The sequence below is a fragment of the Hyperoodon ampullatus genome (genome assembly GCF_949752795.1).
Source record: "Hyperoodon ampullatus genome assembly, chromosome: 8".
Classification (NCBI taxonomy): Eukaryota; Metazoa; Chordata; class Mammalia; order Artiodactyla; family Ziphiidae; genus Hyperoodon; species Hyperoodon ampullatus.
The window spans coordinates 16646644-16718732 of NC_136921.1; positions in this window are offsets into that span (position 1 = coordinate 16646644).

The following is a 72089-nucleotide window of genomic DNA, read 5'->3' on the forward strand; positions in this document are numbered from 1 at the left end:
TGTGGTGGCTTCTCTTGTTGTGGAGCATGGGCTCTAGGCACCTGGGCTTCAGTAGTTGTGGCATGAGGGCTCAGTAGTTGTGGCTTGCGGGCTTTAGAGCACAGGCTCAGTAGTTGTGATGCATGGGCTTAGTTGCTCCATGGCATGTGGGATCTTCCCAGACCAGAGATCGAACCTGTGTCCCCTGCACTGGCAGGCAGATTCTTAACCACTGTGACACCACGGAAGTCCTCTAATTTCATTCTTTTACATATAGCTGTCTGGTTATTTTTCAGCACCTCTTATTGAAGAGACTGCCTTTTCTCCATTGACATTCTGGCCTCCTTTGTCATAGATTAATTGACCATAAGTTCATGAGTTTATTTCTGGACTTTCTTTTCTGTTCCATTGAGCTATGTGTCTGTTTTTGTGCCAGTACCATGCTGTTTTGATGACTGTACCTTTGTAGTATAGTCTGAAGTCAGGGAGCATGATTCCTCCAGCTCTGTTTCCCCTTCTCAAGATTGTTTTCCCTATTTAGGATCTTCTGTGTTTCCATACAAAATTTAAAATTATTTGTTCTAGCTCTGTGAAAAATGCCCTTGGCATTTTGATAGGAATTGCATTGAATCTGTAGATTGCCTTGGGTAATATGGTCATTTTTACAATATAAATTCTTCCAATCCATGGACCTGATATTTCCTTCCATCTTTTTTGTGTCATCTTCAATTTCTTTCATCTGCATCTTACAGTTTTCTTTTTCTTTTCTTTCTTTTTTTTTAACATCTTTATTGGAATATAATTGCTTTACAATGGTGTGTTAGTTTGTGCTGTATAACAAAGTGAATCAGCTATGCATATACATATATCCCCATATCTCCTCCCTCTTGCCTCTCCCTCCCACCCTCCCTATCCCACCCCTCTAGGTCGACACAAAGCACTGAGCTGATCTCCCTGAATCTTACAGTTTTCTGAGTACAGGTCTTTTACCTTCTCAGTTAGGTTTATTCCTAGGTATTTAACTCCTTTTGATGTGATTGTAAATGGGATTGTTTTCTTAATTTCTCTTTCTAATATTTGTGTTTTATTAATGCATTGAATAACATAAGTTAGTAAGAGGATTGATAACAAATGTTATTTTGAAGTAGCAATGAGCATAAATACTGCATTGAGATATTTGCAAAATTATAGAGTGATACAAAAATATCTGTGATTTCTATTGGTGGCAATAACATAGAAACTACTAATAATACTGTATTTTGTTGAAGGAAATGCTAGATTTCAGTTAGAGGTTAATGAAACTGAAGATATAATTTCTTTCCATTCAGTTTCACAGACCTCCCTGAGATCTATTAAAGAACTCTGACAGATCTGTGGACACTAAGCTGGGAAGCCCTCCTCTAAATATAAAACGAAAGACCATGGCCAGAAATGTATTATTCCATGGGCTTGACTTTGGTCAAGATTTAGACTAATATTTTGGTCATCTTAGCAAGTGAGTAGTGCTTATCTTATGGGTATTTATTCCAAGAATGTAAAAAACAAAAAATTCAACAACTGGCAAATGGTTTATTGTTGGCTTGAGGTTATTTTTTAAAAAGTGCAAGAAGGACAGCTCTCTTTTATAAGACCCAGACCCCATTTAAAATTTACTCCATTTTGAGGAAGAGGAAGATGGCGGAAGAGTAAGACGCGGAGATCACCTTCCTCCCCACAGATACATCAGAAATTCATCTACACGTGGAACAACTCCAACAGAACACCTACTGAACGCTGACAGAAGACCTCAGACCCCCCAAAAGGCAAGAAACTCCCCACATACCTGGGTAGGTCAAAAGAAAAAAAGAATAAACAGAGACAATAGGATATGGACGGGACCTGCACCAGTGGGAGGGAGCCGTGAAGGAGGGAAGGTTTCTACACACTACAAGCCCCTTCGCGGGCGGAGACTGCAGGTGGCGGAGGGGGAAAGCTTCGGAGTAGCGGAGGAGAGCACAGCAACAGGGGTGCGGAGGGCAAAGCGGAGAGATTTTGGCACAGAGGATCGGTGCCCTTAGGCACACACCAGCCCGAGAGGCTTGTCTGCTCGGCCCACGGGGCGGGCGGGGCTGGGAGCTGAGGCTCGGGTATCGGCTTTCAGTCGGAGCGCAGGGAGAGGACTGGGGCTGGCGGCAGGAAGAGAGCCTGAAGGGGTTAGTGCTAGCCCGGAGGGAGTCCGGGGAAAGGGTCTGGAGCTACCGGAGAGGCAAGAGACTTTTTTCCCTTTTGTTGCCTGGTGCGCGAGGAGAGGGCATTCCCCTCCCTCCCCTCTGCCTGAGTGAGCCAGAGCCCCCGAATCAGCGGCTCCTTTAAACCTGTCCTGTCTGAGCGAAGAACGGACGCCCTCCGGCGACCTACGCGCAGAGGCGGGGCCAGGTCCAAGGCTGAGACCCGGGAGTTGTGAGAGCAGAGACAGGGAAATCTCTCTGTGTAGCCTCGGAGGCAGTGGATTAAAGCTCCACGGTCCATTTGATGTGCCCTGCGTCTGTGGAGTGTATGAATGGACAGCGAATCATCCCAAATTGAGGAAGTGGACTTTGAGGACAAGATTTAAGACTTTCCCCCCTTTTTACAACGAATTATCCCAAATTAAGGAGGTGGACTTAGCAAGATTTCAGACTTCTCGCCCTTTTCCTCTTTTTACAACGAATTATCCCAAATCGAGGAGGTGGACTTGGAGAGCAAGATTTTTGATTTTTCCCCCTGCTCTCTTTTTGTGAATGTGTATGTGTAATCTTCTGTGTAAGATTCTCTCTGTATAGCTTTGCTTCCACCATATGTCCCAGGGTTCTATCGGTCCGTGTTTTTTTTTTCAATAATTACTTTTTAATTTTAATAACGCTACTATATTTCATACTTTATTCTATTTTACTTTACCTGCTCTTTCTTTTTTTCCTACCTTCCCTTCCTCCCTCCCTCCCTCCGCTCCTCCTTTCCTTCTTTCTTTTTCTTTCCTCCCTCCCTCCGTCCCACCCTTCTTCTTTCCACTTTCTTTTTCTTTCCTTCCTCCCTCCCTCCCTCCTGTCTTTCTTTCTTTCTTCCCTTCCTCCCTCCCTCCCTCCCTTCTTCCATTCACTCTTCCTTTTCCTTTCATTCCTCCCTCCCTCCCTCCTTTCTTTCCTTCTTTCCACCCTCCCTCCCTCCCTCCCTCCTTTCTTTCCTTCTTCCTTCCTTCCTTTCCTCCCTTCTTCCTTTCTTTCCCTCTCTCTTTCTTTCTTCTACTAATTCTTTCTTTCTACTTTTTCTCACTGTTATTCTGAGCCGGGTGGATGAAAGGCTCGTGGTGCTGCAGCCAGGAGTCAGTGCTGTGCCTCTGAAGTGGGGGAGCCAACCTCAGGACACGGGTCCACAAGAGACCTCCCAGCTCCACATAATATCAAGCAGCGAAAATCTCCCAGGGATCTCCATCTCAACACCAGCACCCAGCTTCAGTCAACGACCAGCAAACTACAGTGCTGGTCACCCTATGCCAAGCAACTAGCAAGGCAGGAACACAACCCCACCCATTAGCAGAGAGACTACCTAAAAACATAATAAGGCCACAGGCACCCCAAAACACACCACCAGACGTGGACCTGTCCACCAGAAAGACAAGATCGAGCCTCAACCACCAGAACACAGGCATTAGTCCCCCCCACCAGGAAGCCTACACAACCTACTGAAACAACCTTAGCCACGGGGGACAGATACCAAAAACAACGGGAACTACGAATCTGCAGCCTGCAAAAAGGAGACCCCAAACACAGTAACATAAGCAAAATGAGAAAGCAGAAAAACACACAGCAGGTGAAGGAGCAAGATAAAAACCTACCAGACCTAACAAATGAAGAGGTAATAGGCAGTCTACCTGAAAAAGAATTCAGAATAATGATAGTAAAGATGATCCAAAATCTTGGAAATAAGATAGACAAAATGCAAGTAACAGTTAACAAGGACCTAGAAGAACTAAAGATGAATCAAGCATCGATTAAAAACACAATAAATGAAATGAAAAATACTCTAGATGGGATCAATAGCAGAATAACTGAGGCAGAAGAACGGATAAGTGAGGTGGAAGATAAAATAGTGGAAATAACTGATGCAGAGCAAAATAAAGAAAAAAGAATGAAAAGAATAGAGGACAGTCTCAGAGACCTCTGGGACAACATTAAACGCACCAACATTCGAATTATAGGGGTTCCAGAAGAAGAAGAGAAAAAGAAAGGGACTGAGAAAATATTTGAAGAGATTATAGTTGAAAACTTCCCTAATATGGGAAAGGAAATAGTTAATCAAGTCCAGGAGGCACAGAGAGTCCCATACAGAATAAATCCAAGGAGAAATACGCCAAGACACATATTAATCAAACTGTCAAAAATTAAACACAAAGAAATCATATTAAAAGCAGCAAGGGAAAAACAACAAATAACACACAAGGGAATCCCCATCAGGATAACAGCTGATCTCTCAGCAGAAACTCTACAAGCCAGAAGGGAGTGGCAGGACATAATTAAAGTGATGAAGGAGAGAAACCTGCAACCAAGATTACTCTACCCAGCAAGGATCTCATTCAGATTTGATGGAGAAATTAAAACCTTTACAGACAAACAAAAGCTAGGAGAATTCAGCACCACCAAACCAGCTTTACAACAAATGCTAAAGGAACTTCTCTAGGCAGGAAACACAAGAGAAAGAAAAGACCTACAAAAACAAACCCGAAACAATTAAGAAAATGGGAATAGGAACATATATATCAATAATTACCTTAAATGTGAATGGATTAAATGCTCCAACCAAAAGACATACACAGGCTGAATGGATACAAAAACAAGAATCATATAAATGCTGTCTACAAGAGACCCACTTCAGACCTAGGGACACATACAGACTGAAAGTGAGGGAATGGAAAAGATATTCCATGCAAATGGAAATCAAAAGAAAGCTGGAGTAGCACTTCTCATATCAGATAAAATAGACTTTAAAATAAAGACTATTACAAGAGACAAAGAAGGACACTACATAATGATCAGGGATCAGTCCAAGAAGAAGACATAACAATTGTAAATACTTATGCACCCAACATAGGAGCACCTCAATACATAAGGCAAAGGCTAACAGCCATAAAAGAGGAAATCGACAGTACCACAAAAATAGTAGGGGACTTTAACACCCCACTTTTACCAATGGACAGATCATCCAAAATGAAAATAAATAAGGAAACACAAGCTTTAAATGATACATTAAACAAGATGGACTTAGTTGATATTTATAGGACATTCCATCCAAAAACAACCGAATACACATTTTTCTCAAGTGCTCATGGAACATTCTCCAGGATAGATCATATCTTGGGTCACAAATCAAGCCTTGGTAAATTTAAGAAAATTGAAATTGTATCAAGTATCTTTTCCGACCACAATGCTATGAGACTAGACATCAATTACAGGAAAAGATCTGTAAAAAATACAAACACATGGAGGCTAAAATTTACTCCATTTTGCTTGTAATTATATTCTGTCAAATAGCACTACTTGATTTGTTTTATATTTTTGTTTAAACTTTAATGTGCATACCTATGATCAAGTAAGTTGTTACAAATTCTTCAAGGGAAGAACTGTGTCTTATACTTTTTTTTTTTTGTATTTAGAATATGCCTTGCAAGGTGACACGCACAGAGCAGAAACTTAGTATTTGCAGATTGAAAGAAATGACAGGCTATAAAATGTTCATGGTGCACTGTTTGAAAATCTTTTCCTAGAGAAGTTGTAAGTTATTTGGGTTTTTACTTCATTCATCCTTTTACTCTTCAGAAATTAAGATAAGAATAAGAAAGATGACAAATAGATAAGTTTGTCAGCTGGATACAGATAAGTTATTCCATAGAAAACTTATGAGTTTCATGAAACTTTATAATTGTAAATTAAGAATATATTATTTTGCCCAGCTACTTTCCAGATTAATGCCACATTTTTACTCTATGGCCACCTAGTTTTAAAGCCCTATGACTGGGAACTGACTACTTCCTGATACATTTTTTTGTAATCATTGTATTGTTAGGAAGCACTTGCTCAGAATGAGGAACAGTTGCCCTCCCTTGACTTTTAGGAAATCTTCATGGAAGAATGGTTGCAGAGTACCAGGAGGCAAGAATTTTGCCCTGAAAGGCTCTGTTTGAGGACTGGAGAAAAGAGAAAACAACATTGATTCTCACTATAGCCACAACTAAAATGATGGCAACGAAATAATATTTAATGATCCCATGTGACTGAGTCATCATCTTTTCAAAGAGTCTACTGCAGGGTTTATCATGTGACGTGTCTGGAGTCAAGCATAATAGGTTTGAATCATTGTTTTAACTTCATGAACTGCTGTAAATTACTAACTGATTTTTAAGCTGCAAGTCCTCTGAAAAATGGCAGTAGTAATATCAGTCTCATAGAATTTCTAATGAAAATTAAATAAGATGATGCAGTTCAGTACTTAGCATATTAGTAGGAATGCCTTTAGCTGCAGGTAACAGAAAGATCTAAGTCAAAATAGCTCATATAATAAGGAGGTTTGTTATCCCTCAGAATAATAACTTTGGAAGTAGGGATATTTTAGGGTTTGACTTACAGGATTCAACCATGTCATCAGAGATCCAGGTTGTTTTTCATCTTTCTGCCTTAGCATTCTCATCAGGTTGCTTTTATCCTCAGACTTGTCAAGATGTCCAAACAGCTTCAAATATCATGTCCTTACACAGTAAGGCTCCACAGCAGGTCTTCTCTTGCATCTCCCTGCTCAAGATGCCTTGACATGCCTATTTCATAAAACAATTATTGGGAAGGGGATGTGATTACTGTGATTGGTTTAAATTAATCAGGTATTACATTCTGGGCCTGGGAAGGACTAGTCTACTCCTTTCTAGGAAGTGGCTACCTGATTACTGAGCAAAAGATATTAACAAGGAAAACATGGAGAAATGCTTGCTTGGAGATAACCGACAGTGTCTTCCATACTACCCTTTACATACTACATTATTATAAAATCAAGAAAGATGCAGGATTATGGTACAGTGGCAATAACATGACTCCACCAATTCCTTATTGTATATGAGCTTGGACAAGTCATTTAGCTTTTCAAGCCCCAGTTTTTCTATCTGGAAAATGGAGGTGAATAATTAATTATACCTATTCCTCAGGGTCATAAGAAGATTATGCATTTGAAAGCCGTTTATCAAAAAAAACTCTTCAATTTTTATTTAAACTTGTAAATAGACATATATTATAATGACATTATGATGACTTCTTATGAAGAGTAGAATTACTCAGCTTTTTAGTTTCAAAGCTGACAATTTAAACTGGCTCTTTTACGGTTTCTATATGATCTTAAAAAAAACTTTTGTAATTGTGTACTATAATCAACATTTAGAAAAGTGCATAAAATATAAAGGAAGAGCTTAATAAGTTAATGTAAAATGAATACTTGTGTAATCCTTATCCAGGTCAAGAAATAACATTTTGAGTGCCCCCAGAAGTCCCATGTCTTCATAGAATCTTTGAATACATACATTTTTAGCAAATCAGTACAATTTTTTTTATATCTACTAGTTTCTCACTGGGTCATAACTATCTCAGACTATTTTATGATCTTGTATTGGCCATTCTCTTCTGTATTCTCCTGCAGTAATATTTATTATTGCACAAGAATTTATTGTGTGTATGTTAGGCACTGTGCAGGCATAACTCTGTCACTTCATAAAGACACTCCTAAGTGTAGCATTCTTCCCATGGTTAGAAGATCAAATTTTTATAAATGTGATTTCTTCTGCTAAGCTCCAAGTCTCAGGTTTTCAGATTATTGTGAACTTAAGCAGATCTTTCACAAAATTTGCAGGATGATCTATCTCTAAGTTTATGGGGTTTTTTTTAAAACATAAAGATTTGTCAATTTTTGCCAATGAATTTTTTTAGAAGATTTAGTTTTTTCAGTAGATTCTCTTTTCTCTATTCATTTAGTCTTTCTCTCTTTTTACTCGTGAATATCACCTCCAAACTCTGCATTATGCCTTGATGCTTGTTGCTTTATAAACTTTTAAATAGTTTAGTAATGATTGGACTTGAGGACTTCTACTTCCAATCAAGATGAAGAAATACGGATTGGATTTGCCCTCCCACCTGAACAACTAAACACTGGACAGTAAAATAACAACACTCAAGATACTGGACATCAGGCAACCAAGGCCAGCAATCCCTGACAGATAGAAAACAAATGAGGTGATCTTTGGAATTGCCCCAGCTTATTTCCTTTAGGAAGTTTCTAGATTGCAATACACAAAGTAAAACACAAGAAGATGTACACAATCTGAGTTGAAGAGACAGTCTGGGGAAGACAAGCCAGCTAGAGTGGGAAGAGCAGAACACCAACCATGAGAGAGCTTTACAGGGATTAGCACATGTGCATGAGAAAATTCCTTGATGCTGGGAACCACTCAAGAGGATTAGAAGAAATGATGCCTGAAGGTCACACAGGGCCAGGGATAGTGCCTGTTCCCAATGGCCAGAGTGAAAAATCTCATAATTCATGGGATATCAGAGTACTACAAAGGGTCTTTCCTGAGTATCAGGGAAAATAAAGCCTGGACTAAACGCTGCTCTGGTTCTGCCTAACTAAGCAAGATCTGAAGGCCTCAAACTCTTTTCAAGTAATTTACCTGTTAGCAGAATAAAGTTCAAAAATATTTCTAGAAATACAAAAATAACTAACACCCAAGAAAGTGAAGTTCAAAATCTCAGCACCCATAAAAAAATTACCAAAATGCAAAGAAGCAGGCAAATACTGCCAATAATGAGGAGAAAAAATCAATCAAAACTGATGCAGAAATGACACAGATGACAGAATCAGTAGACAAGGACATTAAAACAATCATTATCACTGTATTGCGTATATTCAAGAAGCTAGAAGAAAGACTGACTATGTTAAGTAGAGACATGGAAGATATACATATCACCCAAATCAATATTCTAGAGATGAAAACCATAGTGTCTGAGATGAAAAAGATACATGGGATGAGATTAATCACAGATAAGATATTGCAGAAGAAAAGATTAATAAATTTGATGACATAGCAGTAAAAACTACTCAAAAACATACACAGAGGAAAAAGATGAAAAAAAGAACAGATCATCAGTGATCAGCAGTACGATTTCCAATGGACAAGCATACATGTAATTGTAGTGCCCATAGGAGAGGATATGGGATGAGGGAGGGCAGAAAATATATTTGAAGAAATGACGGCTGGAAACTTTCTAAATTTGATGAAAACTATAAATTCACAGATATAAACAGATCAACAAATTCCAAGCCAAGAAACATGAAGAAAATTACATCAAAACACAAAACAATTGATGTGCTTAAAACCAGTGATAAAGAGAAAATGTTAAAAGTAATGACTGAACTTGAGACTTTTCTGTTTTCCCCAGCTCATACACACAGGCATACACACATTTTCAATCTCTCTCTCCTTCATAACACACACACATACACACACCCACACCCACACCCCCACACACACATACACACACACTTTACTTAAGTTGAGTGAGGTCCTTCTTTCCCCAGCATTTGGTTTGATTAAAACTAGCATATGCTTTGTGTAACTACAGAAGGACAATCTTTATTTTAAAAGTTAATTCATGTGATCTGATTTGGAAATAGCATATCTCCTTAACCATAAAAACTTAAACTCAAGTGAGACAGCTGTTTCCATGTTCTTGCTGGGGAATCACTCCCCCAGCAAATGTTTCACATGCATGTACAATGCCTTTAAACTCTTGATCATTATCTACAGCAATTAGGATGCTTTGACATCTGGTGTCTTCTTGATTAGATCTTTCATGAAAGTTCTAAGTGTTAAGAAATACAATGGTGAGGATGAGTAGCCTCTTTGATGGGACAAAGGGCCCTTCTTTAGATCAGACAACTGTTTGGGAGTAGGACTGATATTTCCCACCACGGATGATGGGGGGAGCATTGTAGAATCACGAAATGAATCGAAATGAATTTGAGAGATCAGCTTGCCCTCTCCTTTACAGTTACAAAATAATAACAGAAGCCCCAGGGGTATCTGATGACTTGCCTTGTTTCCAGATGAGAAATCACTGACTGATTTAATGGAATCCCAGTTTGACCAAATTATTTGATCATCTCCTTCACATTGGTCGCAATGGAGCTTGTTCCAAATGTTATTGCCAGGATAGACCTCCACCTGAGTTCCAAAGTCCCTAACAGTGGCTCCAAGTAACTTATTCTGAGATTTTCAGACCAATTTAAAGTACTTTAGTTATCCCCAATCCACACTCTCTTTATATTCCTCCATAATTTATCTTCTTCTCCCTCTGTCTCTACACTTCTGCAATAGCTGTTTTCATAAAGCCAAATAACATATCACAAATTCTTTGTGATGTGAAAATGCCATCTTACCATTGAACAATACACATGCCTTTCTTAGTTTTTTTTAAAATAAATTTATTTATCTATTTTTGGCTGTGTTGGGTCTTCGTTTCTGTGTGAGGGCTTCCTCTAGTTGCGGCGAGTGGGGGCCACTCTTCATCGCGGTGCGTGGGCCTCTCACTATCGCAGTCTCTCTTGCTGCGGAGCACAGGCTCCAGACGCACAGGCTCAGTAGTTGTGGCTCACGGGCCCAGTTGCTCCGCGGCATGTGGGATCTTCCCAGGCCAGGGCTCGAACCCGTATCCCCTGCATTGGCAGGCAGATTCTCAACCACTGTGCCACCTGGGAAGCCCCCTTTCTTAGTTTTGTTGCTTCATAGTTTCTATTGAGCTATATGTCTCCAGGTAGATGCAGTGCCAACCTTTCAACCATGGTAAGATTACCCATCAGGCAAGAATGTCACATAGCCTACTCCCATATCTAATGGCATAAAATTAAAGGAAAATTAAGTTGAGATACTAATAATATCTACAATATATAAAATCACAGCTGAACATTTCTGCTATTTGGAATCCTTAATTACAAAAGCACCAGTTATATGTATCTCATTCAAAGAAATTAAAATTATCACCACACCAGTATTTTTTTTTTCCTAGTGAGGCTTTTTATTACTTCATTTAAAAATGGTTTAAAATGAGTACTTCTCCAGAAAAGTTCCTGGGTTCTTATGTCAGTTGCTTCCTAGAGTCCCTTGAGATTTGTACCTTGTGGTTGTTGGCTTTTTCTGTGACCATTAAGAGCTGGGCAGGCAGGGGGTAAGATACATAATTTCATCAGGAAAGAGTCTTGAGCCAAAACCAACTTGGAGGTAACTAAGCCAGAAAACACCGTAGGGTTGAACTCAGCCAGAGTCAGGAGACTTGCCTGAACATTGGCGACATCTGTGAGGCGGTCATGTTGCCAGCATAAACCATCACCTCATCCATGCAACCGTCTTGTTCTTTCCACTCACACTCCCCTTGGCTACACTGCACTGCTGATGAAGTCACTGCATTTTGTGTGACTGCAACACGCTCCCATCACATCTTTCTGACACATGTGCAGAATCGAACTCTTCAAGCCCGAGTCCTTTGCCGTCCTGTCAGGGAACTTGGTACTGAGTCTCCTGGGTACAGACCAGTTGGAGGGGCCCTTGGATTGGGCCTCTTCTCTCCGGGGTTGGTGGGGGAGAATCATGACGTGCACACCAGAAATGTTAATGCTCAATTGTTTTCTGTACTTTTTTGATGCTTTTCTATACTTTTTATTTTTATTTTTTTAATTTATTTTTTATTTTTTTAACTTTTTTTCTGCAGCATGCGGGCCTCTCACTGTTGTGGCCTCTCCCGTTGCGGAGCACAGGCTCCGGACGCGCAGGCTCAGCGGCCATGGCTCACAGGCCCAGCCGCTCCGCGGCATGTGGGATCTTCCCGGACCGGGGCATGAACCCGTGTCCCCTGCATCGGCGGGCAGACTCTCAACCACTGTGCCACCAGGGAAGACCTCTATACTTTTTAATGCTCAATTTTCTTCTAGACTGGAACTTTCTTAAACTCATAGATCATTATCAAAGCATAATTGAATGTATTATATTCTCAAAAGTTAAAAAATATCTCTAAGTCCATGTTCATAAAAAAGAAAACAACTTGAAACAAACTTTTGTGTAAAGTTGCAGGTGGTATTTCTTGAACACAGAAACTCTAAACATCTGCCTGTAAGCATTGTCCTCTACTAACAATGACTAGGTACCAGAATAATTCTGTCTGTTCTCTTTTATTGCACTCGCCTGTACCTTTTGGAACCACCCTGTCTGCTTTGCCATACCTCATGGAGGGCTGCTGTGGCTTCTCTCATTGGTTTCAAGCTTTTGGCTCTCAGCTGGCCTTAGTTTGTGTGTGTGTGTTTGTGTGTGTGTGTGTGTGTATGATGGTCACGGGGCTTATTTGCTCTGTGTACTGTAATCCTGTGTAAGAAATGACCCATTTACACATTTATCCAGCCTTTGCCAAACTTACCTGTTACTCAATTCCCTGACAGGAGAAGAAGGCTGTCATAGTAAAGTGAAATGCCTTAAAATACCTGGAAATGAATCAACACTTCTCATATACCTATCTCAATTGTCTAGAGATATTTTTAAGAACTATGGTTGATATAGAATACATCAAATGCCGATGCACAAAAAGAAAACAGTTTTGCATTCTGCAGGCTTTGTGGAGCCAACATTCACTCACTCACACACAAATGGATCCGCTTATTCACTGAAAAACATCACAAAAATGAGGTGCTGTGCTTATTATTGTCATGTGATCATGCCTCTTTTATAGCACTTATTGCATTAAGCAATGCTATTTGTGCAGTGGTCACCTCTGCGAGTCTCTGAACTCTTCCAGTGTTAGGATTGTGCAAAGATAAACTAAACAGATTTCCTGAGTCTGTATCTGATATCTAGTGTTCTTCTCAAGGTTCATTAATATCACAAGTAATGAATTACCACAATCTTTATTTATTATTTTTTCAAGTAAAAAAGATCTATTGATATGGGGTACCTTATTACACAGAAACCTTTGCAAATGGATTATATGAAAGTAAAAATCTATAATGTATTAAAAATTTTTTTATTGGAGTAGACTTGATTTACAATGTTGTATTAGTTTCACGTGTACAGCAAAGTGAATCAGTTATACATATATCCACTCTTTTTTAGATTCTTTTCCAATATAGGCCATTACAGAGTACTGAGTAGAGTTCCCTGTGCTATACAGTAAGTCCTTATTAGTTATCTATTTTATATATAGTAGTGTGTAAAATTTACCATGATCTTTTAAAGCGTCCACTTTCATCAACATAGAATTTTCAGACAACCACACTTTTCTTTCATTGAGAGGGTATACAATATGACCCGTAAAATTTCTGCCAAAGGGTACAATTCACATTACATATGCACTAAAATGTAGAAATGCAGCTGGGGCTTCTCAACTAACTTTATGTGATACCCTATTGATAATCTATCTACCCTCATCATCGCCTATGTACCTCAAATAAACTCGATGTCCCCTATTTCTTGGTGATTTTTAAAAAAATCTTTTTTGGAGTATAATTGCTTTACAATGTTGGGTTAGTTTCTGCTGTATAACACAGTGAATCAGCTATATGTATACATATATCCCCATATCCCCTCCCTCTTGCATCTCCCTCACACCCTCCCTATCCCACCCCTCTACGTGGTCACAAAGCACTGAACTGATCTCCCTGTGTGATGCAACTGCTTCCCACTAGCTATCTATTTTACATTTGTTAGTGTATATATATCAGTGCAACTCTCTCACTTCGTCCCAGCTTATCCATCCCCCTCCCCATGTCCTCAAGTCCATTCTCTACATCTACATCTTTATTCCTGTCCTGCCCCTAGGCTCTTCAGAACCATGTTTTTTGTTTTGTTTTTTAGATTCCATATATATGTGTTTGCATACGGTATTTGTTTTTCTCTTTCTGAGTTACTTCACTCTGTATAACAGACTCTAGATCCATCCAACTCACTACAAATAACTCAGTTTCATTTCTTTTCATGGCCGAGTAATATTCCATTGTATATATATGCCACATCTTCTTTATCCATTCATCTGTCTATGGACACTTAGGTTGCTTCCATGTCCTGGCTATTGTAAATAGTGCTGCAATGAACATTGTGGTACGTGACTCTTTTTGAATTATGGTTTTCTCAGGGTATATGCCCAGTAGTGGGATTGCTGGGTCATAGGGTAGTTCTATTTTTAGTTTTTTAATGAACCTCCATACTGTTCTCCATAGTGGCTGTATCAATCTAAATTCCCACCAACAGTGCAAGAGTGTTCCCTTTTCTCCACACCCTCTCCAGGATTTATTGTTTGTAGATTTTTTGATGATGGCCATTCTGATGGGTGTGAGGTGATATCTCATTGTAGTTTTTGTTTGCATTTCTCTAATGATTAGTGATGTTGAGCATCCATTCATGAGTTTGTTGGCAACCTGAATATCTTCTTTGGAGAAATGTCTGTTTAGGTCTTCTGCCCATTTTTGGATTGGATTTTTTTTTTTTTTTTTGATATTGGGCTGCATGAGCTGCTCTTATATTTTGGAGATTAATCTTTTGTCAGTTGCTTCATTTGCAAATATTTTCTTCCATTCTGAGGGTTGTCTTTTTGTCTTGTTTACAGTTTCCTTTGCACTGCAAAAGCTTTTAAGTTTCATCAGGTCCCATTTGTTTATTTTTGTTTTTGTTTCCATTTCTCTAGGAGGTGGGTCAAAAAGGATCTTGTTGTGATTTATGTCATAGAGTGTTCTGCCTATGTTTTCCTCTAAGAGTTTTATAGTGTCTGGCCTTACATTTAGGTCTTTAATCCATTTGGAGTTTATTTTTTATGTAGTGTTAGGGAGTGTTCTAATTTCATTCTTTTACATGCTTTACATTCTTTTACATAGCTGTCCACTTTTCCCAACACCAATTATTGAAAAGGCTGCCTTTTCTCCATTGTATATTCTTGTGTCCTTTATGAAAGATAAGGTGACCATATGTGCATGGGTTTATCTCTGAGCTTTCTATCCTGTTCCATTGACCTATATTTCTATTTTTGTGCCAGTACCATACTGTCTTGATTACTGTAGCTTTTTAATATAGTCTGAAGTCAGGGAGCCTGATTCCTCCAGGTCCGTTTTTCTTTCTCAAGATTGTTTTGGCTATTTGGGGTCTTTTGTGCTTCCATACAAATCGTGAAAATTTTTGTTCTAGTTCTGTGAAAAGCACCATTGGTAATTTGATAGGGATTGCATTGAATCTGTTGATTGCTTTGGGTAGTATAGTCATTTTCACAATGTTGATTCGTCCAATCCAGGAACATGGTATATCTCGCCATTTGTTTGTATCATTTTTAATTTCTTTCAACAGTGTCTTATAGTTTTCTGCATGCAGTTCTTTTGTCTCCTTAGGTAGGTTTATCCCTAGGTATTTTATTCTTTTTGTTGCAGTGGTAAGTGGGAGCGTTTCCTTAATTTCTCTTTCAGATTTTTCATCATTAGTGTATAGGAATGCCAGAGATTTCTGTGCATTAATTTTGTATCCTGCTATTTTACCAAATTCATTGATTAGCTCTAGTAGTTTTCTGGTAGCACCTTTAGGATTCTCTATGTATAGTGTCATGTCATCTGCAAACAGTGGCACTTCTACCTCTTCTCTTCTGATTTGTATTCCTTTTATTTCTTTTTCTTCCCTGATTGGTGTGGCTAAAACTTCCAAAACTATGTTGAATAATAGCAGTGAGAGTGGGCAACCTTGTCTTGTTCCTGATCTTAGAGGAAATTGTTTCAGTTTTTCACCATTGAGAATGATGTTGGCTGTGGGTTTGTCATATATGGCCTTTATTATGTTGAGGTATGTTCCCTCTATGCCTACTTTCTGGAGTTTTTATCAAGAATGTGTGTTAAATTTTGTTGAAAGCGTTTTCTGCATCTATTGAGATGATCATATGGTTTTATCCTTCAATTTGTTAATATGATGTATCAGTGATTGATCCTTGCACTCCTGGGATAAACCCCACTTTATCACAGTGTATGATCCTTTGAATGTGCTGTTGGATTCTGTTTGATAGTATTTTGTTGGGGATTTTTGCATCTATGTTCATCAGTGATATTGGCCTGTAATTTTCTTTTTTTATGACATCTTTGTCTGGTTTTGGTATCAGGGTGATGGTGGCCTCGTAGAATGAGTTTGGGAGTGTTCCTCCCTCTGCTATATTTTGGAAGAGGTTGAGAGGGTAGGTGTTAGCTCTTCTCTAAATGTTTGATAGAATTCACCTGTGAAGCCATCCAGTCCTGGGTTTTTGTTTGTTCGAAGATTTTTAATCAGTTTCAATTTCAGTGCTTGTGATTAGTCTGTTTATATTTTCTATTTCTTCCTGGTTCAGTCTTGGAAGGTTGTCCATTCTTTTCTAAGAATTTGTCCACTTCCTCCAGGTTGTACATTTTATTGGCATAGAGATACTTGTAATAATCTCTCATGATTCCTTGTATTTCTGCAGTGTCAGTTGTTACTTCTCCTTTTTCATTTCTAATTCTATTGATTTACGTCTTCTCCCTTTTTTTCTTGATAAGTCAGGCTAATGGTTTATCAATTTGGTTTATCTTCTCAAAGAACCAGCTTTTAGTTTTATTGATCTTTGCTATTGTTTCCTTCATTTCTTTTTCATCTATTTCTGATCTGATCCTTATGATTTCTTTCCTTCTGCTAACATTTGCATTTTTTGTTCTTCTTTCTCTAATTGTTTTAGGTCTAAGGTGAGGTATTTTTTTTGAGATGTATCTTGTTTCTTGAGGTAGGATTGTATCGCTATAAACTTCCTCTTAGAACTGCTTTTTCTGCATCCCATAGGTTTTCGGTCATTGTGTTTTCACTGTCATTTGTTTCTAGGTATTTTTTGATTTCCTCTTTGATTTCTTCACTGATCTCTTGGTTATTTAGTAGAGTATTGTTTAGTCTTGATGTATTTGTATTTTTTACAGTTTTTTTTCCCCAGTAATTGATATCTAGTCTCATAGCATTGTGGTAGGAAAAGATACTTGATATGATTTCAATTTTCTTAAATTTACCAAGGCTTGATTTGTGACCCAAGATATGATCTATCCTGGAAAATATTCCATGAGCACTTGATAAGGAAGTGTATTCTGTTGTTTTTGGATGGAATGTCCTATAAATATCAATTAAGTTCATCTTGTTTAATGTATCATTTAAAGCTTATGTTTCCTTATTTATTTTCATTTTGGATGATCTGTCCATTGGTAAAAGTGGGGTGTTAAAGTCCCCTACTATTTTTGTGGTACTGTCGATTTCCTCTTTTATGGCTGTTAGCCTTTGCCTTATGTATTGAGGTGCTCCTATGTTGGGTGCATAAGTATTTACAATTGTTATGTCTTCTTCTTGGACTGATCCCTGATCATTATGTAGTGTCCTTCTTTGTCTCTTGTAATAGTCTTTATTTTAAAGTCTATTTTATCTGATATGAGAAGTGCTACTCCAGCTTTCTTTTGATTTCCATTTGCATGGAATATCTTTTCCATTCCCTCACTTTCAGTCTGTATGTGTCCCTAGGTCTGAAGTGGGTCTCTTGTAGACAGCATTTATATGATTCTTGTTTTTGTATCCATTCAGCCTGTGTATGTCTTTTGGTTGGAGCATTTAATCCATTCACATTTAAGGTAATTATTGATATATATGTTCCTATTCCCATTTTCTTAATTGTTTCGGGTTTGTTTTTGTAGGTCTTTTCTTTCTCTTGTGTTTCCTGCCTAGAGAAGTTCCTTTAGCATTTGTTGTAAAGCTGGTTTGGTGGTGCTGAATTCTCCTAGCTTTTGTTTGTCTGTAAAGGTTTTAATTTCTCCATCAAACCTGAATGAGATCTTTGCTGGGTAGAGTAATATTGGTTGTAGGTTTTTCCCTTTAATCACTTTAAATATGTCCTGCCGCTCCCTTCTGGCTTGCAGAGTTTCTGCTGAAAGATTAGCTGCTAACATAATGGGGATTCCCTTGTATGTTATTTGTTGCTTTTCCCTTGCTGCTTTTAATATTTTTTCTTTGTATTTAATTTTTGATAGTTTGATTAGTATGTGTCTTGGCATGTTTCTCCTTGGATTTTTCCTGTATTGGACTCTCTGCACTTCCTGGATTTGATTGACTATTTCGTTTCCCATGTTAGGGAAGTTTTCAACTCTAATCTCTTCAAATAATTTCTCAGACCCTTTCTTTCCCTCTTCTTCTTTTGGGACCCCTATAATTCGAATGTTGGTGCATTTAATGTTGTCCCAGAGGTCTCTGAGTCTGTCCTCAATTCTTTTTATTCTTTTTTCTTTTTCTGCTGTATGATAGTTATTTCCACTATTTTATCTTCCAGGTCACTTATCCGTTCTTCTGCCTCAGTGATTCTGCTATTGATTCCTTCTAGAGAATTTTTAATTTCGTTTATTGTGTTGTTCATCATAGTTTCTTTGCTTTTTAGTTCTTCTAGCTTCTTGTTAAACATTTCTTGTATTTTCCCCATTCTATTTCCAAGATTTTGGATCATCTTTACTCTCACTACTTTGAATTGTTTTTCAGGTAGACTACTTATTTCCTCTTCATTTGTTTAGTCTGGTGGGTTTTTATATTGCTCCTTCATCTGCCTCATATTTCTCTGTCTTCTCATTTTGCTTAACTTACTGTGTTTAAGGTCTCCTTTTCACAGGCAGCAGGTTCATAGTTCCCGTTGTTTTTTGGTATCTTCCCCCAGTGGGTGAAGTTGGTTCAGTGGGTTGGGTAGGCTTCCTGGTGGGGGGGACTGGTGCCTGTGTTCTGGTGGGCGGGGCTGGATCTTGTCTTTCTCGTGAGCAGGGCCGCATCTAGTGATGTGTTTTGGGGTGTCTGTGGACTTAGTATGATTTTAAGCAGCCTGTCTACTAATGGGTGGGGTTGTGTTCCTGTCTTGCTAATTGTTTGGCATGGGGTGTCCAGCACTGGAGCTTGCTGGCCGTTGGGTGGAGCTGGGTCTTAGCGCTGAGATGGAGATCTCTGAGAGTGCTCTCGTTGATTGATATTATGTGGGAGGTCTCTGGTGGTCCAGTGTCCTGAAATTGGCTCTCCTACCTCAGAGGCTCAAGCCTGACACCAGGCCGGAGCACCAAGACCCTGTCAGCCACACTGCTGTTTGGACCTCTGGGGTGAGGAGCCACTGATCTGTGACTCTGACTAGAGGGGGCTGAGGATCCCCCAGAACACTAGGGATTGCGTGATGGGTAGGATGAGCCAAACACCTAATGGACCAGTCTCATCCTTCTTGTTTTTGAAACCTACCATTCTCCCAGCCACTCTGAAGCAAAGACTCAAACTCATGTCTACTCTTTTCTCTCCATGGCTTCCTGCTGAGTCAATCCAGTCCAAATAGTAGTGTCTCTTCCACATTATTTCCTATATTTATACCCTTCCTTTCCATGTCCCCTCTTTAGCTCATTGATTCAGCCATTAGTTCACTCATACTTATTTATTTATTCTGAAAACTTTTAGAGTGTTAGTGTGTGCTTTGCAGAGTAACCTTGCCACTGAAATTTAAAGATTATTAAGACTTTTTATTCTTTAGGAGTTTAGAGACTAGCCAGAGTGACTCGTATATAAAGAGCTATAATCACAATTCAGTGGGAGATAGAGGCAGGGCGGCTAAGAGGTTTGTAGAAATTTAAATTAATTTCCCCTGCTTTAGGAAGTTTCCACAGTGTTTGCACAATTAAATACAAACTCCTCACCCAGGCATTCAAATGCTTCTACAATATGGCATTAATTTAAGTTTCCAACTCCCACTTTTCCTGAGCATGTGGTACCCTATGCTCCGGCCAAATTTTCCCTCTCTGATCCTTGAAAATACCTTGAAGTATTCTTCTTTCTTCCTCTTCTGTGGAACCTCTTTCTCTGCATCTTCTGTAAAAATGCCACCCATACATCTGTGCCCCCTTGGAATGTTACCTCCTGTCTTTCCTGCCTTTTTGATGTGATCTCTCCCTCCTTTCAATTCACAGAGCATGTTTTTTGCACATTCCTTACATCATGATGTCAACCCTGTGTTATAATTATGTACATACTGGATTGTAGGTCTTTGAGGCTAACTGTGAACTACTTATTTTTGTTTATTAGAAGCTCAAAAATACATTAAATTTAATTATGTATGTGACAAGAAATACTTATTATATGAAAAGAAGGCTGAAGAGAGAGTGAGAGTGCTAGATTTTTTCCACAAATTTGTGGCAAAGTTTCCCCAATTATTTAACCTCACAGTCTCTATATACTCACCAACAAAATGGGAATATTAATACCTGCCTTATTTATCTTTTAGGATGGTGACAAATAAAAACTTAAAATACAGATATGAAAATACTTGAAAAGTGTTGAGAAATCTGTTATTGGTGACAGTACCGAAGATGTTAACGGGGATTTTTATGGAACGTTTTAAAATATGCCCAATACAAAAAATACATATTTACTAGTTTTTAACTTAGCCTATGATTCAAACCCTTTCGACATCCAGGAGCTGTCATACAGATCCTAAAAGATTTTTGCAAATAAACTTTGATCTGAGAATGTTTGCAACCAGTTCATTATTTCTACTTAGCTATAGATATCAGATTCTTTCTCAAAGTCCAGGTTCCATCTTATTTTATTGAAATAACATAAATTGTACTGTGTTCTGGAGCACTGTGCCTTTCACCTGAGAATGTTCCATCATTAACAGACTCCTATGTCTTCTAGGATTTATCATCAGTATTGTTATAACCAGGTTTCCTGACTCCTTTACTACCTTTTTCTTTTATAATAGTTTTTTGGAGTTCAGAGTTTTTGTTTGGAGTTAGCTTTTTCTCAAAAAACCCAGTGTTTCCACAACACCTGCAAGAAGCCTTCCTTTTCACATCACCTCACTGTGATTACTTAGGTATAGTTAAGTTGAGAACAGTAATAGTGTAATCAAGAAACATGTATTGAGTAACCACCATAGCAGAGGCTTCATGCCAGACAATTTACATACATAATTGCACACAATCCTCACACCTACCCCACTGAGTAGGTGTTATTATCCCCATTTTATAGATGAGAAATCTGAAGCTCAGAGGGATTAAGAGTCTCTCCCAGGGTATGTCTTGATTCCAGTCCTTATTTGTCCTTTGATGATTCCAAAGCCAGGATCCTTATTTTCTCTGGTGCAATGCCTCCCAGATTTTCTTTAATTCCAGAGATATTTCTTCAAAGGCTGTCTTAAGTTTAGTCTATGGTATGTTTGCTGATGGTAAACTTTGGGATTTTCTGCTTTTACATCCTCCAAATTCCCTAGTACAGCTCTCTTGGATACCAAAGACTCAATGAGTTAATGTTGAATGAAGTGTGTCAAGGAAGTCTTTCATCCTTATAAATTGTGCCTCAGTTACATTAAGTATTTTGTTAACATTGTTCTTTTCCTGGATCAGTTCTTATAGACTAATGGTTCATCCCTAAGTTTTTCTATAATGAGTTATAACCAGTTAACTTTTTTGTTGTTTCCTTGGCCTTGTATTCATGCATTGATGGTTGCCTGACGCCATCAAGGATGTGCTCAACTTCATTTGATCTTAAAAAAAATTCTGAAATATCTTATAGGCATCTGTGCTCAACTTCATTTGATCTTAAAAAAATTCCTAAAACATCTTATAGGCATCTGTTCCTTTGGTACAGGATTTCTCACCAGTAGCACCATTGACCTTTTGGTCTGGACAACTTTTTGTTACTGGGGGTTGTCTTGGCAGGATGTTTAGCAGCATCCATGGCTATACCCACTACATGCTGGTAACCCCTCTCACGATGTGACAAAAATGTCTCCAGCAATAGCCAGATGTCCCCTGAGGAGCAGACTCTCCCACCACCTCCAGTGGAGAATTACAAACATGTAATAATGGAGAGAGAAAAAAGAACAAAGACTTCTATCTCTACAACAAAACACACACTTCCTATTCACAGGTATCTTTTGAAGAAACTGAGTATGTCAATTCTTAAAAGTGGATTTCATTTGCTTAAATGTGGAGCATGAAATTAGGCCAGTAGCCACCTTTTCCTTAAATTTATATGATACTCACTGGACTGCAAATTAGGTGACTTTTTATCCACCTTAAGCACTTATATTTGAATCACCTGTTCTGCGATAAAGAAGAAAATCCGGGATATTTTGGTTCTGCTTTTCCCCCAAAATTGTGTATTTCAATCATATTAGTGAGAGTTGAGAATACGGTTGTTACTGATAGACATTCAGGGATGCCCAGGTCAAAATGGTTGTGATTTGTCTCTTCCTGAGTTAACCTGACTTTTTTTCGTTCGTTATCCCATCTTATTTTTCAGTTTGAAGCCATTTTCTACTTGACTTATAAAATGTACTTTACCAAACAGAACAGTTAATTACCCAAAGGGGAAACACCCTACCCAAGCTGAAATCTGGAATGCAAAATAATTAGGTATCTATATTTTCCCTAAGCTGTCAAAGAAATCTATTTTCTGCCATAATTTTGGCAAACCCTTGATTTTCTGCTGAAGTCTGATTTCTGATTGTAAGACTGTTAATGAATGTGGTTTCAGACTATTAATCCTATCCCTTTCACAGTAGTTGTTCTCAGTGTTTATATGTCCTGATAATAGGGTTGTCTTAAAAATTAGGGGATTATCCAATTACACTTCATTTCTCATTCTTCAAGCATTCTCATTCTTTAAATACAAATAACATATCTTTAGGTAATATTTTAAACTTTGGGCAACATTATTTCTTTTAGTCTTCATTAGAAGTCCTGTGGGATAACTATTTTTATTGTCATGCCAAAGAGTAAAAATGAAAAGAGTCTTAGACAGTTTAAATGGTGGATCCAAGGAGCCACAGTACTTATATATGTATATGTGTATGGATGGATTTAATAAGTATTGGCCACCTAAAATGTGCCAGGCATAAGTCAAGGTCAGTGGTGCTCAACAGAAATAGAATGTAAGCTGCCTAGGTAATTTAAAGTTTTCTAGTTGTCACACTAAACAAAAAATAAACAGGTAAAATTAATTTAAATATTTTTTTAACATTATAGCTTGAAAATATTATCATTTCAACAAGTAATTAATATAAAAATTATTTGTAAGATACATTTTATTATTTTCTTTCTACAGAGTCTTTGAAATCAAATATCACAGTACCTCCCAATTCAGAAGAGCAACTATTCAAGTGTTGTGTTTTGAGGTTGTACTTTTGGGCAGCACCTCTCCAGGGACAAGGATGTGGAGGCATCTAAGACAAGCTCTCTGGTGACATGAAGTTTGCCCTCCAGTGCAAGAGTCAGATAGTAAACAGCAATGAGTGAGCGAAAGAAGTAAACCCATGTCTTCTAGCTCAGGATCATCAATATTTTGGGGGAAGATACTAGGCGTGTAGTGCAGGTTTTCAGACTGAGTGTCAGGGCTGAAGCTTTCAGTGAAATTCAGCTGCTGAGAAGTGCTAGTGAAGAGCTAGGGTGAGTGAGAATGGGTCCTGGGGCCGGATGGCTTTGGGTTTGTTGAGGAGGGTGATCAAGTCTGAGACTTCAGGGAGGTGACAAGTGGAAATAGGAATGGATATTTAAGAGGAGAACATCTTGCTGGAGGCCACAGAGGGTGGAACACCCTGAGGCTGAGGCCCCTGGGGTGTCAGGGACAGAGAAGAAGGAGCCATCATGGACGGACCCTCTCAGACAGCCTGGCAGGCTGCTGTGGGCTCCACTGAGCCCCGTTGTCTGTCTGGCAAACCACCAGCTTTCAGTGGACAGCCTGGTGTATACGCTGTCAATTAAGGGCTTTCAAAAGAAAAAAAAAAGGTTGCTAAGAGTGTGACTTTGTTTTTTTCTGTTCAAATCTTTTTTTTTATTCAATTGATTTTTATTGAGCACATCCAATACACAGGACACCATATTAAGTACAACAAAGTATACAAAGATGAATGTGACAGGTCCTCTACCATTAATAAGTTTAACATTATCTAGAACTGAATTTGAACTAATATGTAACTGGTAGTGAAATATTTGGACCACCTAAAACAAGGATGAACGGTTTTGTGACAAAAGTTTATATTCTTGTAAAGATGACGCTGAAGTGAACAGATTTTTGTCTCAGAAATTATATCAGTTATCTATTGTGATGTAACAAATTATCCTGAAACGTAGCGGCATACTACAACAAACATTTCGTGCCTCACACATTTTCTGAGGATCAGGAATCCAGAAGTGGTTTAGCTGGGATTTTTGGCTCAGGTGTCTCATGAGGTTGTAGTCAAGCTCTTTGCTAGGGCTGCCGTCATTGAAGGCTTGACAGGGGCTGGCCGATGGTGCACTCCCATGGCTGTGGGCTGTGGACAGGGTGCCTCAGTTCCTTGCTGGCTTTTGGGCTTTTGGAAGAAGGTCTCAGTTCCTGTTATATAGGCCTTTCCCTAGGGCTACTCTGGATGTGGCAGTTGGCTCCCCCAGAGAACAAGCAAGGAGGACACCACAGTGACTGTTATGACCTAGCCTCCAAAGCCATGCCCTGGCACTTCTGCTTTCCTCTGTTCCTTAGAAGTGAGTTACTAAGTCCAGCCCATTGGCAAGGTGAGGAAGATTAGGCTCCATATCTTGAGAGGAGGAGTATCAAAGACTCCATACATATATTTTAAAACTACCACGGTAGTGATGTTAACATCTCACTTGAATAATTTATTTGAATTGTTTTTGCATCTAGTAGAACTCTGTGCTTGCATGTACTTGCTAGTTTTTTTTTGGCAACTTTTTTTTTTTTTTTTTTTTTGTGGTATGCCTCTCACTGTTGTGGCCTCTCCTGTTACGGAGCACAGGCTCCGGATGCGCAGGCTCAGCGGCCATGGCTCACGGGCCCAGCCGCTCCACGGCATGTGGGATCTTCCTGGACTGGGGCACGAACCCGTGTCCCCTGCATCGGCAGGTGGACTCTCAACCACTGCACCACCAGGGAAGCCCTCTTGCAGCGTTTTGTTTCGGTTTTCCTCCTGTCACTTGGAAGAGCCTCACTTGACTGGTGTCTCCTTTGGCTCGGACCACACCTGCTTGCACTGACCTTGGCAAGTCTGGCCCTTTAATTGCCACACAGGCTTACCTGCTCCCTGTAACACCATGTCTCTGGCCTCATTACCGAAGCCTTACCAGAGAGGGGGAAGAGACCTTCTCCCATCACATAGCATCCTATCCACAAGCGGGGAGGGGTGGCTCTCAGCAAAACTGTCTAGAAGTTGTGCTGCAAGTTCTCTTCTTTCCTCCTTACTCAGTTAATCTCTCCCCACGCCCTCCATGGCCTTTATCTGCTGGTGTCTGCCCCTTCCACTGAATACCTTGGCGTTGGCAGAGACTCATACTTGTTTAGTTCCTGGCAAAGTCTAGGCCTAGAGAGCACAAAAGTACATGGTGGTTAGGCCCGTCTGAGGCAAACTAAGAAACTTGGAATAAAAGATTTGGATTGACTGTGAAACAGGTGTGAGAAGAGGTCCTGATAAGCCCCCCTCTTTTCTCCTGATCAATCTCAGTGCAGTCAAGACCTACTTTGAACTCACTCTGAAATAGTCACACTGGAATATCCTAAGAAGTGCATATTTCCAAGGCCTTGTGAAGTCCATTTCTTATCTTTTAGAGAGTCTCAATGTTTAGCAGAGCTTTAGGGGTACTCCTGGCACACACCAAGTCTCTTATTATGGGCTGAGCTGTTGTGCCAGAGCTGGAGCTGGGCAGATGAGAAGTCCCTCGTTGCCACGGCTGATGCAGCAGGTCTGGTGCATGTTTACTTTAGGGGGAATGGCGAGGCTGGTCCTGCCTCTCATAGGGTGGGATTACACGGCAGGTGTCCCTCTCAGGCACACCTGTGTCCATTTGGGAGCAGGACAAGTCTCGGGAAGGTGCCAGCGATCCTGAAGTGTCTTCGTGTTGGTCCTCCTACTTGTTTACTATGCTTAGCTACCAGCTTGCAGTATTTTCAAGGTTGCAGAGAAGAGTCATTGCATGGCAATGTGATTTCTGGCAATGGGAAACAGAGCTTTCTTTATAAATGCTTCACTCCTGATCTCTCCCTGGTAGAGTGGGTGTGTGTGCACTGGAAGGGAATTTCTGCAGTAGTGAGTCATCTAGTTTTCACTACCATGGACTCATTTTCTTTTTTATTTCCATATGGAGTCCTTGTTTGGAAAGGTTTACCAAATAAAAGGACCCCCTTGCGTTTATTAATGAATTGAAAAAATTACAACACAATTGACGTTCATTGTCTAAATTCAAGGCATATAAAAGTTTAGAGTAGAAAGCGAAAGACCCTGTTTATCTGTCACTATTTTCTTCCCCTTCCTGGAAATTACTGCTGTTACCAGTTCAGGTTACTTCTCTCCACTTCCTTTTCTATTAAAGCAATTTTGCACTTTTCTATTAACGTGTTGAGTACATAGAGAATAGGCATATCGCTATCCACGTAATACATATCTCTATCCATATCTTCTTAACCTAGGTGAGAGCATAAGTCATGTAGTATCCATGTAATAAGTGCTGTTCTGTGACCTGCTCATTTTATTCTATATTTTTCTGTATTTTTTTCTATAACATTTCTTGAAGTGATGCCTGGCCTGGCCTATTTATAGTTACATAGTATTCTGTTGTATGAATAAGCTATAGTTTACTTAGCTATTCCTTTATGGTTGAGCATCTAGTTTCCAGCTCCCACCCCTTTTGATACCATAACTATAGTACTGTAATAAGCATAAAAATCTTGGCGCATATACCTTTATGACATTAAGTAATCATTATGTTTTTTGATACTTTTTTATTAACCAAAGACACATGCAACTCCCAATCAGTCTTTCTGATCAAGATGAGATCATGAGTATTATTGCATTGAGCTGAAGTAATTTTGGTCAAAAACTTAGGAATGTGATTATTTAGTTAGCCTGTTCTGCCTTATCTAGTAGACATATTTGATATCTGTAAGACTCTTTGAAATGCTAAAAATAGTCTCCAGACCTTCCCCTGACCCCATTATATGACTGCCTTTGAGAACAGAAAAGATCTTACCCTGTTTGTGAGTATATTCTACCCACTCGTGTAACTCACAGGGAAATAAAAAATTCGATAAAAAGCATAAACAATTTGACTGACTTTCTTTTTTTTTTTTTTTTGCGGTACACAGGCCTCTCACTGCTGTGGCCTCTCCCGTTGCGGAGCACAGGCTCCGGACGTGCAGGCTCAGTGGCCATGGCTCACGGGCCCAGCCGCTCCGCGGCATGTGGGATCTTCCCCAACCGGGGCACAAACCCGTGTCCCCTGCATCGGCAGGCGGACTCTCAACCACTGCGCCACCAGGGAAGCCCTTGACTGACTTTCTTAATAAAAGTGTCTAATTTGCCTGACTGAATTGATTTATTTGATGAGCTTATTCAGCTTTTTTTTGGTACTTCGTAATTACTGACTATATGGACTGAACCACATATACCAAATATACTAATGATTTTATTATTTTCAATCATAAATATCATGATAACCCAGTAATTTTTATCTTTTGGAACTTTTATAGGAGTGCTTCATAAATTATAATTTTATTGGAAACAATAATTCTGACCTAGTGGAAAAACACTAATTTGAATCTTATAGACAGACCTGGGTTTGCATTCTGTTTACACCATGATTAGTTGTATGGTCTTGGGAAAGTCTCTTGATATCTTTGAATCTCAGATTCCTCGCATGTAAAAAATGGGTAGTAATGATATTGACTTTAACTAGAAGGGTTGTGAGGATTAAATAAAATGGTGTCTTTAAAAATACCTAGTTTATTGCTTGACATATTAGAGGCTTGTTGTTATTATTAAGCTATTATTATTATTAGCTGATAAATGGACCACATGTTTATATATTTGCAAAAGATATGACTGGGCTTCCCTGGTGGCACAGTGGTTAAGAACCTGCCTGCCAATGTAGGGGACACGGGTTCGAGCCCTGGTCCGGGAAGATCCCACATGCTGTGGAGCAACTAAGCCCGTGAACCACAACTACTTAGCCTTCTCTCTAGAGCCCGTGAACCACAACTACTGAGCCCGAGTGCCACAACTACTGAAGCCCGTGCACCTAGAGCCCGTGCTCTGCAACAAGAGAAGACACCATAATGAGAAGCCCGTGCACAGCAACAAAGAGTAGCCCCTGCTCGCTGCAACTAGAGAAAGCCCGTGCACAGCAACGAAGACCGAATGCAGCCAAAAATAATAAATAAATAAAATTTAAAAACTAAATAAAAAAAGATATGACTGAAATCAGAAGATGCTTCATTTGGCATAATAGTAAGTCTTGCTATGAGAATTTAAAACTGTCTTTACAGTGTCCCTGAGAGAATAAAGTGGTTACTATAATAGTCACTTTATCCATTGGAAAACTGAGACACTGTGAGATTAAGCAAGCTCCCGTGGTGACACAGAGTGTCATTCCAGAGGGCTGACCTCAATACTTGGCCATTAGACATACTGCTTTTTAAAGGATGGTGTCCCTTGGAACCGCCTTTAAAATACTGGATTTGGGAGATGAGATTTGTGGCCATGAGACGACAGGAGGTAATCACTCTATAGAGACAGTCCACTAGGTGAACATGGTCTGGCCCGCAGTGCATCTGAATCTTTGAAATCTGTGGCTGTGCTTTAACTAGGTAGGGGCTAACGTATTTTGGAATTCTTTTGAGAAGAGTAAGATTTTTCTTTTTCAGGTGGAATCTTTTAAATCTGCCTTTTTGATCTTTCACATTGAATCTTGCAAACATCTCTTAAATGATTCAAATCAGACAATATATGTTTTACTTCTAAAAAATAGGTTTTTTAAAGTTTAATTAAGTTTGTGAGCCAGCAGTGGTCAAGGAACTAAGACACACACACACACACACACACACACACACACGTTTTCCTATTCCTCAAGCCTCAAGTCTAGCCCAATGTTTTACAAATTACAAGTGTTAAAGGGATATTTATTAAGAATTAGGCTTGCAGAAGGACAACACTTGGACCAAGGCTTTATACTGGCAAACATCCTGGGACTCAATTTCTTTCAGGTGTGGTGGGATTTGGCCCCCTGGGTTCTGAGTTTTGGAATGAGTGTGGGGTGAGTATATAGGAGGGAAGAACAGCTCAAATTCTGTGGATCAGCCTTGGGCAGACAAACAATTGTAGACACACCATTTCTCTGCAAAAATTTTTTCTTTCTCATTTTGGATTCTGAATCACATCTCACTGACTAAAGGTTTCTTATCAACCTCAGAGTGCTCCACATTAGAAATTCACAAGTATAAGACCTTAATGAGATGTTCCTCTAAACTGCTTTTCAGTATTAAGTGGTGCCCAAGAGGACCATTTCTGTGTAAAACATGTTGGTTTCTAGGGTCCCTAATGAGTATGCTTCAAGGAAACAGAGGACAGCCGCCCCTCACAATAAAAATGGAAGGTCAAAAATGTTTTTTTAAATTAATTTTTATTGGAGTATAGTTGTTAACTAGCACTCTACTGTTTGGCTTGACTGCACATGGGAGTATTTTTAGGACCAGAACAAATATGTCATCCTTCCTTGTAGGGTAGATTGTATCTTTTTTTTTTCTTATTGGAGGAATGGATAAAGAAGATGTGGTACCTATACACAGTGGAATATTACTCAGCCATAAAAAGAACAAAATAATGTCATTTGCAGCAACATGGATGGACCTAGAGATTTTCATACTGAGTGAAGTAAGTCAGACAGAGAAAGACAGCTATCTTATGATATGATTTATATGTGGAATCTAAAAAAAAGGGGGGAGGGGACAATTGAACTTATCTAAAAAACAGAAATAGAGTTACAGAGGTAGAAAACAAACTTAGGGTAGATTGTATCTTAAGAAAAATCCATAATTATTACTTTAAACTTAAGGCAGGAAATATTTCCAAAACTAGTCAGTAAACAGAACATTATAATGCAGCTGCTGTTGTATTTGTATAGTTTAAAGAAATGTTGCTCATATATTACTTAAAATTTTAGGGAGTTGGGCACCACCCAAATGCAGAACAGATTAATTTCATGGTTTCTATATGCATTTGCACAAATTAAAATATAATCCCTCACTTGGTTTTTTGAACCTCTTTCTTCAATTAGTTCTATATGCTGAGCCAGTCAGACAGCTGTTTTCAGAAACAGTCCAGTTTCTTCTCTATGTTGTTATTGTACAGTTGAATTCCTTTATGTGTGTATGTCAATGTCACAAGACTGATGCCTGAATTGTAAGTTAACCATGCTGTATCAGTTTGCCCCAGTGACAAGTCCTGTATATCCAATTTTGCAAAATCATTAGAAAATTTTCTGTAGAATTCTTCTAAGAGTGAACATAAACTTCTCATGGACAGTGGGAGATTTCTCATCCAAACATCGAAGAAATGATTCTTAACTTTAATCTTTTTAAAAGGAAAGCCAATTCTTGGTGAGAATATTTTAATCTTATATTTTAACAAACTTTGAAGAATTTATTGATCTCACAAAGCTTTCTAACAGCTAAATAATGAACCAAAGAAATCAGCTCCAGTGACCTCAACTTACAGTGAGGAAATCAAAAGTTGGGAGGTTAGGTGGAAATGGACTTAGTCATCAGTTAAACCCCGGTCTCCTGAATCTAAGACTAGTTACTTCTCACTGTCCTTGCTATTTCCTCTAATAATGGCATTTAACAGCTGGAGATGTATGTTCTTTAGTAATTCTTAGAGGGGAACCATTAGTGAACTATGTTTTGTTTAGGTATTTTCCCTGCTTCACTTTCTCTATATAACTTCTTTTTTGTTCACAGATGTACTAAAATATTCTTTAAGAAGTGTAATCACTTTAGGAAACTAGATTTTCACGCATATGACAAAGATTAGCTGTGCATCCAGTATGTGTTTGGATTCATGATAGGCATTACCAAGAGATGGAAAAATGAGTCAGTCTCCTATATGGAACTCCAAACATTCAGAAAAAAATAATTGATGTCTATATATAAAGTACTTTCACAGACATGATCTCCTTTGAATCTGCCAATGTTATAGAAAATCTTTTATGGTTATGGGAGGGTTTATGATGATATTATTATTTTTTAAATTTAAGTAGATTTGATTTATAATATATTAGTTTCAAGTATATATCAGAGTGATTCAATATTTTTAGGTTATGCTCCATTTAAAGTTATTACAGAATAATGGCTATATTTCCCCATGCTGTTCAATATATCCTTGTTGCTTATCTATTTTATACATAGTAGTTTGCATCTCTTAATTCCATACCCATATATTGCCCCTCCCCCTTCCTTCTTCCCACTGGTAACAACTAGTTTGTTTTCTATATGTGATGATTTATTTAACCAATTTTTCTGTCATGTTTCTACCTGTTGGGAGAGAGAGTAGAAATTTTTAGAGGGGCTGGTTGACAAATCATTTATTCATTCATGAATAAGCAAATACATTTGAGTGCTGTGTTCCCGATACTGTGCTAGAAACTGGGAAAACAGCTGGTATCAAATAGATATTACACTGCTCTCAGGAACTCCAAGCTGGTGGGAAAGTAAATAGTTTCACAAATACATATATAATTGTAAAGTATGATAAATGCTATGAAGGAAAATGATGGAATGCCATGAGAGAGTATTACAGGGAGACTCGATTTAGATTGGGGCATTAAAAGAGGCTTCTCCAAGAAGTAAACTTTCAGCTGAGACCTGAAGGATGTGCAGTGGTTAGGCAAGGAGTGGGGAAGGGACCACTTGTGAAGTAGATGCAGAAAACAGGTCAGCCTGCTTCAGGTACTGACAAGCATCATTTGTTCAGAGCCTGCGGGTGTGGGAGAGAGGGGTAGAGCTGAGGCTAGCAAATGATTACACAGCCTCATGGATGGGTTCTCAGCCTATGCAGCCATACAATGCTCCTTCACTTATATGCCAAGTTGTATGTCACTGGGAGAGGATCAAAAGGGTTAAAATGTAGGAGGGCTGACAATGGTTATTGTTGGTTTCTTCTCTTATCCTTTCAACACTGCTGTCTACCTGTTGCCCTGGGTGTTCTCCAAGTCTGCAACTGGACCTTACAGATCTTGCTTCTGTCAATTACCTCTTTCTGTAGTTACCTAGACCACATCTAGTTATACCTGATACATGACAGCTCTAAAGCTCAGGTTTGTGCTAAGTCAGGAACCTGGAAGCAATAGTGGGCTTGTGCTCTAAAATAAGATTAAGTAGCTATTTTCTTCTTATTTTAACAAGGTTGACTAGAGTAAGGCAAATCACTCATCAATAAGAGTATAAAGGCAGATAATAAATTGTACCTTGGTACCTTTCCTCTCTGACTCCCTCTCATCTCTCTCCTAACTCTCTTTCCTCTCCTCTCCCCCTCCCTCTTTCTCTTCCTTTCTTCCTTGAGAACACATGCACAGAGAAACTCATAAAAAGTAAATATTCTGCGTAGCAATTATAAAGCAAATATTCACGCAATCTTCACTCAGGATGTGAGATAGAATGTTACTAGCACTCCAAAGTCCCCAGCAGGTTCCTACCCTAAGTAGTATCCTCCCTCCCTGCCAGACATAACCACTACCCTATTGTGGTATCCTATTATGGGATTATGCTACCTCCATACTTATTATAGTATTTATTTCCTTGCTTATCTTTATAGTTTTACTACCTAATTATGAAGGCTTAAAGAATATAGTTTAATTTGGCCTGGTTTGCAGCTTCGTCTAAATGGAATCACTTAGAAGGCATTCTGTTCAATCTGGCTTATTTTGATTAATTGTATGTCATTAGAAACTTTTATTTGGAAACAATTTAAAATTCTAAAAAAATTACAAAAATAAAACTGTGCAAAAAACTCCCATTTACCTTTTGTCCAGATTTACCTACCGTTTACATTTTACCTCATTTGGTTTATTATTTATGTGTGCTCTTTCTCCTCATATATACATCATTTTTCTGAACCATTTGAGAGTAAGTTATATACATCATGGAACTTTATCCATAAACACTTTAGTGTATATTTCCTAAGAATAAGGATAGTCTCTTATGTCACCATAGTATAGTGATCAATATATAAATTTATACTGATACAGTACAATCTACTGCCCATAATGCAATTTTATTAAACAACCCTTTATAGCAATTTTCCCCTTTCAGTGAAGGTTTCTCCTTAGTATAGGACCCAGTTTAGGATCAATTGTTGCATTTAATTGTCATGTCTTTAGTTTCCTCTAATCCCGGCTAATTCCTCACTCTTTCTTCCTTTTTTTATATAATAATAACTTTTATAATACATGCATTTCCCTACTCCTTTTTAAATAGAATATCCCTCATTTTGTGTTTGTTTGGTTCAACATTATTTAAGATTTTTCCATGCTGTATTTTTTGCAGTTTTTTTCATTTTTATTGCTAAATCATGTGTGTAACATTTTAAACATTATGGATGCAAATGTCACAGTTAATAATTATTTCACATGTTTTTATAACTTTTGTTAAAGAGAGAAATTAACTGAACTATTATGATATTGAATTTTACTTTTTTGAGAAAATCCCAGCCAGTACATCTACAGTGCTGCACCCAGTTTACCTGGTGGAAGCTACCTGATGCCGAAATGATGACCCAGAAGAAATAAACACTCTCTGAATAATCAGGATTGCAAACCCAAACCCACAAAATGATTGCAATCACAATCTTAAGGCTTCAGCTTTAAATATTTGTTCTGAAAAGACACAAAATTATCAGTCACTGAAGACACTGAACTAGGATCAGGGGCTATTAGGATGTGCAGTTAATTGGAAAATGACTAGTGATGGATAAACCTCAGAAGCTCTAATATTCAGGGATGCATATGTGAGACTTTTAAAAATACTTTTAATCAAATGGGCTCAAATCCTTTTGGTTAAACCCTTTTTCTTCAATTACTGGTTCTCTTTCTGCTCAAATGAACCAGAATTCATATGTTATTTGCCTTGCCTCCATCAAGATGTTCTTTCTCATGTTTAAGAGTGATCATCTTTGTTGATACTTCACTTTGAAGTCAGTACAGGGTTGCAGTATGTGATGACTTTTATGATAATTACCTTACATTTGAGCCAAAAGAATTCCAAGAACTAATTTGGTTCCAGGAAGTGGTTTTAACTTTCATTCTTCCATGTTCAAATTCTGTATTTATCTGTATCTTGCTTTTTTTTTTTAACATCTTTATTGGAGTATAATTGCTTTACAATGGTGTGTTAGTTTCTGCTTTATAACAAAGTGAATCAGCTATATGTATACATATATCCCCATATCTCCTCCCTCTTGCCTCTCCCTCCCACCCTCCCTATCCCACTCCTCTAGGTGGTCACAAAGCACTGAGCTGATCTCCCTGTGCTATGTGGCTGCTTCCCACTAGCTATCTATTTTACATTTGGTAGTGTATATATGTCCATGCCACTCTCTCACTTTGTCCCAGCTTACCCTTCTCCCTCCCCGTGTCCTCAAGTCCATTCTCTAAGTCTGTGTCTTTATTCCTGTCCTGCCCCTAGGTTCTTCAGAATCTTTTTTTTTTTTTAGATTCCATATATATGTGTGTAACTTGCTTTTAAAAAGGTAGATGCTCTTACATTTAATATGTATATTTCCAACTTCTCCAGAACCTTAGCTTTCTTTGTAATTCTTTTCAATTGATTCACATATTGAGATCATAGACAATATTTCCTTCTTTCTAGATTAGATGCAGCTCTTTAAGAAATTGATCACTGACGGTTGAAAACAAAGTCTGGTACTGTGCTAGGTAATAATGGCCTGATCCTTCTAACAAAGGTGTTTACTGGATTGAGAGATAAATGGAAGGCTTTTTGGTCATAAATAAAAGATTTTGATTTAATGATATGTTAGAATTTTGATTAGGTTTAGAGATTCTAAATGGCTGGGGAGAAATAATAATATATTTAGCTTTTTGCAGTGGGGTGGAAGGAGAAATAAAACATTGTTATTTGAAGATAGCAGTCTGGCAGGAAAAAGGGTTTCCATGTCCACAGATAACTCACATTGAGAATAATGAGAGGTAGGTTCGAACAATGAGGCTGTACAAAGGTATCAGATTTCAAGAAAGTAAATTTTGGAGAATTAAGAAATCTGGTGAATAAGGTGCAATAAGAGGAAATATAAAATTCACGAGCATGAAAGCAGCTGAAGAATCTTTTAAGACACCATAATTAAAGCTCAAAGAACCGCAGGCCTTCTGAAAAAAAGAAGAATGTGGAACCTAACAAAAATAGTATGTGCATAATACACTGGAGAAAGCAAGGAGAGTTGTGTAAAGATCTGAGAGAGAGAAACAAATCATTTCAGACCAATTGTCCTGTTTGCTAAACAGAAATGATAGGGGAGCTGGAGAGGTCTGCACAGAAGAGAAATGAATACAGAGTATTCTTTGAAGGTCTCGCTAAAAATAATGGACAGAAAGAATTAAAGTTGGTTATTTTTAGTCATTGATAATGGTTGGGAAAAAGGGTGGTAAAACAAATTTTAATCCAGAATGAAAAAGGAATTTAAAAAACAAAAAACAAAAACAGAAAGACATGCTTCAGAGAATAAAAGCCTAAAATAGCTGAAATGATTGATTTTAAAAAACAATCAATTTAGCTCTTCAAAGGAGAAAGTACATGGGCAACTGGGAACAATTAAATTGTAGTTTAATAAATAAATTATGAGCTTTCTAGATTTGGTTAGATGGATAATTCAAGTGCATAAGGCCGTGAAGTGGAGATTTGGAGAAAAGTTCAGGAAGATTCCTTCAGTCCAGAGAAACAAATGTTTTGGGTGTAAAAGAGACCCAAGAGCAGAATCAGCATGGAGAAAGCCATTTGGCAGGAAGAAGGAAATGAAGTATTTTCCCCTTGTGATTGAATAAAATAAATGGTGGTTCTTGGGACTATATAGGTAAACAGGGAGACATGTCAGTGGAATATCAGACCAATTTATTTTCTCTATGATGAACTTAATTCCACTAAACATTTGTTGTGTTCTCACCCCTGATTAGATGCTACCCATCTCTAAACTCTCTCTAATGCTGACCCCCAGAGATATAACGATCAGAGGAAGAAGTGGGGAGCAGGTGATAGAATCTTTGAGGGCTGGAAGGAATCAAATATAATTGAGACCGACACTCTCATTTACCGATGATGAAACAGACCTAGAAAAGAAGAGACCTACTAAAGATTAATAATTGGCGAGTGTCAATGATGGAATGTTGTCCTTCATTATTTAATCTCCTCTTTTACACTGACCCCCTTCCTCACCATTTGGGGGAAATCTTTCCTTGTGGATAATCTGTCTTTGAGGAGACTGCTTCCCTTTCTCTGTGGCACTGCAGCCAAAGGAAGACTAATGACCTGGCCAATTACTCCCTTTTTCTGGGAACTTTGGCTCTGAGGGAGAGATGCATAGATGTGGGAGGCATGGAAGTCATCGTAACATCAATGGGACATTGTATGGACCTGACAGTTCTTGTTGCAAGATGTCTGTTGTGGCTCCAGTTGCCAAGCCTTTAGATATCTCTGTGTGTTGTTCACTTTCTAAGTTGGGTCTTCTGGCCTTTTGATGATTTCGCATTCTTTTTTTTTTTTTTCATTCTATTTGTATCTTTTTTTTTTTACAACTTTATTGGAGTATAATTGCTTTAAACTGGTGTGTTAGTTTCTGCTTTATAACAAAGTGAATCAGTTATACATATACATATGATCCCATATGTCTTCCCTCTTGCGTCTCCCTCCCTCCCACCCTCCCTATCCCACACCCCTAGGTGGTCACAGAGCACCGAGCTGATCTCCCTGTGCTATGCAGCTGCTTCCCACTAGCTATCTATTTTACGTTTGCTAGTGTATATATGTCCATGCCTCTCTCTTACTTTGTCACAGCTTACCCTTCCCCCTCCCCATATCCTCAATTCCATTCTCTAATAGGTCTGTGTCTTTATTCCTGTCTTACCCCTAGCTTCTTCATGACATTTTTTTCCCTTAAATTCCATACATATGTGTCAGCATACGGTATTTGTCTTTCTCTTTCTGACTTACTTCACTCTGTATGACAGACTCTAGGTCTATCCACCTCACTACAAATAGCTCAATTTCGTTTCTTTTTATGGCTGAGTAATAGTCCATTGTATATATGTGCCATATCTTCTTTATCCATTCATCCGATGATGGACACTTAGGTTGTTTCCATTTATGGGCTATTGTAAATAGGGCTGTTATGAACATTTTGGTACATGTCTCTTTTTGAATTATGGTTTTCTCAGGGTATATGCCCAGTAGTGGGATTGCTGGGTCATATGGTAGTTCTATTTGTAGATTTTTAAGGAACCTCCATACTGTTCTCCATAGTGGCTGTACCAATTCACATTCCCACCAGCAGTGGAAGAGTGTTCCCTTTTCTCCACACCCTCTCCAGCATTTATTGTTTCTAGATTTTTTGATGATGGCCATTCTGACTGGTGTGAGATGATATCTCATTGTAATTTTGATTTGCATTTCTCTAATGATTAGTGATGTTGAGCATTCTTTCATGTGTTTGTTGGCAGTCTGTATATCTTCTTTGGAGAAATGTCTATTTAGGTCTTCTGCCCATTTTTGGAATGGGTTGTTTGTTTTTTGGTTATTGAGCTGCATGAGCTGTTTATAAATTTTGCAGATTAATCCTTTGTCAGTTGCTTCATTTGCAAATATTTTCTCCCATTCTGAGGGTTGTCATTTGGTCTTGTTTAGGGTTTCCTTTGCTGTGCAAAAGCTTTGAAGTTTCATTAGGTCCCATTTGTTTATTTTTGTTTTTATTTCCATTTCTCTGGGAGGTGGGTAAAAAAGGATCTTGCTGTGATTCATGTCATAGAGTGTTCTGCCTATGTTTTCCTCTAAGAGTTTGATAGTGTCTGGCCTTACATTTAGGTCTTTAATCCATTTTGAGTTTATTTTTGTGTATGGTGTTAGGGAGTGATCTAATCTCATACTTTTACATGTACCTGTCCAGTTTTCCCAGCACCACTTATTGAAGAGGCTGTCCTTTCTCCACTTTACATTCCTGTCTCCTTTGTCAAAGATAAGGCAACCATATGTGCGTGGGTTTATCTCTGGGCTTTCTATCCTGTTCCATTGATCTATCTTTCTGTTTTTGTGCCAGTACCATACTGTCTTGATTATTGTAGCTTTGTAGTATAGTCTGAAGTCAGGGAGCCTGATTCCTCCAGCTCCGTTTTTCGTTCTCAAGATTGCTTTGGCTATTCGGGGTCTTTTGTGTTTCCATACAAATTGTGAAATATTTTGTTCTAGTTCTGTGAAAAATGCCAGTGGTAGTTCGATAGGATTGCATTGAATTTGTAGATTGCTTTGGGTAGTAGAGTCATTTTCACAATGTTGATTCTTCCAATCCAAGAGCATGGTATATCTCTCCATCTATTTGTATCATCTTTAATTTCTTTCAACAGTGTCTTATAATTTTCTGCATACAGGTCTTTTGTCTCCTTAGGTAGGTTTATTCCTAGATATTTTATTCTTTTTGTTGCAGTGGTAAATGGGAGTGTTTTCTTGATTTCACTTTCAGATTTTTCATCATTAGTGTACAGGAATGCTAGAGATTTCTGTGCATTAATTTTGTATCCTTCTAGTTTACCAAGTTCATCGATTAGCTCTAGTAGTTTTCTGGTAGCATCTTTAGGATTCTCTATGTATAGTATCATGTCGTCTGCAAACAGTGACGGCTTTACTTCTTCTTTTCCGATTTGGATTCATTTTATTTCTTTCTCTTCTCTGATTGCTGTGGCTAGAACTTCCAAAACTATGTTGAATAAGAGTGGTGAGAGTGGGCAACCTTGTCTTATTTCTGATCTTAGTGGAAATGCTTTCAGTTTTTCACCATTGAGGATGATGTTGGCTGTGGGTTTGCCATATATGGCCTTTATTATGTTGAGGAAAGTTCCCTCTATGCCTACTTTCTGCAGGGTTTTTAATCATAAATGGGTGTTGAATTTTGTCGAAAGCTTTCGCTGCATCTATTGTGATGATCATATGGTTTTTCTCCTTCAATTTGTTAATATGGTGTATCACGTTGATTGATTTGCGTATATTGAAGAATCCTTGCATTCCTGGAATAAACCCCACTTGATCATGGTGTATGATCCTTTTAAAGTGCTGTTGGATTCTGTTTGCTAGTATTTTGTTGAAGATTTTTGCATCTATATTCATCAGTGATATTGGCCTATAGTTTTCTTTGTGACATCCTTGTTTGGTTTTGGTATCACGGTGATGGTGGCCTCATAGAACGAGTTTAGGAGTGTTCCTCCCTCTGCTATCTTTTGGAAGAGTTTGAGAAGGATAGGTGTTAACTCTTCTCTAAATGTTTGATAGAATTCACCTGTGAAGCCATCTGGTCCTGGGCTTTTGTTTGTTGGAAGGTTTTTAATCACAGTTTCAATTTCAGTGCTTGTGATTGGTCTGTTCATATTTTCTATTTCTTCCTGATTCAGTCTTGGCAGGTTGTGCATTTCTAAGAATTTGTCCATTTCTTCCAGGTTGTCCATTTTATTGGCATAGAGTTGCTTGTAGTAATCTCTCATGATCTTTTGTATTTCTGCAGTGTCACTTGTTATTTCTCCTTTTTCATTTCTAATTCTATTGATTTAAGTCTTTTCCCTTTTTTTCTTGATGAGTCTGGCTAATGGTTTATCAATTTGGTTTATCTTCTCAAAGAACCAGCTTTTAGTTTGGTTGATCTTTGCTATTGTTTCCTTCATTTCTTTTTCATTTATTTCTGATCTGATTTTAATGATTTCTTTCCTTCTGCTAACTTTGGGGTCTTTTTGTTCTTCTTTATCTAATTGCTTTAGGTGCAAGGTTAGGTTGTTTATTCGAGATGTTTCTTGTTTCTTAAGGTAGGATTTTATTGCTATAAACTTCCCCCTTAGAACTGCTTTTGCTGCGTCCCATAGGTTTTGGGTCGTCGTGTCTCCATTGTCATTTGTTTCTAGGTATTTTTTAATTTCCTCTTTGATTTCTTCAGTGATCACTTCTTTATTAAGTAGTGTATTGTCTAGCCTCCAAGTGTTTGTATTTTTTACAGATCTTTTCCTGTAATTGATGTCTGGTCTCATAGCATTGTGGTCGGAAAAGATACTTGATACAATTTCAATTTTGTTAAATTTACCAAGGCCTGATTGGTGACCCAAGATATGATCTATCCTCGAGAATGTTCCATGAGCACTTGAGAAAAATGTGTATTCTGTTGTTTTTGGATGGAATGTCCTATAAATATCAATTAAGTCCATCTTGTTTAATGTATCATTTAAAGCTTGTGTTTCCTTATTTATTTTCATTTTGGATGATCTGTCCATTGGTGAAAGTGGGGTGTTAAAGTCCCCTATTATGAATATGTTACTGTCGATTTCCCCTTTTATGGCTGTTAGTGTTTGCCTTATATATTGAGGTGCTCCTATGTTGGGTGCGTAAATATTTACAATTTTTATATCTTCTTCTTGGATCGATCCCTTGATCATTATGTAGTGTCCTTCTTTGTCTCTTCTAATAGTCTTTATTTTAAAGTTTATTTTGTCTGATATGAGAATTGCTACTCCAGCTTTCTTTTGGTTTCCATTTTCACGGAATATCTTTTTCCATCCCCTTATTTTCAGTCTGTATGTGTCTCTAGGCATGAAGTGGGTCTCTTGTAGATAGCATATATATGGGCTTGTTTTTGTATCCATTAAGCCAATCTGTGTCTTTTGGTGGGAGCATTTAGTCCATTTACATTTAAGGTAGTTATCGATACGTATGTTCCTATTCCCATTTTCTTAATTGTTTTGGGTTTGTTATTGTAGGTCTTTTCCTTCTCCTGTGTTTCTTGCCTAGAGAAGTTCCTTTAGCATTTGTTGTAAAGCTGGTTTGGTGGTGTTGAACTCTCTCAGCTTTTGCTTGTATGTTAAGGTTTTAATTTCTCCATCAAATCTCAGTGAGATCCTTGCTGGGTAGAGTAATCTTGGTTGCAGGTTTTTCTCCTTCATCACTTTAAATATGTCCTGCCAGTCCCTTCTGGCTTGCAGAGTTTCTGCTGAAAGATCAGCTGTTAACCTTATGGGGATTCCCTTGTGTGTTATTTGTTGTTTTTCCCTTGCTGCTTTTAATATGTTTTCTTTGTATTTAATTTTTGACAGTTTGATTAATATGTGTCTTGGCGTATTTCTCTTTGGATTTATCCTGTATGGGACTCTCTGTGCTTCCTGGACTTGATTAACTATTTCCTTTCCCATATTAGGGAAGTTTTCAACTATAATCTCTTCAAATATTTTCTCAGTCCCTTTCTTTTTCTCTTCTTCTTCTGGAACCCCTATAATTCGAATGTTGGTGCGTTTAATGTTGTCCCAAAGATCTCTGAGACTGTCCTCAGTTCTTTTCATTCTTTTTTCTTTATTTTGCTTTGCATCAGTTATTTCCACTATTTTATCTTCCAGGTCACTTATCCGTTCTTCTGCGTCAGTTATTCTGCTATTGATCCCATCTAGGGTATTTTTAATTTCATTTATTGTGTTTTTAATTGTTGCTTGTTTCATCTTTAGTTCTTCTAGGTCCTTGTTAAATGTTTCTTACATTTTGTCTATTGTATTTCCAAGATGTTGGATCATCTTTACTATCATTATTCTGAATTCTTTTTCAGGTGACTGCCTATTTCCTCTTCATTTGTTAGGTCTGGTGGGTTTTTATCTTGCTCCTTCACCTGCTGTGTGTTTTTCTGTCTTCTCATTTTGCTTATCTTACTGTGTTTGGGGTCTCCTTTTTGCAGGCTGCAGGCTCGTAGTTCCTGTTGTTTTTGGTGTCTGTCCCCAGTGGCTAAGGTTGGTTCAGTGGGTTGTGTAGGCTTCCTGGTGGAGGGGACTAGTGCCTGTGTTCTGGTGGATGAGGCTGGATATTGTCTTTCTGCTTGGTAGGTCCACATCTGGCGGTGTGTTTTGGGGTATCTGTGGACTTATTATGATTTTAGGCAGCCTCTCTGCTAATGGGTGGGGTTGTGTTCCTGTCTTGCTAGTTGTTTGGCATAGGGTGTCCAGCACTGTAGCTTGCTGTTCGTTGAGTGAAGCTGGGTGCTGGTGTTGAGATGGAGATCTCTGGAAGATTTTCGCCATTTGATATTTTGTGGAGCTGGGAGGTCTCTTGTGGACCAGTGTCCTGAAGTTGGCTCTCCCGCCTCAGAGGCACAGCACTGACTCCTGGCTGCAGCACCAAGAGCCTTTCATCTACCCGGCTCAGAATAAAAGGGAGAAAAAGTAGAAAGAAAGAAGTAGTAGAATTAGAAAGAAAGAAAGAAAGAAAGAAGGGAGGGAGGGAGGGAGGAAGGAAGGAAAAAAGAAAGAAAAAAGAAGATATAGTAAAATAAAATAAAGTAAGATAAAATAAAGTTATTAAAATAAAAAATAATTATTAAGAAAAAAAAAAGAAACAAAGACAGATAGAACCCTAGGACAAATGGTAGAAGCAAAGCTATACAGACAAAATCTCACACAGAAGCATACACATACACACTAAATGAGGAAAAGGGGAAAAAATCATAAATCTTGCTCTCAAAGTCCACCTCCTGAATTTGGGATGATTCGTTGTCTATTCATGTATTCCAGAGATGCAGGGCACATCAAGTTGATTGTGGAGCTTTAATCCGTTGCTTTTGAGGCTGCTGGGAGGGATTTCCCTTTCTCTTCTTTGTTCGCACAGCTCCGGGGGCTCAATTTTGGATTTGGCCCCGCCTCTAAGTGTAGGTCGCCAGAGGGCGTCTGTTCTCCGCTCAGACAGGACGGGGTTAAAGGAGCAGCTGATTCGGGGGCTCTGGCTCACTCAGGCCGGGGGGAGGGAGGGGCACGGAGGCGGGGCGAGCCTGCGGCGGCAGAGGCCGGCGTGACGTTGCACCAGCCTGCGGCGCGCCGTGCGCTCTCCCGGGGAAGTTGTCCCTGGATCCCGGGACCCTGCCAATGGCGGGCTGCACAGGCTCCCCGGAAGGTGGGTGTGGAGAGTGACCTGTGCTCGCACACAGGCTTCTTGGTGGCGGCAGAATCAGCCTTAGTGTCTCATGCCCGTCTCTGGGGTCTGCGCTGTTAGCCACGGCTCACGGCCCGTCTCTGGAGCTCCTTTAAGCGGAGCTCTTAATCCCCTCTCTTCACGCACCAGGAAACAAAGAGGGAAGAAAAATTCTCTTGCCTCTTCGGCAGCTCCAGACTTTTCTCCGGACTCCCTCCCGGCTAGCCGGCTAGCCGTGGTGCACTAACCCCTTCAGGCTGTGTTTACGCTGCCTACCCCAGTCCTCTCCCTGCACTCCGACTGAAACCCGATACCCGAGCCTCAGCTCCCAGCCCCGCCCGCCCCAGCGGGTAAGCAGACAAGCCTCTCGGGCTGGTGAGTGCCGGTCAGCACCGATCCTCTGTGCGGGAATCTCTCCGCTTTGCCCTCTGCACCCCTGTGGCTGTGCTCTCCTCCGCGGCTCCGAAGCTTTCCCCCTCCGCCACCCGCAGTCTCCGCCTGCGAAGGGGCTCCTAGTGTGTGGAAACCTTTCCTCCTTCACGGCTCCCTCCCACTGGTGCAGGTCCCGTCCCTATTGTTTTGTCTCTGTTTTTTCTTTTTTGTTTTGCCCTACCCAGGTACGTGGGGACTTTCTTGCCTTTTGGGAGGTCTGAGGTCTTCTGCCAGCATTCAGTAGGTGTTCTGTAGGAGTTGTTCCACGTGTAGATGTATTTCTGGTGTATCTGTGGGGAGGAAGGTGATCTCCGCATCTTACTCTTCCGCCATCTTCCCCTCGTCTCCGATTTCGCATCCTTAATGTCCCCTCAGTGATAGTCTCTTTTGCTTACCATAACCAGAGTCTTGTGACCATGAGTCACGTTTGGTACCCCAATACTAAGTAAGTTGAGGAAATAAGTTGGGGAAACACAAATGCCTCTCAGTTTATTTTGCTTCCTATGGCTTAATTATTTCCAGCAAACATTAGCATATGTCTCCACCCTGTCCACCATCACTATTTGGAGGTGATGATGTAATGAGCTGTGATGTAATGAGCAAAACTATGTATACAGGAAAAGATTTTCTAGTGGAAAAATGAACAACTCTTGTTTTTTTGCTGTTTGTTCATTGCTAATAAAAGAGAGGTATTTCCCTTTTTAGGTGTCAAGAAGATAGTCATGGATTTGTCAGATTGAAGGAATTCTCTTGCCCCAAGAGAGAACACAACAATTTGGATTGTTCAAAGGAGAAGAAAGGATGAAAGAAGAGGGTGGGTTCTCTAAAGGTAAGCACTTGAGTCCTGCTTTAACACGATGCTTTGGAAAGTAGCAGCATCTTTGAAAAGGTCTCATAGATGCTGAGGGGCAGAACACCCAGTGATTTAGCCTTGGCAACCTCCAAAATGTCACTGCTGCTAAATTGGCCAGAGAGATGGATACAGTCCATGGAGTCTCCACTCTCTCATGGACCATGAAAAATTGTGATACATCTTACACCTGAAGGTTGGAAAAAAAATTCATGCTTATTACCTGTTTCATAATACTAAGCATCCAAATAAAAACCAATAGCTTCAGACAAATGGTCAAGGAGTTTGTCTATAAGGTGTCAAATATTTGAATTTTGGGGGTCCAAAGTGAGTAGAATTTACCATTATCATCTGATGTAGTGTGATGGAGCTGGTGTTGGCCCTGGCCCTTGTTGAGAAGACATAGTGGTTTCTTTTTCTTTAGAGAACAGATGATGATGAGTAGGAACGGGGTGCAGAGTAAGGGCAGTTGCTGTTAAGGAAGTTTTCTTTCACATGAGTATATCAGAAGACCTTATTTTTTGGTATCATTTGGAATTTTTACATCTCATTCCTTCATACAAGTCATTCCCTTCTTCATTTAATGCCCGTAAATACTTATTGAGTAAGGCACAGTTGTAGTAGTTTTAAGATTATTTTCTTATTGGGTCCTCCCAACACAATTTGCAGTACAGCAGCCATTTTATCTTCATATTAAATCGACCAGGATAAATTGATAACAGTCACACGAATTGCCAATTTTTGTCAGCTAGCAAATGGCAGAGCTGGTCAAACCCAAATCTTCAGATGGCAGGTCCCAGTGTTTGCCAACCTCCCATCCCTGCCACCCTTGAAATTGTCACTCTGACTCAGTAACTGAGATTTCTGAAATCGTACACAGCACAACATAGCTCTGTCCTTTGTGGTGCCATTTGTTTGTGTCTTAGTTTGTATTTCCTTAGAAGCTGTCCCTGCCTAAGATGAGGATTCAGTGTAAGTGGTTGGTTTGGGAGGTGAATGAAATACTAGGAGGGAAATGGGGAAGAGAGACCGGGAAGGGAAGGCAGCCAACAAAGTGTGCGTGCTGTGATTTATGTCATAGAGTGTTCTGCCTATGTTTTCCTCTAAGAGTTTTATAGTGTCTGGCCTTACATTTAGGTCTTTAATCCATTTTGAGTTTATTTTTGTGTATGGTATTAGGGAGTGTTCTAATTTTATTCTTTTACATGTAGCTGTCCAGTTTTCCCAGCACCACTTATTGAAGAGGCTGTCTTTTCTCCATTGTATATTCTTGCCTCCTTTATCAAAAATAAGGTGACCATATTGCGTGGGTTTATCTCTGGCCTTTCTATCCTGTTCCATTGATCTATATTTCTGTTTTTGTGCCAGTACCATATTGTCTTGATTATTGTAGCTTTGCAGTATAGTCTGAAGTCAGTAGTCTGATTCCTCCAGCTCCGTTTTTTCCCCCTCAAGATTGCTTTGGCTACTCGGGGTCTTTTGTGTCTCCATACAAATTGTGAAATATTTTGTTCTGGTTCTGTGAAAAATGCCATTGGTAGTTTGATAGGGATTGCATTGAACCTGTAGATTGATTTGGGGAGTATAGTCTTTTTCACAAAATTAATTCCTCCAATCCAAGAACATGGTATATCTCTCCTTTTGTGTCATCTTTGATTTCTTTCATCAGTGTCTTAGAATTTTCTGAGTACAGGTTTTTTACCTCCTTAGGTAGGTTTATTCCAAGGCATTTTAATCTTCTTGTTGCAATGGTGAAAGGGATTGTTTCCTTACTTTCTCTTTCTGATGTTTCATTGTTAGTGTATAGGAATGCAAGAAGTTTCTATGCATTAATTTTGTATCCTACAACTTTACCAAATTCATTGATTAGTTCTAGTAGTTTTCTGGTGGCATCTTTAGGATTTCTATGTATAGTATCATGTCTTGGCAAACAGTGACAGTTTTACTTCTTCTTTTCCAGGTTGGATTCCTTTTATTTCTGTTCCTTCTCTGATTGCCATGGCTAGGACTTCCAAAACTATGCTGAATAATAGTGGTGAGTGTGGACCTCCTTGTCTTGTTCCTGATCTTAGAGGAAATGTTTTCAGTTTTTCACCATTGAGAATGATGTTTGCTGTGGGTTTGTCATTTATGGCCTTTATTATGTTGAGGTAGGTTCCCTCTTTGCCCACTTTCTGGAGAGTTTTTATCATAAATGGGTGTTGAATTTTGTCAGAAGCCTTTCCTGAATCTATTCAGATTATCATATGGTTTTTATGCTTCAGTTTGTTAATATGGTGTATCTCATTGATTGATTTTCATATAGTGAAGAATTCTTGCATCCCTGGGATAAATCCCACTTGATCATGGTGTATGATCCTTTTAGTGTGTTGTTGGATTCTGTTTGTAGTATATTGTTGAGGATTTTTACATCTATATTCATCAGTGATATTGGTATGTAATTTTCTTTTTTTGTAGTATCTTTGTCTGGTTTTGGTATCAGGGTGATGGTGGCCTCGTAGAATGAGTTTGGGAGTGTTACTTCCTCTGCATTTTTTTTTTTTTTTTTTGTGGTACGTGGGCCTCTCACTGTTGTGGCCTCTCCCGTTGCAGAGCACAGGCTCCGGACGCGCAGGCCCTGCGGCCATGGCTCATGGGCCCAGCCGCTCCGTGGCATGTGGGATCCTCCCAGACCAGGGCACGAACCCATGTCCCCTGCATCGGCAGGCGGACTCTCAACCACTGCGCCACCAGGGAAGCCCCCTGCGTTTTTTTGGAAGCATTTGAGAAGGATGGGTGTTGGCTCTTCTCTAAATATTTGATAGAATTCACCCGTGAAGCCATTTGGTCCTGGACTTTTGTTTGTTGCAAGATTTTTAATCACAGTTTCAATGTCATTATTTGTCATTTGTCTGTTCATATTTTCTGCTTCTTCCTGGTTCAGTCTTGGAAGGTTATACCTTTCTAAGAATTTGTCCATTTCTTCCAGGTTATCCATTTTATTGGTATAGAGTTGCTTGTAGTAGTCTCTTTTGATGCTTTGTATTTCTGTGCTGTCCATTTTAACTTCTTCTTTTTCATTTGTCATTTTATTGATTTGAGTCCTCTCCCTCTTTTTCTTGATGAGTCTGGCTAAAGGTTTATCAATTTTGTTTATCTTCTCAAAGAACCAGCTTTTAGTTTTGTTGATCTCTGCTACTGTTTTCTTTTTTTCTATTTCATTTATTTCTGCTCTGATCTTTATTATTTCTTTCCTTCTACTAACTTTGGGTTTTGTTTGTTCTGCTTTCTCTAGTTTCTTTGGGTGTAACGTTAGATTGTTTATTTGAGAGTTTTCTTGTTTCTTGAGGTAGGATTGTGTTGCTGTAAACTTCCCTCTTAGAACTGTTTTTGCTGCATCACATAGGTTTTTAAAATTTATTATTTATTTATTTTTGACTCTGTTAGGTCTTTGTTGCTGCAGGTGGGCTTTCTCTAGTTGTGGCAAGTGGGGGCTACCCTTTGTTGTGGTGCATGGGCTTCTTATTGCGGTGACTTCTCTTGTTGCTCCACAGCATGTGGGATCTTCCCGGACCAGGGCTCTAACCCATGTCCTCTGCATTGGCAGGCAGATTCTTAATCACTGTGCCACCACAGAAGCCCCATCCCATAAGTTTTGGATGGTCATGTTTTTGTTGTCATTTGTCTCTAGGTATTTTTTGATTTCCTCTTTGACTTCTTCAGTGATCTCTTGGTTATTTAGAAACGTATGGTTTAGCCTCCATGTGTTTGTGTTTTTTACGTTTTTTCCCCCTGTAATTTATTTCTAATCTCATAGCGTTGTGGTTAGAAAAGACGCTTGATATGATTTCAGTTTTCTTAAATTTACCAAGGCTTGATTTGTGACCCAAGATATGATCTATCCTGGAGAATGTTATGTGTGCACTTGTGAAGAAAGTGTAATCTGCTGTTTTTAGATGGAATGTCCTATAAATATGAATTGAATCTATCTGGTCCATTGTGTCATTTAAAGCTTGTGTTTCCTTATTAATTTTCGGTCTGGATGATCTGTCCATTGGTGTAAGTGAGATGTTAAAGCCCCCCACTGTTATTGTGTTACTGTTGATTTCCTCTTTTATAGCTCTTAGCATTTGCCTTATGTATTGAGGTGCTCCTATGTCGGGTGCATATATATTTATAATTGTTATATCTTCTTCTTGGATTGATCCCTTGATCATTATGTAGTGTCCTTCCTTGTCTCTTGAAACATTCTTTATTTTAAAGTCTATTTTATCTAAGTATTGCTACTCCAGCTTTCTTTTGATTTCTATTTGCATGGAATATCTTTTTCCATCCTCTCACTTTCAGTCTGTATGTGTCCCTAGGTCTGAAGTGGGTCTTTTGTAGACAGCATATAGATGGGTCTTGTTTTTGTATCCATTCAGCGAGGCTGTGTCTTTTGGTTAGAGCATTTAATCCATTCATGTTTAAGGTAATTATCGATATGTATGTACCTATTACCGTTTCCTTAACTGTTATGGGTTTGTTTTTTTAGGTCCTTTTCTTCTCTTGTGTTTCCCACTTAGAGAAGTTCCTTTAGCATTTGTTGTAGAGCTGGTTTGGTGGTGCTGAATTCTCTTAGCTTTTGCTTGTCTATAAAGCTTTGATTTCTCCATTGAATCTAAATGAGATCCTTGCTGGGTAGAGTAATCTTGGTTGCAGGTTCTTCCTTTTCATCACTTTAAGTATATCGTGCTACTTCCTTTTGGCTTGTAGAGTTTCTGCTGAGAAATCAGCTGTTAACCTTATGGGAGTTCCCTTGTATGTTATTTGTCATTTTTCCCTTGTTGCTTTTAATAATTTTTCTTTGTCTTTAATTTTTGTCAGTTTGATAACTATGTGTCTTGACATGTTTCTCTTTGGGTTTATCCTGCCTGGGACTCTCTGCACTTCCTGGACTTGAGTGGCTATTTGCTTTTCCATATTAGGGAAGTTTTCGAATATAATCTCTTCAAATATTTTCTTGGGTCCTTTCTCTCTCTCTTCTCCCTCTGGGACCCCTATAATGTGAATGTTGTTGCATTTAATGTTGTCCCAGAGTTCTCTTAGGCTGTCTTCATATCTTTTCATTCCTTTTTCTTTATTCTGTTCTGTGGCAGTGAATTCCACCACTCTGTCTTCCAGGTCATTCATCCGTTCTTCTGCCTCAGTTATTCTGCTATTGATTCCTTCTAGTGTATGTTTCATTTCAGTTATTGTATTGTTCATCTCTGTTTGTTTGTTCTTTAATTCTTCTAGGTCTTTGTTAAACATTTCTTGTGTTTTCTCGATCTTTGCCTCTACTCTTTTTCCAAGGTCCTGGATCATCTTCACTATCATTATTTTGAATTCTTTTTCTGGAACGTTGCCTAGCTCCACTTCATTTAGTTGTTTTTCTGGGGTTTTATCTTGTTCCTTCATCTGGTACATAGTCCTCTACCTTTTCATTTTGTCTGTCTTTCCATGAATGTGGTTTTCATTCCACAGGCTGCTGGATTGTCGTTCTTTTTGCTTCTGCTGTCTGCCCTCTGGTGGATGAGGCTATCTAAGAGGCTTGTGCAAGCTTCCTGATGGTAGGGACTGGTGGTGGGTAGAGCTGGCTGTTGCTCTGGTGGACAGAGCTCAGTAAAACTTTAATCAGCTTGTCTGCTGATGGGTGGGGCTGAGTTACTTCCCTTTTGATTGTTTGGCCTGAGGTGACCCAGCACTGGAGGCTACATGCTCTTTGGTGGAGCTAATGGCAGACTCCAGGAGGGCTCATGCCAAGGAGTACTTCCCAGAGCTTCTGCTGCCAGTGTCCTTGTCCCTGTGGTGAGCCACAGCCACCCCCCACAGAGACCCTACAACACTAGCAGGTAGGTCTGGTTCAGTCTCCTATGGGGTCACTGCTCCTCCCCTGGGTCCCGATGCACACACTAATTTGTGTGTGCCTTCCAAGATTGGAGTCTCTGTTTCCCCCAGTCCTGTAGAAGTTCTGCAATCAAATCCTGCTAGCCTTTAAAGTCTGATTCTCTGGGAATTCCTCCTCCCATTGCCAGACCCCCAGGTTGGGAAGCCTGATGTGGGGCTCAGAGCTTTCACTCCAGTGGGTAGACCTCTGTGATATAATTGTTCTCCAGTTTTTTAGTCACCCACCCAGTGGTAATGAGATTTGATTTTATTGTGATTGTGCCCCTCCTACTGTCTCATTGTGGCTTCTCCTTTGTCTTTGCACGTGGAGTATGTTTTTCGGTGAGTTCCAGTGTCTTCCTGTCGATGATTGTTCAGCAGTTAGTTGTGATTCTGTTGCTCTAGCAAAAAGGTCATTCTACTCTGTCATCTTGAAAGAAACTCCCCATTTGTTTATTTTTGCTTTTATTTTCTTTACTTTAGGAGACAGATCCAAAAAATGTTGCTACAATTTATGTCAAAGAGTGTTCTACCTATGTTTTCCTCTAGGAGTTTTATAGAATCTGGTTTTACATTTAGGTCTTCAATCCATTTTGAGTTTATTTTTGTATATGGTGTTGAAAAATGTTCTAATTTCATTCTTTTACATGTAGCTGTCCAGTTTTCTGTGCACCACTTATTGAAGAGACTGTCTTTTCTCCACTCTGTATTCTTGCCTCCTTCATCGTAGATTAATTGACCATAAGTGTGTGGGTTTATTTCTGGGCTCTCTATCCTATTCCATTGATCTACGTGTCTGTTTTTGTGCCAGCACCATAATGTCTTGATTGCTGTAGCTTTGTAGTATAGTCTGAAGTCCAGGAGTGTGATTCCTCCAGCTCTGTTCTTTCTCAGGATTGTTTTGGCTATTCGATGTCTTTTGTGTTTCCATACAAATTTTAAATTTAAGATAAGTAAGACTATTAAAAGCAGCAAAGGAAAAGCAACAAATCACATCCAAAGGAACTCCTATAAAGCTATCAGCTGATTTTTCAGCAGGAACTCTGCAGGCCAGAAGGGAGTATCACAATATATTTAAAATAATGAAAGGGAAAAACCTACAACCGAGAATACTCTACCCAGCAAGGCTGTCATTCAGACTCGATGGAGAAATCAAAAGCTTTACACACAAGCAAAAGCTAAAAGAGTTCAGCACCACCAAACCAGCTTTACAACAAATGTTAAAGGAACTCCTCTAGGTGAAAAAGAAATGCCATTACTAGAAACAAGAAAATTATGAAATGAAAAAGCTCACCAGTAAAGGCAAACACATATTAAAGGCAGGAAATCATCCACAAACAAAGCCAGCAGAGAGGTTAAAAGACAAAAGTAGTAAAATCATCAAATTCATATTAATCAGTTAGTTAAGGGATAGACAAAACAATTAGATGTAAAATATAATATCCAAAACAGTAATTGCGAGGAGAGGAGAGTACAAATGCAGTGTTTTTAAAATGCATTTGAAATTAAGAGATCAGCAACTTAAAACAATTATATGTATATATATAGATTGCTATACACAAACCTCGTGGTAACCACAAACCAAAAATTTGTAATAGATATACAAGCAAAAAAGGAAAAGGAATCCAAACATAACAATAAAGATAGTCATCATATCACAAAAGAAGAGAACAAAAGAAAAAAAAAAGAGGAAAAAAAGACCTACAAAAACAAATCCAAAACAATGATCACAATGGCAGTAAGAACATACAGATCAATAATTATCAGTTCCTTAAATGTAAATGGATTAAATGCTGCAACCAAAACACACAGAGTGGCTGAATGGATAAAAAACCAAGGCCCAGGGCTTCCCTGGTGGCGCAGTGGTTGAGAGTCCGCCTGCCGATGCAGGGGATGCGGGTTTGTGCCCCGGTCTGGGAAGATCCCACATGCCGCGGAGCGGCTGGGCCCGTGAGCCATGGCCGCTGAGCCTGCGCGTCCGGAGCCTGTGCTCCGCAACGGGAGAGGCCACGACAGTGAGAGGCCCGCATACCGCAAAAAAACAAAAACAAAAACAAAAAAAAAACAAACAAAAAAAAACAAGGCCCATATATATGCTGCCTACAAGAGACTCAATTCAGATCTAGAGACACATACAGACTGAAAGTGAGGAGATGGAAAAAGGTATTCCATTATAACTCCCAGGGCCCCTCTAGCTCTCCCTCAACCCTCTGCAGAGTATTCCTTGACTTTTGTCATTTGAAAATGCCAGATCCATTTTTATTTGATAGAAGGCAAGCAATTCCACTAAGCACAGTTAGGCAGCTTTATTCACAGCTGAATCGTGCATCTGTTGATTCATGATAATGAAAAGATGGAATGCCCTCTTCCAACAGTGGCTTAAAAAGATCCTCCAGAGTTAGCCATGTGCAGGAATCTTTCATAAATTAAGCAAGACAAATACAAGTTAGCTGCAATGAGGATCACATACTCAATTATTCTATTGAAAATACTGTTGTAGAAAACATTTCCAGTTAATACCTCAGTGCTAATTGTTTTCTTCTTTTTATATTTAATTAATAGAATCTTGGAAAAGAAACAAACCTTTTTATTTATGTAGTACAGTACTTTCATGGTCCAGAAAAGGGAAATGGATTCCAAAGAGATTAAAGGAATTGTTTAAGGTTACATAGCTTGTAACAAAATTGGGTCTAGAACTTGGATTTCCTGGCTTATACTCTAGTGTCGTTTTTGTTGTCACACTCTTTCTGATTTCATCTCAGATTAACAGAGAATAATGTCCCAAGAGATATGAGTTGTCCTCTTTGCTGGCTACACATTCAGAACCATTAGAGAAGCTTTTAAAAATACAGATGCATGGGCCGTACACTCAGTGATTCTTACTTTTACTTGGTCTGAGGTGAACATTGAACAGGAGCAGTAGTTTATAAAAACTTCCCCCACATAATGGTAATTTTTAGCTGGGGTTGAAGCTCACTGGAATAACAGATCAGGCAATTTTGTGCATTTCTCTTTTAAACTTTATAATTCTTGTTGGTATAAGACCACAGACATTCTTTGTTAAACTTTGCACCATACAAATCTCCCATTAACCTTATTTTACTTTTGATTAATTTTTCTTTAAAATTTCTGAGTATTTAGAAAAATAAAGGGAATAATAATTTACAAAACATGGGTGTTTCCACCACCCAGCACTGACACTTGTTAATATTTAATCACATTTGCTGAGTCTTTTAAAATTATATTATTAACTGAAATGAAACTCTGCAGACAAAGTTGAAGTATACCTTTTGGGGCTCTCGTTTTATTCCCAGGTTCTTCTCTTTATGATTAAGTTAAAAGCCCAGACAAATGATTCACTCCTTTCTTCACTCCTTTCTTCACTCCCTTCCCCTCCTAATAATCCAGAGGAAGGGCCTATTTGCAATAAGGAAAATGCCCACTGAGCTATCAGAGAGCTTTAAGATACTCACAGTAAATAATGGTACCATGATGCTATGGAGTGCAGCAGCTGAGTCAGGCTAGTAAATACCTCATCCACATTTTGGTAGGAGAAAAGTGGCTTGGTGAGAAGTTAATGGAGGTCAGTTTTCACGCTCACAAAAGGACTTGTGAATCACAGACCACAGACATGTATTTAAGAATGCAAAAATCTGGGCTTCCCTGGTGGCACAGTGGTTGAGAGTCCACCTGCTGATGCAGAGGATGCAGGTTCACGCCCCAGTCCGGGAAGATCCCACATGCCACGGAGAGGCTGGGCCCGTGAGCCATGGCCACTGAGCCTGCGCGTCCGGAGCCTGTGCTCCACAACGGGAGAGGCCACAACAGTGAGAGGCCCGCATACCGCAAAAAAAAAAAAAAAAAAAAAAAAAAGAATGCAAAAATCCAATAGCTGAAGATATGCAGAGCTGTTATTTTTCTTGGCTGAGACTGATAATTTTCTTCTTTTCCCCATAAATTAAGGTTTTAAAATTTTATTGCTACTGCTTATGTGAAATGACTTTCTTTGTTCCCACTGCATTTGCTGTGGAACCTCTTGAGCTTCTTTTCTTGAGTAAATAATCTAACTTTTCTATGGCTTTTATAGTAGCTCAGCACTCCTTCGGTGATTTGTTTTCCTCTGGCTACAGGGTTCTGTGGACCATGTTCTTAGCAGATACGTGTTTCTTCTTTAGTTTCTGAAGTTAAGAGTGTTGTGTTTTATTGTTCTCCAGTGGACAGTTGTCTTTTCCCCGTCTACCCTTCTGTAAGCACCTTGACCCAGACTTCTGTTCTGATTTCACACTCTGTCCATTTATAGGCAGGCAGTGGTTCCACCAAGTGAAGTGATTTCCCTGCTACGCTCTGTGTGGGGTATGTTTCTGTTGAATGGCATCATGCTCTGTACTTTTATATTCTGTTGTTAAAAAAAAAAGAAAGAAAGACAGGTGAAAACCTCCATCCTTAATATATTTCAGTTGTCTCTTTAGGTTTCATTTCAAATCTAACCTCTCTCTCTCTCCTTTTCTCTCTCTCTCTCTCTCAACATCTTGTCCTTTATCATTATGTTCCATACCAGCCCAAACGAACTTGGGCTAAAGCTAATTGCTTTCCCCTTCTAAGTTTTTCCGCCCAGCACTTGCTGCATACTCCATAGTTGTCAAATCAAATTTTTGCCAAGAAAGAACAGACCTGGAAGATCCAAGGAACTCCCGCAAACAGATACATGTGTTTTTATAGGTTAATGTCAAGTAGAGTGAAACATATGAAGAAGAGGAAGGAGACCATGGGTGTGCAGTAGCTTGAAACACCACAACCACCCATTTAGGAAATTGTAATACTGAAAATTCAGTGACTGCATTTGTTCTGTTCACAGAAGTGATTTTCTTTCTTTTCAAAGCCTTTGAATTTTAAAGTGAGAGCTTGTTTCTCTGTTCTGTGGTTTGAAGATTATGGTGGTATAAACACGAGGAAGAAAACATGATTTGTAGCATAAGAATGAGCTGTTCTTCTAATGGTTGGGAAGCATTTATTCAATACTTCTTAGGGAGGTGTAGGAAGCTGAGAGTATCACCTCGCCAGGAAGTTCCTCTTCCTCTCTCCACGTGGAAGATTGCTGGTGATATAGCTATGAGTTGTAGGGTCTCCCCATATGTCTCTGGTGCACCTCTCAGAAACATGTCACAGGCTGCTAAATTGGGTTTATATTTTCTGAGATTAAGGTGGGCTGGTTCTAGTAGAGGACCTTGATATATGGAGGTGGTGGATTACACCCATATCTGCTTTATGTTCAATCGTATTTTGAATTATGGCTTTCAAAATAGCTTACAAATGGCTTATAGTCATTAATGTTTTCCTTTTAAAAACTTCCATTGCATACTAATGAGCAGTTTAATGCTAACAGAAGCTATTGCATTGCCATGAAAGCTGAAGTTTACCATATGCTTAACTCCTGTTTCACACAAGCACTAAGTTTGCAGAATGCAGGGTTGCCACAAATATCCAAGTGCACAATTAAGTCCCACGTACAAATATGTGAGTGAAGAATTTGGCTCATGTATATACCCTTGGAAAACATTTTCCCATAGTTTTCTTTTCTCTAAGGTATTGAATGGGCCAACACTTGTCCTCATGTTTCAAACATTTCAGCCCCCCTGAAACATTTTGATTGCCTCTAACATTGGCTAGAATTGCACAACACTATGTTCCAAATGGTATCTTTTTCACTGGCTTCATACAGTTCCAGAATAAAACCTCTGCTTCATCCACTATACCCTTATGTATATGGCTTCTATTTTTACTTTGCTTCTTCCTCTGTTTTCCTTCTACCATTTCATCCAACATGTTTTGAATTTGTGTAGTTGTTTATATTTGAGACAATCATACTTGAAACCAACAATACTTACTTTATTTAAAAAATATTTGTCTTGATGCAATTCCCAATTTTGGGACCTGGCACATCAAACTCAATAGAAAGAATGCAAGCCTTGGGAAGATGAAATAAACCCATGATGTAATCGGCAGAGTTGATGTGTTGATTCCACTCTTTTGGAATTAGGATCTTTATTTTATTATCTTCAAAACTCAACAATAACAGAAACATAAGAGTAGTCTTACAGCAGTAAAAGCCAATGTTTTTTTTTTTACATGAATGAGATTTGAAAATGCACACTAGTGATCTTGTTTCTTGTTCATTTCATTTTATTCAATCATCAAATATGTGCCTAGGTACCTAAGATATGACAGGAGTATCTGTGGTGTGTGTGTGTGTGTGTGTGTGTGTGTGTGTGTGTGTTTTCATTTTAAAGGACTCAGATGTTTACTGGTAAGTTAACAAGATACGTTACTTAGAAATCGGGAGACCGAGATTCTAGATCTACTCCTTAAACCTAGAAGCCACCATGCTCCATTGGGTAGAGGGGCAATCATGAAACTTGGCTTCATCTCACTGACAAAGTAGAATCAGGCATCCCAGTTTCTCTGGTGCAACTTGACTTTCCAGGGAAAATCCAGTTTTATGACCCCATTTTCAGCTAAGATTCTACTGTAATTCCCTGGAAGTGGCATTAGTTTCTGACATGTACACTTCAAGCCGATCTTTTAACTCATCTAAATTAGCTTCTGCCTCTGGCTTTTTCCTGCCTGGCTCATTTGCTCAGAACTGGCCCTTCTAACTGTGGTTGACCAGCCTTCTCCTGCAATTACTTCAAATCCATCAGTTCTGATCCTTGATCACCTGATTAAGTGGTAGGAAGGTCCATTTCTTTCGCTTATTGGTGCTCACACGTGTGTGTTTGACCATGCCTAAATGTTTGCTGCCAATGGCCACTTTCCCCTCTCCTAACTTAGCAACTGGGGTTCTGGAACAGACTCCTTCTTCTCCTTCCCTCCCTCTGCTTGAATTCTGATAATTCCATAATCAATTAGAGTTTTATCTTTGTTCTTTGCTTATCTTGAAGCACCCCACAGCAGATCTCAGACAAAGATTTGGAAACAATATTAACTCAGGAGGTGATCTCAGGAGGCACTGAGAGGGAGTTGGAAAGTGAGACAGGGAGGAGAGGAAAGCACAGGAGTCTGTTAATTATTGGACGGCTGCTGTGGGAGACAGATCCAACCCCCCCTGGTGACCCTATGAGAGATGGGGAAATACCTGAGGATTATCCAACTAATGAGGTGCGAAGGTTGGGGTATTTACCCACTCACATCCCTGGGGGCTTGAGGCTTGTATTTAATTGGGTGTTAACTCCTGACGTTTCCAGCCTGCCCTGCATGCTCTCCTTTGGTCAGACAAAGCACTCTGACAGATGGATGTAGGTGTTTGAAGTAAGAAGCTGCTAGTACATTCAAGAAGGGTCTACCAAGCTCCAGGTAACTTCCAGGGTGGGCTGTGTCAGACGTGGTTAGGATATTGGCAGCACTGGCAACACTAATTCTCAATATTCAGGCTTAAAAGAACTTATTAGAAGGAACTGCTGCTAGGAATTAGGAAGTGCTAGTGATGGGAAATTTGATTCCTGGGGAAGATTATCTTCTGGATAGTCCTTCCCCACCAAAAGCAACACCTGAGGTTCCTGAGAGGTTAACTAAACAGCCTTTCCCACTGTGGGTAAGAGCTGAGGAGGTTAGCATTGAAAGAAAGCCAGAGTCTAGAAAGGGTGTTGCAAACTCAGTAGCATTAGCTGTGGCCCACCAAATTCTGGGCTATTCTAAATTATTCTGTAATTTGTATCTGTGAGAATGACTCATGTTTCCCAAATTTAAGTGTTTTGCATATCTCACAGGCCGAACAATTTTATAAATGAGAGGTCAGGTCCACTTTATTGCTGTTTGTGGTTCTCTTAACTCACGTATTTGTTAAACTGGCTTGTCGAAAGAGACACTTTGCTTGTGTCTTAAGCACAAAGAAGTGCTCAGTGACTGTATCTGACGTTCAACTAGCTGGACTCCTGTGAGCACAGCAGAGAGATGAACAAAGACCCATATCAACTCTGTTTCTAATTCTGAGTTGGGGGAAGTATGGGTAATCTAAATGAAACTCACATATGCATAGTTTATTTGTAGATATGGTTGTATAAGAGATTTGTAATGAGTTGTATATGCTTAATTTGAATGCTTGGTAAATTTTGGTTATATGCTTGTGCGTATGGTATGTGCATTAAACCATTCTAAGGGTTGCCTTTCATTATAAGGTCTCAGTTTAAGAACTCTGGCAGGGCAGACCCTGCTACACATCTGGTTGTTTCTTTGTTCTTGGGCAGTGACTAATTTTGATCAGATCTACTTGCACCTCCTACCTTCCAAGAAAAGAGAAGATAGATTCCAGAATTAAAATACCAACAGCGATGTTTATGTATAGAAATGTAAAATTCCTCTATAGGCCATAGACTCTTAACATTCTATGCTGGAAATGAACTTTAGAGAGATTGAGTAATAGAGGTTTATGGAAGAAAAGTGATTTACCCCAGTTCATAGAGATAATGGCTTATCTTTAACTTGAATATAATTTTGGTGATATACTTGCTTTGTTGATAACAGACTATCACAATTTTGATTAATGCTAATATGTGTCATCATGTAAAGTTAAGAGCGGTTTATGGATTCCTTCCAACACAGTAGAAGCTATTGCAGTCATAAATTTCTTCAACGGTGGCAGCTACTGTGCAAGACAGTAGTAAAAATTTCTAACATTAATCTCTCATTTTTCAGAAGATTTCAGTGCTTTATGGACTTTTAAACCACCCTTTTTTACAAGTTGAAGTGGGGCCATATGGCAGTAGCTTTTGCCAGAAAGCAGCCAGTGACAAGAAGAGCCTTGATTGATGCACATTAGGAAAAAACGCTGGAAGAAACAGAAGAGTAGGAGCTGTTAATTTAGCAAAGGGTATTTGTGCAAAGCTTTCAATCCTAACTGGGCGATGCTGTGGAAGAATGACCCAGTTGGCAATTGGCAAAAGGAAATATGAGGCTAAAAGTCACAGTAAACACTCTTTCTTTGTTTCTTCCTAAAGAGTGCCAACACATTTTTAATTCTCAACAGACGTATTATACCTAGAACTAAACAAAGTACAGATTTATCTTTCTGAGAATAAGTATGTATTAACTCTGTAATAGTGTGGAGAAGGATTGAATCATTTATCCCATGGTCAGTAATAAACAAAAACACACAAAGAGGAAATTATTCCCTTAGTACACCACAGACCTCTCACTGTCTGCTTTGGTTTAATAACTACCAATGTTTATAACTATCAAAGTTTTCTGACTTCTTGTCAGAAAAGATGACTGCATTGTAGTTAGAACTTTTCCAAACAAATGTAGCAAATTTCTTTGATGCAATGGTGGTGTTTTTTAGAAATGGATTCCTTAATGGATTATAGGCTTCTTTTTTCCTTTGTAAGATTCTAAAGGCTGAACGAAGTATTTGAAATACAACATGCTAATAACAAACACCACATCCCATAAAGTAAGCAGGAAAACAAAGGACCTCATATTAGGGTACAAAAATATGGTGATGACTTTAATTCAACAAGGAAAAATAAAATAAACTTAGAGCTGTAACTGATGATTTAATCTAATTTACCTTTAAAATCCATGGAATAGTCAAGAGTCGAAGACACCTGCCACCAGGATGCTGAAATCTGAGAAAATGTTACATGCCCTCAGTCACAATTGGAGGTAATTTGATTGCAATTACTGGACAAAATTTGTTGAATGACATTCTAATAAACTCTGCTGAGGTAAACATCTTATTATTACAAATAGAATTTTTGATTTTCCCTGCTTGAAGTAGATGAAGGACAAAATTAAATATATTTCCTAAACATCTAAACAACAACGATAATCATAACAGTTTATAGCATCCTTAGTCTGTTTTCTGATCTGTGACTTAGAAGTCAGAAAGCCATAAACCTGTGTCTATTTACATGACTGGAAAATTAATTTCTCTCCTCTGGAGGAATGGAGGGAAGGCATTTTTCTCAGCTCTTTGACTATGGAGTCAATGGAATGAGAAGATGAAAATCAGAATGGAAGTGATGTACCTATCTTGAATAGTTAGATGTTTATGCTCAATGTTGAATCTAAATGTTAGCTTGTAGGTGTTAGGTTGAAAAGCCAAACTAAGATTTGAAACTGAACTTCATCTTAGAGTTCCTTTCAGAGTCGAATTCTCAACTGACATATTGAGAATTTATTTGAATTTACTTGAGTCTTCACTCATATGGAAACATAATTAGAAGAGGGAAACAGAGAGTTTAATTGTTTGGAAAGCACATCAGGCTATGCTTTTCAAGCTGAAAACAAGGAGAAAAGTGATGGAGGAGTAGGATGTGGGGAGGAGAGTGTAACAGGTTTCTACCTTGATCAAATTAACGTGGTGACTATAAAAAGCATCTATGTGAGCATAGAAATGGGGCAGTCTTTAAGAAGTATTTCTTATGGAATAATATGGGATTTCTATCTCTAGAAATCTGTAAAACAGCTGAGCCATTAGATCATTGTTTGGGCTAAAAGCAAATGGATAGTGCAGTAGTTTGCTAGGGCTGCCATAATAAAGTACCACAATCTGGGGGACTTAAATGGCAGATATTTATTTTTTCACAATTCTGGAGGCTAGAAGTCCAAGATCAAAGTGTTGGCTGGGTTAGGTCTTCTGAGACTTCTCTCCTTGTCCAATAGATGGCTGTCTTCTCTTTGTGTCTTCACATGGTTTTTCCTCTGTGTGTGTCTGTGTCCTGATCACCTCTTCTTGTAAATGTACCAGTCATATTGGATTAGAGCCCACCTTAATGACCTCATTTTAGCTTAATTACCTCTTTAAAGACCCTATCTTGAAATACAGTCACATTCTGAGGTACTGGGGGTTAGAACTTAAACATATGAATATTTGGGGGCATAATTCAGCCCACAGGAGATGGGTTGTGTGACATTTGGAAGTTTTGTTGAGGCTATCTGATAATTCTATGAAATATCTTGAATGCCTGGATAATGGTAGACTGTGTTATGAGTATACTGAGAAAGGTAAATGGAGAGTTAAGGTAGGAATTTAATTAATTTAAAAAATTCTCTATTGAGGCAAATGGTCATTTTGACCTTTGTCTCTAGACTTTCCTCCTAACACACAGCCCTGTTCTTTGGGTGGCTCCAGAAAGAGGAAAGTAGCACAACAGAACTTAGACTCCTGTGCTACCTATGGAGTAAATAAGAGGTGTCATCAATATCATGGGAAGTCCTGTCTTGTCATGATCGTCATAACTGGGAAAATTGACCACTTCCTGGATGTTAGTTTCAAAGAAGGGAAAGCAGCCAGCACTCTTAGTTCACTTGCTGTTCTTCCATGTGTAACCAGCTAAGCCACCAGCCCTTGGGTTGATGCTTAGAATGTTCCTTTATTAACTAAGGCAAACATATTTCAGGAGAAAGCTCCGTATTGACCCTGCTTGCCCAATCAGTTAACATCCACTAATTATTCTATCAAATCACTTGTATCAGATATGTGCCTTTAGCCATAAAAAGAGATTTCCAATCATATCTATAATTTGCAGATGAAACAGGCTAAAATAGTGTAATTAGTGGGCTCCTTTAGCATGTTATAACTTTCCCAGTAATTCTTCATTCTTCAACTCTTAAAATCTAATGGGGTCTCCAGCTCTGGGCCAGGTGCTTCCCATGCTGTCGGGACTCTAAGAACTAATGCTGCCAAGAGCTTATTTTAGGATTTTTGTTAAAGTTAACTTTTAGGTATAGGAATTTATATAATATATACCTTAAAATACTTCTTCTGCTGATGAAGGTTAGCAGTTACACAGATGTGGGCAGTGTTAAGGGTCACCTAATCTAAACATGTTTGACCTACCTTGTATTAGTTGAACTTGAATAGCCCTTCACAGTGTGTAGCACTTAGAGTTGGTAAAGAAATTTCACAATACTTGTTTTGAGACTCAAAGCATCCATATGGGTGGAATGAAGGATTTTGCATATGAAGACATTTTGCCTCAGAAGTTAAATGATTTGTCCATAGCAATGTATCTATTATTGAGTGGATGTACCATGACTCCAAGTTCGGTGTTCTTTCTAGTACCTTGTACTTGTGGAGAACTAAGTCAGTCCTTTAAGCCCAATTCACTGTGAAACAGAGCATTTTTCTTTGACTAATAACAATAATGAACACTGTATGTTGAGGAAGACTGACTTGTGTTTCCCATAATATAGAGAAAAGAATCATTGTAGATCTTCTATCTTCATTTGTAAACTTTAAAAATAATTTCCTTGCCTATATCTCAGGGCACCTGTAGAAGAATGATATAATGATAGCCAAAAATCTCAAAGAAATTAAAGTTCTTTCTTTTTGGATAGGTGTATTTCTTTCTTAGTTGATTATGGTTGGGAATAAATAATCACACTCAAAAGGAAGAAAAAACCCTCAAATATTTTTGGCTCAGAAAGCACCTGGAGGAAGAAGAATGAAGTGGGAAAGATTACTCCTTAGGAAGTAATTACTTCTCAAAAGTTATAGAATGTTTTAAAATTTGTTAAAATCTTGCTTTACTATCCATCCATTTAATAATTCCCTTGCCCTATTTCGTTTTTGCTCACAAACTTTCTGTCCTAGATTTTTTTGTAGCTCTTTCTCAGAAGCATCCCATCCTTTGTATTATTGTTTATTCAATAGTTTGACTGAGATACAAAAGATGTGACTGGATCACACAACATGGATCTATGGTAAGAGGCCAGCCATTCTACTACAGGGTCCAGGTTTATTTGTAGATGTGCCTGATTTAGATGTTTACCTATACCTGACATTTTTCTCATTCTAATATTTATTTTTCTCTTGTTTTAATGATTTTCTTTTCTGAGAGATTTTAAGATATTACAGTATCTTTGATAGCATCCTAAGAGACATCAAGTACCAAACTCTTAATATTTTGTGTCTCCTATTCCTTTTTTAATTTTCCTTTGCTGCATGATAGTTAAAGGTTGTTGTACTCAGACTATTTAGGTTGGAGTTGACAGAAATCCACATTTAAAATAACTTAGGTAAAAATAAGAATTTATTAGTTCATGTAATTAGGATGGCTGAGATCAGGTCCATCTTAATTTGGGCAAGGTTTAAGCTTGGGGGTTCAAGTAAAGATGAAGTTGAAGTTCATTCTCTCTCTCTCTCCTCTCTTTTTTTCTTCCATCTCTCAGCTTTGTTTACTTCTGGCCTGGCTTCTGTTCCAGTCACTCTTGTCACAAAACAAACCACCCTAAACCTTCCACTACATTCACGGTATTCTGTGGGTCAGGAATCAGAGAGGGCACAGGGAGGGCTTTTCTCTGCTACACAATGTCTGAGGCCTCAGCTGAAAAGAAGCTGAGTGGTGACTGGGGGCCAGAATTGTCTGCGGGCTCATTTACTCTCATGAATTGTGATTGATGGTAGCAGTTGGCTCAGACCTCAGCTGGAGCTGTCGGCCAGAACACTGACATGTATCCTCTTCCTGTGCCTGCTTGGGCTTCCTCACAGCATGATAGCTGGGTTCCATGAGCAAGCATCCTAAGAGGATCAGATCATCCTGGTTTGCCTTTTATGTCTTAGTTTCAGTGTCACTTCTGCCATTTTCCAGATTGAAGAGGAGGAAACATAGACCCCATTGTTTCATAGGAGGCATGTCAAAGAAGATCATGTGGGATGGGAGACATTTTTGTGGTCATCTTTGCAAAAATATGATCTGCTGCAGCTTTATTCTCAGATTGGCTCTGTCCACATGGTGGTAAAGATGGTTCACAGGAGCTCCAGGCATATATGGTTCTTTATTGCTGGGGAATCTCAGAAGGAGAAAGATTCTTTCTCTCTCCCAGTCTCATTGTCAATGCCAAGAAAAGGGCTGTGATTGGCCAGCCTGGATCACGTGGTCCCCAGTGGCAGAGAAGTAAGGCCATGTGATTGATAGCAGATACTGGCAGGCTATAGTAAGCCAGGCACAGTCAGTTTCTCTTTTGATACAGAAGTAAAAGGGGATACTGGCTGACAAACACAAACCAAAGGTCACTACAACTGGTTTCTTTTATCACTAAATATTTTATGCTGTCCTCTCCTTCTTAATCGAAATCAGGTCATGTGTTACCAGGAGGCCTGTATTTTTTCTGTGATAGCACTCATCAGACCATACCACAATTGTTGATTTGCCTTTTTTATCTTCCCTGCTAGAATCCAACATTGTACAGTAATGACCATACCTTATTTGACACTATGTCTACAGTGTTACCCAAATTCTACAACAGTGGTTCTCAAAGTATGGTCCTTGGACCAGCAGCATTAGCATTATCTGGGGACTTAGAGAAGTGAATTCTCTGAAGCATGCTGAAGATTAAGAACCACTGTTCTAGACGCTCAAAAAAGTTTGTTGACTGTTGAATGAACAAAGTGTATCCCCCCAGGACCTTCTGTAAAAAATGTCATCTGGCCAGTGGTTTGGATTATGTGTGCATTGGACATTTGTTTGATTGGTCAAAACTGAACATTTTGCAGTTGTTCACGGCAGAGCTGGAGCCAAAACCTAACACTGAGGCACTGCCCTTCCAATCAGCTGTAGATGGAGCAGGGTCTCCCAGGAGTGGGCGAGGGAGGAGGGCAGCAGAAAGGACCCTTCCCACGGCTACTGATAGGAGCAGCAACTGCTTGTAGAGTCGGTGTTGCCAGGAACCACCAGGACATTGAAAGCTACAGCAGGAAATGCTGCTTGTCCTTACATTTACATTTTCTTTTCATCATGTTGACATGAATGCAGTATGGCAAAAAGATAACTTATTCCAAATAGTGCAAGATGTTTCCCCTATGTAGCCCAGCCTCTGTGCCTGCACTTGTGTAGAGACACATGGAGACAAAGCACATGTGGCCAAATTATCTCCTCAGTTACATATGTACAACTACTAATGATTTCAATGGGAGTTGCCTGTAATAACCAAGGGTTGGATTTGGCCCATGCAATTTAAATTGAACTAAAGCCCAATTTGTAATACTTTAGTTGAAAACCAGCAGTGATTATAAGACTAGCATGTGATTAAAGCTTCACCTTCAAAATCTGCTGCCCAGAAATAGAAAAAGTTTAAAAAAATCATTATGTATTTTTTTCAACTTACAGTAAAGGATGAATTGTTAAAACTTCCAGCCTAAGAAAAGAATTAAAGTATTGGGGGAAATTGGATATTCAGGGTGGCTGTTTTTCATTACTCTGCAGCTAATGAAAAAAGTGAGACTTCAAATAGGATTCTGCTTTCATTGTTTCTGTTTCCCCACAAGAACTTTCATCACGTTTTTGGAAACCATATCTACAAATTTCTTCCTGAAGTCAGTCTAATCCTAGAAAACATTTTATGAATTTTCAAATTATTAATTCTAAATACTTTAAAATTCTCAATTGTTGTGTAATAAACTACCCCCAACAGTTAGTGGTTTAAAACAACCATTTATTTTGCTCATGATTTTGTGGGGCAGGAATTCAGTGTGGGCTCTCTTGGTCACTTGTCTCTGCTCCACCAGGCATCAGCTGGGGCAGCAGAGGCTGGAGGGCCCACCTCCAAGATGGCTTCTTCACTCACTCTTATGCCACTCTCTCTGTGCGTGGTCATTCCACATGGCTTCGGCTTCATACAGCCCGGATATCTCAGGACGTTCTCCTTTCTTCCCCATTGGTTATCTTCCAAAGGACAGGAAGTTGTCCCTGCAAGTCTAGTTAATGCCTCTCCTAAGACTGGGACAGCATCATTTCCATCATATCTATTGGACAAGTCAGTCACAGGACCAACCCAGACTCAAGGGGAGGGAAAACAGATTCTGCCTATGGATAGGGGAATGACAAACTTCCAGTGCAAACACATGTGGGAGATGGAAGATGTTGAGTGACCATCTTTAGAAAATATAATCTGCTACATTCTTAAGCTGAATTAGCTTAACATAGCCTTATTTTAACAGCCAATATAAGCGTCTGTATTCAGTTTATTTTAATTTTTTTATATTTTATTTTTTTGACCAAATCTTTTGTTTTTTGGCTGTGTTGGGTCTTCGTTGCTGTGTGTGGGCTTTCTCTAGTTGCAGTGAGCGGGGGCTACTCTTCATTGCGGTGCACGGGCTTCTCATTGTGGTGGCTTCTCTTGTTGCAGAGCATGGGCTCTAGGTGCGTGGGCTTAAGTAGTTGCAGCATGCAGGCTTAGTTGATCCTCAGCATGTGGGATCTTCCTGGACCAGGGATTGAACTCGTGTCCCCTGCATTGGCAGGCAGATTCTTAACCACAGTGCCACCAGGGAAGTCCCTGTATTCAGTTTATGATACCATATTTGGTGAGGACAAAAATCAAATAGCATATCATTTCTTATTGTTAACTATGCAGAAACCATTCATTCTTTATACAGGAAAATGTGTAGCCATATTTAAGTGTTCATTTAAAATTACTGATTTAATATAGATTAATATAGATTATACTTATCATGTGCTAGATGGAAAAGTGGACAAAAATAAGTAGCCTAAGTTTAGAATCATGGAAGTTGACTGCTTAATTACCCCTTTTAGAGATAAAAGGGTATGGTGAGATTGCCTAAACACAGAGAGCTGATGTGTCTTAGTTTGGTTTTCCCCTAAAACAAACTCTAAGACAAGCATTTGGTCATAGTAGCTGATTTGGGAAGTGATCCAAGAAAGCAGATGTGAGGAAATGGGAAAAGTGACAGGGCAGGAGGAAACCCAACAAAAGGTGAGTCAGTGAGTGAGTTACCCATGCTCAGTCTCACTGGAGACCCCTCAAGAAACTGCATGGAATGTACCTCGAAATGTGCAGACAGAGGTTGGAGAGCCGGGTTAATTTATCCACCAACTACCATCCTCCCTTGGTTGATGGTTGCCTCTGGCTGGGTACTTAATTCCTGATGGCTGTTGAGCAAATCTTGGTGATGCCAGAGAAAGCCCTTCAGGAAGTGAGGAGAGATGCTGGTGCTGAATATGGGAAGTTGACTGTGCTGGGAACTGTCCATTCTACCTGCTGGTGAACTCAGGTGTCTCAAGGAGATATGGAGCAGGGTATAAACAGCATCTGCTACATGGTTGATGATGGCACAGTTAGTAGAATGGATTTTGAAGGGTCATAATCACTATCATTTTGGGGGCACTTAATATATTCCAAGTGTCTTATATGTATTTCTTTTTATCGAAATACAGTTGAGTTACAATGTTGTGTAGTTTCATGTGTACAGCTAAGTGATTCAGTTATACATATATAAACATATGTCTGTATATATGTGTATATATATCTATATATGTACACACACATACTTTTTCAAATTCTTTTCCATTATAAGTTATTACAAGATATTGAATATAGTTCCCTGTGCCATAGGAACTTGTTTTTATCTATTTTGTATATAGTAGTGTGTGGTAACCATAAGTTTGTTTTCTATGTCTGTGAGTCTGTTCTGTAAATAAGTTCATTTGTCTCATTTTTTTTTTAGATTCCACATGTAAGTGATATCATGTGGTATTTGTCTTTGTCTGACTTACTTCACTTAGTATGATCATCTCTTTCATTGAGTCCTCATAGCAATCCTATGGAATAAATATTAGTATTACCCGTTTTTATTAATGTGAGGAAGAAAGTGGGGCTCACAGAGGTTTGGTAAGCTCTCCGAAGCCACTTGGAGGGGAAGCGACAGAGCTGAGATGTGAACCTCCGTCATTTTGTTGCCACCGTCCTTGCTCTTAACCATTAGACTACTCGACAAACACAGTCGTGCCATCACTGTGGTATCTCATCTGGGCTCTGGCGGTGGTCTCCCAGCTCTTCTCTCAGTGGTCACTCTTGCCTCCCACAAAGCAGCTAGAGTGGTGTTTTAAAAACACAAACCCAAATAACGTCTCTCTCCTCCACTAATTTCTCACTGCCCTTGGAATAAAATCCAAAAGCCATAGCAAGGCCTGCAAGCCCCAGCATGATTTAAACCGCCCCCTGTCCTCTTCAGTTTCAACACGCCACGTTCACGCTGGCTCTTTACGTTCCAGTTGCCCTGGCTGGGCCTCCCTTCTGTCCTCGAACCCCTACACTGGTTCATGCTTAGGGTCTTCACACTCCCCCTTCCTGCAGCATGGGATGCTTTTCTCCTGGATCTCTGTATGGCTGGCTCCTTTTTATCATTTCAATCTCAGCTTAAATGTCATCTCCTCAGAGAAGGTGTATGGCCCAAATTATGAACACAGCAAATCAGATTTCTGTAAGACTCACAGATTTCTGAGAGTCTTTGGTGGCTCCCTCTAGCTTTATCTAGAGGGGAACATAAGACACACATATAATTCACATATATTGGGCTGACCAAAAAGTTCGTCCCTATTTTTCTGTAACATCTTACAGAAAAACTCAAACGAACTTTTTGGCCAACCCAATATAAATACACACACACACAGACACACACACACACACACACATATACACACAGACATATATACATACAGGGATATAAAGCTAGGTTGATAGATATAGATTGTTACAGCTATAACATGTTATATATACATATACATGTTATATATGCATATATTATATAAATATGTAGAAAGATTTTGTTGTTTATAGGAAGTGACTTTATTGTTTTGCATATTTGTCATTGAGCAGCATTTCTGTCCTGGTGTCATTAGCACTAATAAAACTTGTTTTAATTAAGTAACTACACCAAGACTTGTGTGTTTGTGTGTGTATATCTACACTCTAGGAAGAATGGTCTAAGGCAAGAATAATACACAAGTCCTTCACCGAGATCTTCCGTCATATTTCTGATTTCGTCCTTGCATATGGACATCCTTGAACTGTTATTTTTAACAGATTTTTTCGGTATTATTTATATGCTATGTAATTCACACATTGTGAAATACAGTTCAATGATTTTTAGTTAATTTAGACAGTGTACACCATCACCACTATCCAGTTTTAGAGCATTTCTATCACCCCATAAAAAGTCCTTATTAATTCCAATTTACAGTGGATTCCCATTCTACCTCTAGACTCAGATAGCCGCTGATCTGCTTTATCTCTATACTTCTGCTTTTCTAGGAATTTCATACAAATGAAATTTTACTACATGTAGTATTTTATGTCTGGTTTCTTCCACTTGGCACAGTGTTTTCGGGTTCAGCCGTGCCGTTGCATATATCAGTAGTTTATTCCTTTTTATTGTGTGGATAAACTGCATTTTTATCCATTCACTAATTGATGGACATTTTGATTATTTTGGGGTTTTAGCTAGCTATTATAAATAGTGCTACTACGAAAATTTGAGTAAAAGTTTTTTCTGGGGACATATATTTTCACTTCTCTTAAGTAGATACCAGTAGTGTAATTGTTGGGTATATGGTAAGTGTATGTTTAACTTTTTAAGAACCTGCCTGTTTTCCAAAGTGGCCACATCATTTTACATTCACACCAGCAACCTGTGTGTTTTGAGTTCTCCATATCTTTGCCAGCACTTGGTATACTGTAATCTTTTTGATTATATCTATTCTAATGGGTGTGTACTAGTATCTCCTTGTGGTTTTAATCTTCATTTCCTTAATGATTAATGATGTTGAGCATCTTTTCATACACTTATTAGTTATTTGTATATCTTCTTTAGTAAAATGAAAACCCAATTTTTACTTGCTTGTTTGTCTTATTAAGTTTTGAGTGAGTATAATATTTTAAAAGTTCCTTTGTTTGTGGCTTTCTTCAATAGCATTAGAATTGCCCCTTGAATGATGGTGTCATGGTCAGATAATGTTAATACATTAAGTGGCCTTGGAGATCATTTCTAGTATTTCCTAAAGTGGTGCTCCAGGGAGGAATGTCTTAGGAGCTGTTAAAAGTGTTCCTTGGTTAAGAGTTCCTTTGGAGAGCTCTATTTACTGTATCCCAAATCTTGGAGGGTCATAACATATGTTAGTATATTAAAGGCCCTGAGAAATTCTGCAATAACAACCTGTTAGCTCTTTAATCTAAGATCTTCTAAACTCACCTGAGCCTAGATCACATCAAGAATTAAGTAAGACTAATGATAATAACATATTTATAAAGCAGAATTTTTCCAGTCTGTGTTCCATGGACCTTGTTAATAGATGAAAGGTGAAAAAGGGCATCCAGAGAGTTTAAATGATTTGTTCAACTTAGTGACAAAGTTGGTGGGTAGGACACAGATTTTTGGACAGCCACCCTAGTCCTCTTTCTTCACTGCTCCCTTGGGTTGCCACCAGCTACTGTCAAAAGCCAATAGAAAAGAAAACAAATGAAGTTGAAATATGTATGATCAATTCCAGCCAATGAGTTGACAAAGGATGCCTTCCAAAAGACCTCCTCTCATATCCATCTGGTAGGGTACATGCTATTCTACTAATATGCTTCTTTTCCATAATCTTTTGTTTTCAAAGGTTAATCTTTAATTTAAAAATTTATATATTTTTGTATTTATATTTTTATATAGATAAAAATTTATATATTTATCTGTGAAGTAGGGTTAGGGAGACCTTAGTCTGAAGCTCCTTTAATAGAACTGATTATAATACAGTAAAACATTGGGCCTTCCTCTACTTCCTCTTTTTCTTGCAGGATTCTTTGGTTTGTTATTTCAGTAACTACTTACTTATATCCAGGTATGTAACAGGCAAGGCCTTAAGGACAAGGAGAACAGCAGGGAACAAAGCAGAGTCCCTGTGCTCATGTGGTGGGTGTGAGGATAGAGACAATCAAGGAATAGGTAGATAGATGATGTTATGTCTGGTAGTATTATGTGCTATGAGAAAAAAATAAACAGGGAAAGGGGAAAAGGAATATTAATAATAGAGGAAGTGATTTTAGTAGAGCCTTGGGTGAAAGGAGGGTAATAGTCATGTGACTATCTTTGGGAAGAAGGTATAAAGCACATGAATGGAAAATGTAAAATCTTGAGCCAAGGGTAGGCTTGGTGCCCTTGAGGGGGGCTAAGGGGAGTGAATGAGAGGGAGAGTGGAGGAAATGAATGAGGTTAGGTGGGTCACTAGAACCACAGTGGGGGACACAAAGAATTATAAGGTGCATCTGCTGCCCTCAAGGAGTTGATAACCCTGGAGAGTTGGGTGGGCATTGTTTAAAAACATGAAAACAACCTTTATGATTGAATTCAATTCCAAAATATCTGGTTTTCTACATGAGTTTTCATGGCACTGATTAATAGTTGCTCCAAAAAAAAAAAAAAAGGTGGTAGGAAGGAAATTTCTAGATAATTTTGGGAATTGCTCACCACACACTCATCTTGGAGATTTACAATGTACATACCCACTCATCCCCAACCCCCAACATGCATATGGTTCTGAGACCTTCAGCAATGAAGAAATATCTTGACTTTTTAAAACTTCATGCATTTTACATTTTATTTTTGAATATTTTATTATTGAAATCTTTTTCTTCTTAAAGAATGTTTAACAACATCCTGAGAAATTGTAGGGTGAGGCAATTTATTTCATAAATTGATGACTCTCTCCTTGGATGATCAGAATTCTCAGGGATTGTTTTCTGTGGTTTCCAGTAGACATATTCTGTTCTGTTCACAGAAAGTGCTAAATGCAGCACATTTAATATGCACTAAGTCCATGGAATTAAAAAGGTATTATTAGGAGTTTTCAAATTTTTATCTTTATTTAAAATTAGACAACTGACACTTTTTACTTTGAAGCACTCTCCAAATTTTTATCATGTCAGCTGTAAAGACCATACTTAATAGAGATGAGAAATGTACAGTCTTATTAGATCCTGGCTCAACTGTTTGGATCCTCTAAAGTCTAGTCTTCTGATTTATGACTCATCTGAAACATAATAATTTAAAAAGTCCATCGTAACAAAATTGTT